The 50,791-nt window shown below is 32.2% G+C and overlaps 5 protein-coding genes across 6 annotated transcripts; 3 read left to right on the plus strand and 2 right to left on the minus strand.

The window, feature by feature from the left end:
* The first annotated feature begins 3,382 nt into the window (after window positions 1-3,382).
* Window positions 3,383-23,575, plus strand: LOC109807655 (protein transport protein SEC16B homolog). Its single transcript, XM_020370230.3, has 13 exons — window positions 3,383-5,224; window positions 5,314-5,634; window positions 6,369-6,497; window positions 6,579-6,701; window positions 6,818-6,985; window positions 19,345-19,470; window positions 19,539-19,673; window positions 20,011-20,138; window positions 20,211-20,319; window positions 20,397-20,714; window positions 20,799-20,930; window positions 21,019-21,314; window positions 22,779-23,575. Exons 1-13 carry the CDS (start codon window positions 3,701-3,703, stop codon window positions 23,248-23,250), a joined length of 3,981 nt encoding a protein of 1,326 aa, XP_020225819.1. The 5' UTR covers window positions 3,383-3,700; the 3' UTR covers window positions 23,251-23,575.
* A 1,329-nt stretch (window positions 23,576-24,904) lies between these two features.
* On the plus strand, window positions 24,905-25,651 carry LOC109809417 (small ribosomal subunit protein eS30z/eS30y/eS30x). The gene is made up of 3 exons (XM_020372726.3): window positions 24,905-25,035; window positions 25,127-25,264; window positions 25,474-25,651. Exons 1-3 carry the CDS (start codon window positions 25,032-25,034, stop codon window positions 25,518-25,520), a joined length of 189 nt encoding a protein of 62 aa, XP_020228315.1. The 5' UTR covers window positions 24,905-25,031; the 3' UTR covers window positions 25,521-25,651.
* A 1,905-nt stretch (window positions 25,652-27,556) lies between these two features.
* Window positions 27,557-34,944, minus strand: NS1 (Class II aminoacyl-tRNA and biotin synthetases superfamily protein). Its single transcript, XM_083075370.1, has 15 exons — window positions 34,543-34,944; window positions 34,385-34,453; window positions 34,198-34,308; window positions 33,306-33,410; window positions 32,465-32,602; window positions 31,509-31,589; window positions 31,321-31,398; window positions 31,135-31,203; window positions 30,901-30,975; window positions 30,695-30,778; window positions 30,493-30,579; window positions 29,943-30,038; window positions 29,522-29,596; window positions 28,473-28,599; window positions 27,557-27,864 (listed from the first exon to the last, which is right to left on the minus strand). Exons 1-15 carry the CDS (start codon window positions 34,852-34,854, stop codon window positions 27,749-27,751), a joined length of 1,623 nt encoding a protein of 540 aa, XP_082931496.1. The 5' UTR covers window positions 34,855-34,944; the 3' UTR covers window positions 27,557-27,748.
* Window positions 34,945-40,407: 5,463 nt separating this feature from the next.
* On the plus strand, window positions 40,408-44,022 carry LOC109807429 (peroxisome biogenesis protein 19-2). The gene is made up of 5 exons (XM_020369943.3): window positions 40,408-40,565; window positions 40,639-40,687; window positions 40,766-41,042; window positions 42,682-42,998; window positions 43,719-44,022. Exons 1-5 carry the CDS (start codon window positions 40,526-40,528, stop codon window positions 43,762-43,764), a joined length of 729 nt encoding a protein of 242 aa, XP_020225532.1. The 5' UTR covers window positions 40,408-40,525; the 3' UTR covers window positions 43,765-44,022.
* LOC109809659 (putative pectinesterase 68) lies at window positions 43,544-47,862 on the minus strand. 2 transcript variants are annotated; one of them, XM_083075371.1, is made up of 6 exons: window positions 47,648-47,862; window positions 47,341-47,496; window positions 47,020-47,209; window positions 46,378-46,584; window positions 44,948-45,186; window positions 43,544-44,766 (listed from the first exon to the last, which is right to left on the minus strand). In XM_083075371.1, the coding sequence occupies exons 1-6, from the start codon at window positions 47,695-47,697 to the stop codon at window positions 44,589-44,591; spliced, it is 1,020 nt and encodes a 339-aa protein (XP_082931497.1). In that variant the 5' UTR covers window positions 47,698-47,862; the 3' UTR covers window positions 43,544-44,588. The 2 variants fall into 2 exon arrangements, with proteins under 2 accessions (XP_082931497.1, XP_020228620.2); XM_020373031.3 differs by having other exon boundaries at window positions 47,341-47,857.
* Window positions 47,863-50,791: the final 2,929 nt, after the last annotated feature.

Raw genomic sequence — 50,791 nt, forward strand, 5'->3', positions numbered from 1 at the left:
TACGTGTAATCTTAATATGTTTATATTTGAAGAAACTTACGTATACCAAAATACGTGTATGTATGTAACAATGTATGTTTTATTAAGTGTTAATTTCATTAAAATTTATGTTGTGTTGTTGAGAAACTGTAAAATTGAATAATTCTTTAAGAGTTTTAATTTTTTAGGAGTATCTCTAAGTAGAGGTTAAATTTGACTTGAAGGGGAAAGGTATTAAGAAATAGATTTTATAAGTTCATTTTTTCAAAAAGTCTAGAGAGAAGTTAGAGGAAATAACTATAATTTCTAAACTTCTTTTTTCTTTTTCCAACCCTTTCGAGAGAGTGAGGATCCCTAGTTGAGAAGTAGAGAGGTGATTCAAAGTCCATAAGAGTTGAGAATTTGAATTATTGAGGTGTCAATGCAGAGTTGCTCAAAGTCCTCTTTCTACTTTTTCCTCTCACTCAAAGTGATTTTCGGAGGTATCGAAAACTAGAATTTGAATCTTTACATTTAAAATGTGGCTATGTTGATGATGATAGAATGATGGAATTTTATATGTTAAGGGGTCTTGCATGTTTGAATATGCTTGCAAACATATTGAAGTGAATGATGGTGAAATTCCCTGTTGCATGTTATAATCCATGTTGATGAATGATAGTGCGAATCTTTTGGAGCTACCCTTGTGCAGTCGGTGTAGTATGCTACTTGATTGGTGACTAAGATTTATTTTCTATATTGTAGCTAGGATTACTATCTATCTATCTATATGTTATTATTATTATTATTATTATTATTATTATTATATATATATATATATATATATATATATATATATAAACACTTGTTATGTGATTTAGTGTTGGACAAACTTTTATTGTGTATATATTATGATATGTATATTTAAGTTATGTAAGTATGTGAATCCTAGATAATTTAGTTTTGTTTTCTTTCCACTACTAATAATGATTTGTTAAGTGTAGTGACTTTGTTACATAATATTTTGAAGGCAGAAGTGTAAATAGTATTTTGATAATAAATATTTTAAAGGAAAGCTAATAGAATCTTTAACATAGAATTAAAAAATAGAGTGAAGTGTAATTTGTTAGGAAAGAAAAGTGTATATTTTAATATAAGATAATAGAACAAGATTATATCAAAATTTTTAAAAGTTGAGCGTAATTTATTCTAATAATAATTCAAATATTAAAAAATTATTTTTAAGAACCAGCTTTTTTTTTTTATATCATCTTTATATCTATTTTTGTATACGTATATCTTTATTAATATTATAACCAGCAACACAGTATCTATTGCTGCCATATCAAAATCTTAATTTGATTATACTATTAATTTAAGATTATAGTAATAAGTAAGAACATTATATACCAATAGAATTTTCTATTTGTATAAATACAAAAAAATTAAAAACACATATATATATATATATATGAAAAATTATTAAATGATAGCGGTATAATTTTTATAAATTCAATTGTTGAATTATAATTTCATATAATCATGTATGTTTATGTCAAATTTTATTAAATTAAACAATAATTTGAAGGTAGTCAAAGTGTTTATATTTTAATATATTTTAAAATGCATATATTATGTCAATTTTGATTTATATAAATAAGGTATCAAATCATCTCGGATTAATATAGAATTTTGTATATATGATATAAGAGTAAGGAACTTTTAATTTAACGATAATTTTTTTAAAAAAAATTCTTTAATTAAAAGATATTGAGTAGTGTAATAGTTGGTAAAAGTCACATTGAAGAGGGATCCATTTATTCCAGAAGTAAGTCTATGTAAATCAACAATCTAATCGTTGAATTTAAAATTTTTAATGCATAGATCAAGTTTGTAAAATTTTTAAAAATTTTGAAAATTATTTGATACTTTGTTTTATTAATTTAAATTGATGCATAAAATGCCATTATAATTATCCATTAACTTGAATTAATGAAACGAAGTATCAAATGGTCTTTAAATATAAAATTACTTTGTTCTATAGCTCATTTTTTATATGAAATTTTAACGATTCAATCATTGAATTTAAAATTCTTAATTTATAAATTAAGTCTAAATTTTTTTGAAAAATTTAAAAATTATTTGATATTTTATTTTATTAATTCAAATTAATGTATAAAATAATTTTATAATTATTCGATAATTTGAATTAATGAAACGAAATATTATATAATTTTAATTTTTTTTTAAAAATTTGTAAACTTAATTTATATATTAAAAAATTTTAATTTAATAATTAAATCATGATATATATATATATATATATATATATATATATATATATATATATATATATATATATATATATTTATTGGGCGACTACCCATTAGTTGTTCATTAAATACTTAACTTTCTAATGTCAACTTCTTTAATGATAAAGACCTCGAACTCGAATCTACCACCTAACTTTTACGAGGGTCGTTATCCTTGAATTCCTGGCTTTAGCCTAAATAGGTCCAATATATTTTATAACAGCTATAAAATAATCTTTTATAAGCCACTGTATGCGAAATGAATCAAACAAACACATCCCAATTTGCTGTCACATATAGGTGCATGTATTAGTTTAATAAGAAGTAGTTTCAATCTTTCAATGGTTGAACTGGCATCAATAAGTTAACATTGATGAAACTTGAACTATTTATTGCACTTCTTATTATTATAATTATTAAATTAAATTGAAAAGCATAGAATAAAAATTCTTCCAATTATATAATACTCAATTATCTTTCTAATTTTGTGTTGGGTCACTTTCTACAGGTAGTTAGGTGTTTGACCTTGACCTTGCCCAACGACACAAGCAACGTTGCAGCAAAAAACCGGAAATGAAGTTGCAATTGCATGCAAATACACGTATGACGTATCCATTTTTATTTTTCATTTTAACCCATAATAATAATAATAATAATATATTATTATTATTGCATTACATAATTTACATTATATATATTAACAAGAAAAATACATTTCGTGCTTGTATTATATTAAAAAAATTAAAAAAAATGAGAAATTATTCATAAAAAAGTAATTAATAAAAAATAAATAATAAATAAAATGATTCATGTAAAAATGAAAATAAAAAATATTTATTGTAAAAATAATTTATTAGTTTCAAATTTTTAAATTTAATTAAAAAAAATTTTCTAATTTTTAAAATAAAAGAGTATAATAGTTGAAATAAAGTAGAGATCAAGATAATTATAAAAAAAAAATATCTCTTTTATATATTAATATAGATTTGAGGCGGTAAAATGTAAATAACAAAATAAAAAACAAGTGTATTAGAGAAGAAAACAAGTAAAAGTAAAAGTAAAAAAGAAAATAGTAATCTAAAATTAAAAGAAGAAAACGCTATAGTAAGTGGGGTTGTGCGAAATTGAGGGCTTTCCTCTGTTTACTACACACTCTCTCTCTTGTCTTTTGTTTTCTCTCTGATTCTCTGAAATCTGCGTTTGCAAAGTTTCTGGGTAATGCTTTTTATTTATTTGTTTTTTAAAATTTGTGTGTGGTTCTAGGATTGTGTGCATTTCAGAATCTGCATATGTCTTGGTTGTCTGTGTCTTCAAATCGAGGTTGGGGTTCGAGGCTTTGGGGGATTTGGATCTGGACACAACAATTCTAATATTTTTCAACAATTAAATTGGTAACCGGTGCGGTTGAGAAGGGTTCAGGTTTTGCCGTGATGGCTTCGAATCCTCCATTTCACGTGGAGGATCAGACGGATGAGGATTTTTTTGATAAACTGGAGAAGGATGATGTTGAGCCTGTTAATTGTGGCCATGATGACGTGAAATCGATCGCAAATTCAGGTATCGGTGACGATGCTAGAGAAAGTGGGACTGAGCATAAACGGGAAGAAGAGGATGTGAAATTGGATGGTGGAAATGCACAAGAGGAAAGTTCATTGGGAGATGATAGTGCGATTGATCATGGTGATTATGGGATGGGATCGGAGAATGCGTCGACTTCGAGTTTGAGCAATAGCAATGGAATCTCCAATTCTGAGGTTAAGGAGGTGGGATGGAATTCTTTTTATGCTGATTCAAATGAAAATGTTGGGTTTGGATCATATTCTGACTTTTTCACTGAATTGGGAGATCAATCTGGCAAACCATGTCATCATTCTAATAATGAGGTGAAACCTGGGACTGAAATTTTAAACGATGGCTTAAATTCTTCAGCTAATTATGTGCAATATCAAGAGGGTCAAGGTTATGATGCAAATGGGCAAGATCTGAGTAGCACTCAATATTGGGAGAATCTTTATCCTGGATGGAAGTATGATCACAACACTGGGCAATGGTATCAAGTAGATGACCATAATGCTACTCGAGGAAGCAATGAAGCCAATACAATTGCGGATTGGACAACTACTTCTGATGCTAAAGCCAAGGTCTCTTATATGCAACAAACTATGCAATCTGTTGCTGGAACTAATTTAGCTGAAAGTTTATCAAGCTGGAATCAAGTTTCACAAGAGAATAATGGGTATCCGAAACATATGGTTTTTGACCCTCAGTATCCCGGTTGGTATTATGACATGATTGCCAAAGAATGGCTCTCGTTAGAAAATTACCATTCATTTATTCACTCTGCTTCTCATGGACATGAGAGTGGGCATGACTTTACTTCTACTGAAACTTATGGGTCATGGGGCGCTGGTAGTCAGGCTGTAGATGATAGATGGAGTGGTTCATATGGTATTAATCATCAACAAGGTTTGTACCCATATAAAACTGAGACTACTAGTAGAAGTGGGGATAATACAACTTCTAGTGGAAACCAACAACTTGACCATTCTTTTGGTTCTAGTATTTCTGTCAACAAAGATCAACAAAATAATTCTACATCCTTAACAGCAGTTCCATTGTACAATAAAGTGAACCATGATCATGATTTGGCTAATGAAACTCTTGAAATGCAAAGCTTTGCCCCTAGTGGGAATGTTGCTCAACATTTTAATTATTCAAATACACAGTTTGATGGACCAAATAATTTCTCAAATGAATATGCCAAAAGTCAGAAATCCTTCACTTATTCCCAGGCCCAGCAATCATTCCAGGGTGGGGATCAGTATTCTTATGCCCAGCATGCTGGAAGATCGTCAGCTGGACGTCCTCCTCATGCCTTAGTAACCTTTGGATTTGGTGGAAAACTCATTGTAATGAAAGATTCTAATTTTTCGAGCTCACCCTATGGAAGCCAGGTTAATTCTTGATTCGTGTTTTCAGTTTTGATCGATGCTTCATTTGGTTATTGCAATGATTAACATTGTGCATTCACATTTATCTGAAGACTACTGTCCAGAGCTCTGTTTCTGTGTTAAATTTGATGGAAGTTGTCGCCAGCAACATTGATTCTTCCAACATTGGAAATGGCACTGGTGATTATTTTCGTGCTCTCTGCCGACAATCTTTCCCGGGTCCATTGGTTGGTGGGAGTGTTGGAAGTAAAGAGTTGTACAAATGGATAGATGAGAGGATTGCACACTGTGGATCAACTGACACAGATTATAAGAAAGGTGAAAGGTTAAGACTCCTTCTCTACTTGCTTAGAATAGCCTGTCAACATTATGGAAAACTACGTTCACCTTTTGGTACGAACACCATACTAAGAGTAAGTTAAATTATTGTCCTTCAAATCCTTGTATATTTTCTTTGTCATTGTTCATTTAATTTTTATTACTTCCCAAGATTGATAAAATTTATGTGAAGAGTTGCACTGTACGTTAGATTAACTGCAACATTAAGTAACAATTTGTAATATTATTTTTCAAGTTTCATTAATGCATGTCTTGGATCTCCAGTGTTCTACCTTTTTTGTTTTTTTACCCTCCATAGTTTCTTTAATGTTGGTGTAGATAACATTTGCGCCTCTATTTCGCTGCATTTTTAATCATCTCCTTTTGGAGTAGTTTATAAGATATCTTTCCAAAATGGCTCTTGTGCCATGCATGTTCTCTTCCTTGGTTCATAAGGTCGTTCTTGTAAGCAGTTGGTTGAAGTTAAATTCTCGTTCATATCTCGTTTGGTTAACAAGAAAATAGATGTTAGTGAGGGTGGTATATTCTGTACCTTATTTAGCACAAGAAGGAAAACTTTATGGATTTAAAGGGTTCAAATAGGGTATTGGAAGTATTCAGATACACCGGAAATATTTAATAATGATTTGTGGCTGTTCTAACCTCGTGGAATTAATTATTTGGTTTGATTTGTAAAAAGATGTGACCTACCCAGTTTACTTATCATATCCCATTGGTAGTTTTAATTCAATTATATTGTTGCATTAATCCTTTTTCTGATGGGATCACCTTCAGAGTTGGTGACCTATTGGGTTTATATTTTATACAGGAAAATGATATTCCTGAGTTAGCAGTTGCAAAGCTTTTTGCATCTGCCAAGACGAGTAGCAGGGATTTCAATCAGTATGCTATGTTGAGCCACTGCCTGCAAAATTTGCCTTCTGAAGCTCAAATGCGGGTGTGTACTAGTTAACTCCCGACCAAACCCTCTTATCAGATTTTTAAAATGCACCTTTTACTGAATATTATTTTGATCTAGGCAACGGCTTCTGAGGTACAAAACCTTCTTGTCTCTGGCAAAAAGAGGGAGGCTTTGCGGTATGCACAAGAAGGTCAGTTGTGGGGACCTGCACTTGTTCTTGCTTCACAACTTGGTGATCAGGTTAGCTGTGAATACTGCATTGAACTACTGATCTTGAAATATGTGAACTAGATTGTCCCTTATGTGTCTTACAGTCCTTTGTTGTGGACTGAATTTGGTTCACTTTTGTCATGCAGTTCTATGCTGATACAGTGAAACAAATGGCACTTCGTCAGTTGGTTTCAGGATCACCTCTGCGCACGTTATGCCTTCTAATTGCTGGACAACCAGCTGAAGTTTTCTCTTGCGACAACTCAGTCAGAGGGGATCTTAGTGCCTTTAGTATGCCTCAGCAGCCTACACAGGTGATGATCTCACTAGGATAAACTAACTAGATTCGGTATCCGTCGAATACTAAATATATATATATATATATATATTACATAATATTTTTAATTAAGAAATATCTCCTTAATTCTTTAGTTTACATATTTTTTTAAGTCCCTACAAAATTATCGATTTTTGATTTTAGTCTCTATAAAAAAAAATATTTATTTTTTATCCCTACTATTATAAGATTCTTTTTAAATACTTATGTGTATAATAGAAAGTCAAGTAATTATCTTAGGTAGTACTCATAATTGTTTATGATATTATGTCAACATATAACATCTCTAAAAATTTTGTATAAATCTTTAAAACAATTGATATTTGTATAGCATAAAATGATCACTAGGAACCAAAATTAGTGAATTTAAATTTTAGAGAGATGAAAATCAGAACAAAATATTTTGTTGGAAATGAAACCAATTTTTGCTTATTTTATAGGGATCAAGTACAATGTTCACAAATTTTATAAAGATGAAAAATATGGAAAAAATTTCACAGGGTCCAAAAACATATCTAAATTTTTTTATTATAATTATAATTTATTTATATGATAATACTGATAAAATATAATTTATTTTTATGTTAATATTAACAACATTTAATATTGTAAAATTATTTATTTTTAGTTATAAATTAACCTTGTAATTAGTATTTGATTTTTAAATGTTTTTAATTGTTAAAAATATTATTTAAATTATTGTTAATAAATAATTATTGATTTCTCAAAATAAATTTTAAAATATAAGTAATTATTTGACAATTTGTTAATATTTTTAGTTATTATGCAAGGTCTATGTGTAAATTTCTTTATTATTTTTAGGGCGTTTTTTTAAAAAATGTAAATATTATTTTTATAATACAATTTATATTATTTTGAATTAAAGAAAAGACCTTGTTCTTAGAACAAGGGAAATTGTTTGAACAATTAAAAACATATAAAAAAATTCAAGTATTTCTATTTTTTATTTAAATACTCTTGTAAAACTAATAACTTTTTTTTAATTGAAATACTTGTATAAGAATTTGTAAAATACATTATATTGCGATTTTTTTTAAATATATGTATAATTTTATATTCTTTTTATAATTTATTTTTATGTTAATATTTATAATACATAGTATGAGTATGGTATGATTATCTTTTTATATAATAATTATCTTTATTATTATATTAACTTTATTACAATTATTTATTATATTTATTTTATAATAATAATATTTATGAACAGTGAGAATAAATATAATATATTTAAATTATTTTTACCATTGAGTTATATAGTCCCATAGTTATCGAATATGATAATAAAATCATGTTTATCATATTATTATTAAAAAAATTACACGTTAACATAAATTGTAGTATAATTACAATATTTCATTTCAATTTGTAATATGACACACGTTTATTATAAAATATTTTAAAATACTCACAGCTATCATATACTATAATATAATAAGTAGGATTAATATTTGTTTATATGTTTTATAATAAAAACAAATTAACCTTATACAAATATTTTATTAATATAAACAATCACATTTTATCATACTATTTTAGATTTTTTTTACTATAATATGATTTCGGTTGGAATATTTTTTATACTTTTCTTAATATTATAACATGAAGAAAATGCTATTATATTTATTATATCTAAAAATATATATCAAAATTCACACCAACAATGTATGTATCTCGCTATATTTTTAGTTATAAACATAGCGAAAATAAAAAAGAATTTTTTTTAACATAGTGACAAATAACCAAAAAAATATGATAATAGAGACTTTAATTTTTCAGTTGTTTGTTGGATTATTTTCATGTAATTCATCATGTTGATGACTCTTATTTTATTTTCAACAATAGTTGGTTTCAATAGTTTTCATGTATATAGGTGGATGTGAGATAAGTTTTATTCTTGAATTAATAAAAAAATCTAAATTATTTTAAAAATTTGAAAACAATAACTATTTTAAAATAACTAAATTGATTCAAACTTGAGAGATAATTAATTAAATAACCAAAATAAATTATTTAAAAGATAAGAACTAGAGATAAATGGCCAATTATATTTTTGGTCATCCTATAATATTAAATTTGTAATTTTGGTTTCTCTATTTTTAATTTCGCAACTTTTCTTTCAATATTTTAAAATTTGCAATTTTGATCTCTTCATTGAATATTCATCCATTGATCGACAAAATTACAATGTTAGTCATGATATAACATTAAGTAGATGATATAACAGTCAAAATTTAATAATATTCGTGCTAAATTTCACTTTTAATTCTCATTTTTATCTTGAGGGTCAACTGTGGAATATACAAAAGAAAAAAATTTAAATGCGGTGGTAGTATATATATATATATATATATATATATATATATATATATATATATATATATATATATATATATATATATATATATATATATATATATATATATATATATATATATATATAGACACACACACCCCACTCCAAGAGTAAGTCTTGAAAAACTTACTTCACTTAATAATTTATGTTTTATATTAAATTTTAAGGATTCAACCGTTAAATTAGAAATTTTTAATGTACAAATCAAGTTTACAATTTTTTGCAAAGTCTTAAAATTATATGACACTTCGTTATACAAATTCAAATTAATGTATAAAATATTTTTATGAATATACGTCAATTTGAATTAATATATTAAAGTATCAAATAGTTTTCAATTTTTTAAAAATTTGTAAACTTGATCTATGTATTAAGAACTTTTAATTTAAATGTTGGATTATTGAAATTCAATTTAAAATGTGAATTATTAAGTGGAGTAAGTCTACCATAAATTATTCTTAAATTAAGTTATCCCTCCCCTCATATATAATAGTTATAATAATATATACATAATATTTATAATCATTATTGATAGTATGAATAATATGCATTTTTAATTGTAGTTTGATGTAATCAATTGCTAATAGAGAAAAGTGTACCAGATTTAATATTAGTATAAATAATAATAATAATAATAATAATAATAAATATTAAATATTCTGATTATTTAATTGTATATACAGAAAAAGCTACAATGTGTCGGTAGTATGTCAATATAATATATATATATATATATATATATATATATATATATAATACTTATAATAATATTTATTATTTATAGTTGTTAATATTAATAATTAATAATAATATAAATAGTATATTGTTGTTTGATGTGATCAATTGCTATGGTACCAAATTTAATACTAGCATAGATAATAATTATTATTTTAGCATATTGTTAGATATTCTAATTGTTTAATTGTATATACATAAAGAGTTACAATGTGTTGGAAGCATTTTCCAATATATGTTGTATTTATATAATGATATATGATCTTTATAATTATTAATAATATTAATGGTGAAAGAGAAAATAACACAGAAAAGTGAAAAATTTTGCAAACTTTTGACAATCGACATATTATGCAAATAATAGTTTGCAACTCGTTTCACTCAGAACGTGAGGATGATATATGAGAACACGCTTTTATTTTTATGTTGTTCGCTCAGTTTGGACTACGTGTACAGATAACATGTGTAAGTTGAAGTTTAAGGTACATTTTATAGGAAGCCTCTTCAGACTTAACTTAAGATAGTAAGGTTGGTGTTTACAAGCTTAACTCTCATAGAGAAGATGAGAAAGTTGAAGGTTAAGGTATAATAACTTGTTAATGGAATGATAAATCTAGTAAGTTTATACACTATTTCTCTGGTGGACATAACTCAGAAAATAATAAGTATGAAGAGAGCTCAAAGTAGCAGAATTTTGGCACAGTTAAGTTTATAGATTCTCTTGTTCATTTCTTTATGGGGTTTTGTATTTATAGGCTCTTCAAGATATATCCGTCGTGAGAGAGAGGCTATCATGAGTCTGTTTTGACTTCATGTTTAATGCATGAGATATTCTTCACACATAAAATATGTACATTTTATGTCCTTACGAAATATACAACTTGGTCAGAGTGATCGAGACAAAATTGCTTTAAAAAAGGTTGGCCTTCTCTAAACCTTGTTCTTCCAATTTTGAACATCTTTTTTGTGTTTTTGCTTTATATTGTGAATTGTGGACAGCACGCTTTTTGATCAGTCACTATGCTTATACACAAAAGAGAAAATATCACAATAAATGATATATAATTAGTGAAGATTATCGTTCAACATTTATATTTCAAGTTTCGAATAAAAACTTAAGCTATTAAGAGCATGAAACTTGCTTTGGACTTGCTTGTGTTTTGACGCTTTGTTTAATTCCCAGCGCGTTGGAGGCTGGACAAATCTTTTATAGGAGCGTGTTCACTTAGTTTATTCTTTGGACGATCAAATATTTGTCTAGATACAAGCATATTTCTTATGTTTATTGCTTGTGTTTTGGACGATTGTCGAGATACAAGCATGTATCCAAGAGACATGGGCTTCTTGCTAGATGTTCTTTGGACACATTTCTTGCACATAACTCGAGGATCATTAGTACAACAAAATTCATATTATTTTTTTATCATTAAAACCAAAGAGCTGAACGTTACATAAATGTCTTTAGTTCAACAACTTCCCTTTTTTATGACAACAAACTCAAATTTTGATTAAGTATACGAATGAAACATACATCAACTATAGAGGATATGCAATATTAAGCATGCTTCTACTGCAAAACTTCTCCCAAGTTTAACACATAATTTATCAGAACAAACGAGCATGTACCAAAGCAATCATAACAAGCATGTATGTAGAAGCAAAGAAATATTCAAGCATATGTCAAAAAGTCAAAAAGTCAAAAACATTTACATTGTTCTCCCCCTTTTTGTCATCAACAAAAGTGAAGATGATATATGACATCATCATCTACGACGGTCATTTTTTGGTGAATTGTTGGAGCATGGAGAATAATTGGTCCTTCTTTTTCTTCTTATTAAAGGAGTGTTTTTTCTTTTTCTTTTCCTTCTCTAGCTCAGGACATTTAGATTTGAAGTGTCCTAGTTTCTTGCTTTTATAACATATAATATAACTATAATTTTTCCTTTGTCTGTCAAGAGTATTTTCTATTGAAGTTCCTCCAGCGTGGTCCTCCTTTCTTCTTCAACATGGAGTGTATCTTTCTTGAGATGAAAGATAATTCATCATCAAAATCTCCTTCATCTTCTTCACCTTACTCTTTATAGGATTCTTTAGCTTTCAAGGCTTTGAACAAGGATCCTCTTTTGGGCTTCTATTTCCATTTTTGCTCACTCAATCCTGCTGTAGCTCCAGCTCGTGAACCTTAAGCAAGCCCATGATCAGTTTTTCAAAGATAGTTTGTTTAAGCCATTGGATGCTCTTAAAGCTGTTACGAGTGGCCTTCATTGTCTAGTCAGGCTACACAAAAGCTTATCAATATGACCAAAGTTTTCGTAAGTTCTACCAAGAAAAGATAATTCATTAACTATGGTATGAAAACGTCCAAGTATCTTTTGAATGTTTTCATTTTCTTCCATGATAAAGAGTTTATACTTACGAGCAAGCAAACTTAGCTTATTATGTTTTATCTTAGTCGAGCCTTCATAAGGAAGAACTAGTGTCCCACATCATTTTTGCACTATTGAAATTGTGTACCTTATTGTATTTGTCTTCAGAAAGGACACGCATTATGGAGTTGCAAGCTTTAAAATTGAGAAGATATCTTTGTTTTTTTAGCATTTCATCTGGTTCGTGGTAGCTCTTGAATAGTTTTGTCCATGGGAATGAAATTTTCATTTTCGACTACATCCCACATATCTATGTAATAGACATTGAATAAAGCTTTCATTCTTTGCTTTGAGTAGTCATACTTGTCTCCCTTATAGAGAGGTGGTATGTTTATGGCTTGTCTTTGGTTTTCCATCCTTGAATGATTTTCTAATGTATAGTTAGAAACTCAACCTCAAGAATCCAAACTTTCATATACCAACTGAAAGAGAAAAAACACATAGGAGGAGAGTTGAATGTATGTGTGAAGATTTTCAAAAACTTTTCATAAAGTATGAATTAAGCAGATATTAGTTTGCAACTTTTTTTGTCTAGAAAATGTAAGGATGGAAATATGAGAACACACTTTGATTATTATACTAGTTTAGTCAACTAAGCTACACCACGTTACCTTCAAACTAGGAAAGGTTTCACTGACCACAAAAGTTGTAAAAAGAATTATACATGTCACTCCTAGCTTACATGGTGTTCTTTATGTCACTATTGACCAAAAATCATAAACAATTGTTTACACGTATTCTTTAATACAAGTCTCTTCAAGCTCAACCTAAGATAGTACGGTCAAAATTTACAACATTAATTTTCACATAAATGATATTTAAGTTAAAGCTTAAGGTATAGTAACTTGCTAAGACAAAGATAAATCAAACAATAATACAAGTATGAAGAGTGCTCAAATTAGCAGAGTTTTGGTGTAGTTAAGTTCATAGGATTCTCTTATTCATTTCCTCATGGTATCTTGTATTTATAGGCTCTTCAGGATATATTTGTTGTGTGAGAGAGATGGGTCTTTAAGAGTCTGTTCTAATTTCGTTTTTAATGCATAAGATATTCTTCACGTAAAACATGTATATCTCCTTGATCCTTCTGAAATATAAAGCTTGGTTAGAGTGAGAGACGAAACTGCTTTAAAAGAGATTGACATTCTCTTAACCTTGTTTTGCCAGATCTGAACATTCTTTTTGTGTGCTTTTTCTTTATATGGTGTGCTGGATAAATCGTGCCTTTGATCAGTCTATGTGCTTATACACAAAAGAGGAAATATCACAATAAATGTTATATAATCAGAGCAGGCTATCATTTGACGTTTATGTTTCAAGTTTCAAATGAAAATTTAAGTTATTAAGAGTGCGAAACTTGTTTTCACAAGATATGCAAACTTTGGAATTCCTCATATTTTGGATGCTTTGTTAAAGTCCTAGTGCGTTGGGCGTTGGACAAATATTCTATAAGAGCGTGTTCACTTAATTTATTCTTTGAACAATCGTATATTAGGATGGTCGTTTGTCTGGATACAAGCATGTATAAAAGAATGTACCAATTGTTGAACCAAAGACGTTTTTGTACCGTTCATCTCTCTGTGATTTGTATGATTACAAAAACAATATGAATTTTAGCCTTTTAAAATTCATATTGTTTTTGTAATCATACAAATCATAGAGATGAACGGTACAAAAACATCTTTGGTTCAACAATTGGTACATTCTTTTACTGTATTTGGATGTGTTAAATGAGATTTAATATTATTATAGACAAGCATACAAGGGTTATGCAATTCAATTTTCTTTTTCCAACATTCATTGTTCGCATATGTTAATGACATTGGTTTTTATTATCAGAAGTGGAAGAAATCATTCTTCTTATTATTCAAATGATTGGTCTAGTACATAAATAGGTAAAACGGGAAAATAAAAAAGGAAACAAATAATAGGCAATTCCTATAATTAAATAGTAATCCCTATAAATCAGTAACAACAATAAAGAATAAATCGTAGATCCTAATCCCTGAAATTCTGCAACATAATAATATCCCATAAATTTTGGGATTTCTATCCAACACTCCCCCTCAAGCTGGTGAATAGATGCTAGTCATTCCTAGCTTGCTAATATTAGACTCAAAATCTGACTTCAACAAAGCCTTTGTCAGCAGGTCTGCTTCTTGTAATTTGGTTGGAACATAATGTAGAGAAAATGTACCATTTTCCATTTCTGACTTGATGAAGTTTCTGTCAATTCTTACATGTTTCATCCTGTCATGTTGCACTGGGTTATGTACTATGTTTATGGCTGACTTGCTATCACTGTACAGTTTCACAGGCTCTTGAAGGGGAATAAATAAATCATGTAATAATCTTTTTATCCAAATCAGTTCACAAACTCCTTGAGCAATTGCTCTATATTTAGCCTCTGCACTGCTTCTTGCAACAACCGATTGTTTTTTACTTCTCCATGTCACTAGGTTTCCCCATACTTTTGTACAGTATCCTGTGGTAGATTTTGAATCTTCAATTGAACCTGCCCAATCATCATCTGCAAAACACTCTACACTTCTGTGTTCATTTTTTCTGAACAGTAATCCCTTTCCAGGAGTACTTTTGAGATAACGAAGAATCTGATTTACAGCATCCAAATGCCTCTTCCTAGGAGAATGCATAAATTGACTTACCACACTAACACTGTAGGCAATATCTGGTCTAGTGAGAGATAGGTAGATTAGTTTTCCTACAAGGCGTTGATATCTCTCCTTTTCAACTAGAGGATCATCTTCAATAATCTTGTGCTTCCAATTTCGATCTAGGGGAGTTGTTGCAGGTCTACACCCCAGTTTCCCTGTTTCTCGAAGCAAATCAAGAGTGTACTTCCTTTGTGAGATGAAAATACCTTTCTTGCTTCTAGCTATTTCCATCCCAAGAAAGTATTGAAGCTGCCCAAGATCTTTAACCTTGAATTCTGCTTGCAAACAACTTTTGAGATTGTCAATTTCTTGATTGTCATCACCTGTGATTACCATGTCATCTACATAGACAATAAGAATAGCCCTTCTTTCATCTTTGGATTTTTTTACAAAAAGGGTGTGGTCTGCTTGGCTTTGAACATAGCCAAGTTGTTTCATAGTAGTGCTGAATCTTGTGAACCAGGCCCTTGGGGACTGTTTCAGTCCATACAGGGACTTATTTAACCTGCACACAACATCATTATTTTCTCCTTCAAATCCAGGGGGCAATTTCATATAAACTTCCTCCTCCAACTTCCCATTCAAGAAAGCATTCTTCACATCTAATTGGTGTAGTTTCCAATCCAGATTTGCTGCAAGAGAAATGAGAATTCTAATAGAATTAAGTTTTGCAACTGGTGCAAATGTTTCTTCATAATCTATACCATGGGTTTGGGTATAGCCTTGGGCCACTAGCCTCGCCTTATACCTGTCTATCTTCCCATCTGCACCCATTTTTGTGGTAAATATCCATCTGCAGCCCACAAATTTCTTCTCCTTGGGCAGCTTGACAATATCTCAGGTCTTATTTTCTTCTAGTGCAGCCATTTCCTCTAGGACAACAGCTCTCCATTTTTCGTCTTTAAGAGCATCAAAGACAGTGTTTGGGATCTGAACTCTATCCAATTCTGTAACAAAAGCTCTATATCTCGGAGATAGGTTAGAATATGTGAGGAAATTTGATATAGAATGCTTTGTACAAGATCTAACTCCTTTTCGTAATGCAATAGGCAAGTCAAATTCATCCATAGTATCATTTTCAACATTAAGATTTTCAACTGCACAATTACCTTCAGTGTTACAGTCTATTGCTTCCACATGATTTGGCTCCAAGTTTGAAGATTGACCTTGCAAAGGAACATTATGTCTCCTAGTGTAGAATTTTGGAAAAAATTTGAACTCATTTTGAGTCCTCTTTTCTAATTCTCCCCCTTGACTGGTTATTGGTATAGATTCTGTTTCAGATTCTTTTTGTATAGGTTCAGGTAAAGGAAGAGAAATTGGAAGAGAGATGGAAGGATCCCAATGATGAGGTTCAATCATATTCTCCCCCTGAAACGAATCATTGTGAAAGAAAGGTTGATTTTCAAGAAAAGTGATATCACATGATATGTAGAACCTTTTGGATTTTGGGCAGTAACATTTGTACCCTTTTTGTGTGGGAGAATAGCCAAGGAATATACATTTATGAGATTTTGGATCCAGTTTTCCTCTTGTAGGACTTGAGTTATGAACAAAGACTGTACACCCGAATATTTTTTGTTGAATAGACTCCAACATTCTGACTAAAGGAAAAAAACTTTTTAGACAATTAAGAGGGGTTAAAAATTGGAGAGGTTTGGAGGGAAGACGATTGATAAGATAGGTAGCCGTTAACACAGCTTCTCCCCAAAAATGGTTGGGAACATTTGTGGTGAACATAAGAGAACGAGCAACCTCCAAAATGTGCCAATTTTTTCTTTCAGCAACCCGTTTTGTTGTGGGGTATGATTGCAAGAACTTTGATGGAATATGCCATGTTCCTGTAGGTAACCATTAAGATCATTAGAGAAGTATTCCCGCCCATTATCAGTACGAAGGATGTGAATTGAGGAGCCAAAAATATTGGTGACAAGTTTATGAAACTGTTTAAAGGTTGTGCTGGCTTCAGATTTTTCTTTCAAGAGGTACACCCAACACACACGAGTATGGTCATCTATAAAGGTGATAAACCATCTAGCTCCATTTATGTTAGGAATTCAAGAAGGACCCCATATGTCACTATGAATGAGGTGGAAGGGTTGTGATGGTTGATAGGGATGAGAGGGATAATTAGTTCGAGATTGTTTTACAAGAATGCAATGTTCACACCTAAAAGAAGAAATATTTTTATTGATGAATAAATCTGGATACAAGTGTTTCAAATAATTGAAATTAGGGTGACCAAGACGGTTGTGCCATAGAAAAACATTTGAATCTGACACGGTTGATAGGGAGATGGTTTGAGGAGAATCCGACTTTGATGGTGAATTAGATAAAGTACAAACCATTATGTTCCTTAGCACTGCCAATCATCATTCCCGAAGACAAATCCTGAAAAATACAGTGAGAAGGGTAAAAAATTATTGCACAATTTAGATCTTTAGTCAATTTACTGGCAGATTGAGACTGTATTTTAATTCAGGAACATAAATGACAGATTTTAGTTTTAGTCCTGACAGGTTTAAGTCACCAGTACCAACTACCATTGATGAATTACCCTCAGCTACTGTAATAGTAACACCTTTATCAGCTTTCTTGTATGACGTAAAGTCAGCCAATGACCCTGTCATATGGTCAGTAGCTCCGGAATCTAGGATCCATTCTCCTGTATTTTCCTGTCTAGACAAGAAAGAAAATTGACCATTACCTTTGTGAGCAATGTTTGCTGTAGAGTTTGCTGGTGCAGAAGCTTCAGGTTTGAGTTAAGAGAGTAGGTTCTTTAGCATATCCATTTGCTCATCAGAAAAAATAGCAAAACATTGCTTCTTTAAATCTGCAGAAGATTCAGCAACATTAACAGAGGCAGCAGCTTTGCGCTGACTTCTAGGTTTCCAATCTGCAGGTTTTCCATGAATGAGTCAGCATGTCTCCTTGGTGTGGTAAGGTTTTTGGCAATGATCACACCATGTCTTGGCCTCTTTAGGACGGATAGTCTTTAGATCATTTTTCCGAGACACAAAAGCTGAGTTTAGATGAGGATCCTCAATTGTAGGATTGTTTTGCAACATCACTTTCCTCCTACTTTCTTCTCTTCTAACCATGGCAAAGGCTTCCTTGAGAGTTGGTAGTGGTTTGAGGCCAAGGATCCGTCCCCTAACTTCATCTAATTCTTTTGTAAGTCCCTGAAGAAAATCAAATAACCTTTCTTTTTCCAGCATTTGGTCATACAACAATTTATCCTCAGAACATTTCCATGAAACAGTATAGAACAAGTCCATTTCTTGCCATAACTCTACAAACATATTAAAATACTCGGTTACAGATTTGTTACCTTGTTGAGTATTACGCAAAGCTGACCTTATTTCAAAGCATTGGGCTGAGTTTTGGAGGTCTGAGTACATCTCCTGAACAGTGGTCCATATTTCATGGGCAGTTTTGCAGAAAAGGTAAGTTCTGCCAATTTTAAGTTCCATTGAGTTTATCAACCAAGCCATGACAATGGAGTTCTCTGCATCCCAGTTACTGTAGGAAGGATCAGTCATTGGTGGAGTTGCAGAAGTCCCTGTAAGATAGCCCATTTTTCCTTTCCCTTTGATGACAAGAAGGACCGACTGGTACCATTCTCGGAAGTTTAACCCATTTAATTTGTGTTGGGTTATTTGAATTGAGGGGTTTAGGTCAATAGGTTGGAAGGATGAAGCCATATGGGCTGGGTTGTTTAGGTTTCTATTGGAAGGCGAAATATTTTCTGGTGTGGATGGTTGTGTGGGTGGCGCATCAACCATGAAACTTTATTGAATTTTCATCTACGATGAAGAAGAATTGGCTCTTGATACCATATTATCAGAAGTGGAAGAAATCATTCTTCTTCTTATTATTCAAATGATTGGTCTAGTACATAAATAGGTAAAACAGGGAAATAAAAAAGGAAACAAATAATAGGCAATTCCTATAATTAAATAGTAATCCCTATAAATCAGTAACAACAATAAAGAATAAATCGTAGATCCTAATCCCTGAAATTCTGCAACATAATAATATCCCATAAATTTTGGGATTTCTATCCAACAGTTTTTTATTCAACTTGGAAGCTCATAACCTTTTTGATGTTTCATAATTTCAGTTTGGATCTAATGCCATGCTTGACGACTGGGAGGAGAAATTAGCTGTAATAACTGCAAACAGAACCAAAGATGACGAACTTGTAATTATTCATCTTGGCGATTGCTTGTGGAAGGAGAGAAGTGAGGTATAATATTATATTTTTCGCTGGTTAATGATTTCTGTTTTGCTTTTGACTTGGGACTCATATTTTAGATCATTGCTGCACACATCTGCTATTTAGTTGCTGAAGCGAACTTTGAGTCATACTCAGATAGTTCAAGGCTCTGTCTAATTGGAGCAGATCATTTGAAATTTCCTCGAACTTACTCTAGTCCAGAGGCTATCCAGGTTCATTGAAATTTGTTTAACTCTTAGGTTTTTTCTTACACAAAATTTGCTTGTTCTATTGCATGTATATATGAACGTGTTTTGAGTTTATTTCTCGCAAACTATAATGTACACTAACCTTGAATGTAATTTTTCTCCCATCTTCAATCCTAGGTTTATCAACATAGGAATGTGACACTTTTAAAACCTTCTGTTCTATAAGGTTTTGAAATAACCTTGTGTGCCTTAACATTTATTTCTCTCTAAACAAAATATTATGTTCAATATGATAAAACTTTTTGTAAGATGTGTTACTATAAGAATCAAAACTTATCTAACCCGATCGTTATTTGAACAGAGGACTGAATTTTACGAATATTCAAAGGTGCTTGGAAACTCTCAGTTTATTTTGCTTCCATTTCAGCCATATAAGCTTATTTATGCATATATGCTAGCTGAAGTGGGAAAGGTTTCAGACTCGTTGAAGTAAGTTTGTAGAATATTATTTGTAATATCATGCTTTGTGTAATTTGCCTTATTGTTATTACATGACTTCAGGTACTGCCAAGCAGTACTGAAATCCCTAAAAACTGGTCGCGCACTAGAAGTAGAAACATGGAAACAATTGGTATTATCTCTTGAAGAGAGGATTAGAACCCACCAACAGGTAGTTCCTTGTCTTTGAGTAGTCTTCATTATTTTAATACTTTTGTTATTTATCCTCCTAATTAACAATGTTTTTAGGGTGGTTATGCTGCAAATTTGGCTCCTGCAAAATTAGTGGGAAAATTGCTCAACTTTTTTGATAGTACTGCACATCGAGTTGTTGGTGGTTTACCACCACCTGCTCCATCATCATCTCATGGAACTGTTCATGGAAACGGGCCACCTTACGAACCTATTGCTAACAGAGTATCTAACAGTCAATCAACAATGGCAATGTCATCCTTAGTTCCATCTGATTCGATGGAAGCTATTAGTGATTGGACAACTGACAATAATAGAACAACAAAGCCTAATAGAAGTGTTTCAGAGCCAGACTTTGGTAGAAGCCCCCGCCAGGTGTGTGATTTTTAAAATTTTCAGCTTCATGTGTTTGATTTTGTTTTGTTTAGTATAATATTGTATTTAATGAGGGCAACACAGGGAGCCTCACCTGACACGCAAGAAAAAACATTAGAACCAGGGGGTACATCTCGCTTTTCTCGTTTCGGTTTTGGTTCACAACTTCTACAAAAGACAATGGGACTAGTCTTGAGACCTCGCCCTGGCAAACAGGTATGTTAGTTGTTTTAGTTCCATGTTTTATTTTCTTTTTTATTTCAATTGTGCCAATTTGAATGGTTTTCTTTTTCTCTTTGCGAAGGCTAAATTGGGTGAAAAGAACAAGTTCTATTATGATGAAAAATTGAAAAGATGGGTAGAGGAAGGTGTTGAACCTGTATCTGAAGAAACTGCACTGCCACCCCCTCCTAAAACTGTTGCTTTTCAGAATGGTTCAACTGAATACAACTTGAAATCTGCACTGAAGAATGAAGGATCACCTTCTAACGAGGCACACGATTTAAAAACTTCAAGCCCTGAACATACACCAGGGATTCCACCAATACCACCTAGCACAAATCATTTCACTGCTCGTGGTCGCCATGGTGTTCGATCAAGGTAAGATACTTTTTTTGTTACGATCATCCTATTGTTGGACCTGAAAAGCAAACTTCAACTTATTTATAGTAGTAGTTGTCACTTGTCAATTTAGACTAAGACCCAAGCAATGAGTATAGGAAATTGATATTTTTATTGAATTTACGATTGAAAATTTCCTTTACTCGCATCGTTATTGGGTGACCAATGGAAGATGTAGATCAGAACAATGAATTGATAATAGAATTGAAAAGGGAAATAAAATACTATATAAGCAACACTTTGAGGGGCTATAACCTTCTTTCCAACTCAATTTATCTCCTCCCCTTTTCTTAGCCTTCACCTATATAACTCCTCAATGACAAACTCCTTCCTCTTCTCATTTTTATGTTAAAACAATAATCTTGAACCCTTCTCATTCTAACTTAAACATTGTGTTATAACAAGATAAGTATGATCCTATTTTATTCTTACTCGTCATTGTTCCCACTCTACCTCTCCTTACTCACATGATTCTTCTTCCTATTGTATACATGAGTAAATAGAGGTCTAACCATTTTTCAAGCATTGTAAAGTGGTTCAACTTTTTATTTCTCTATTAGGTTATAAAGTTTTAAATTGAAGATCTTCCAAAACTGTAAGAATAGAGACACTTTAAAAAGTTTATTTATCTAATACAATATAATTTTTTATATTATATTAGTCAAGTCTTCGAGTGTGTTTGATTTATTAAAAAATTATTGAACTAGACAAAATAAATATAATTATTTTACGTTTGATTTACAACATGACCATGAAACAAAATAAATATAGATGAAAAAGGAATGGACAAAAACTTATTGTTGTTGTTACTCAATAAATCATAGGATAACTTTTTTGTTTCATATACATAATACTGGACCATCATCACCATTGTTGCACCAGTCCCTACTATCATTGTCACTATTGCAATTATCATTATTACTAATGTTATCATCGACTTATCGTTATCATTATGACCTCTATCATTGTTATTATTATCAACATTATTATTATCATCATCATCATTAGTACTATCGTTGTCACCCTTAACAAAAAGTTATTAAGATAAATAACACTAAAAAGGGTATTGAAATAAATTTAATATTATTTTGTTTGTGGTGTTCATGATTCACCAAACAATGTACAATGCAAAAAGTTTTACAATAACTTTAGTGTTTGTCCTATGTTATTCTTCATGTATTTCACTTTAATGCATACAAATGCACCATCTAGGTATAATTTATCTTTATCAAGACTGACTAGAGTTATAAAATGGAGGATAGACTTGTTTCTGGGCCTAATTAATTTATATATATATATATACCAAAAATATATAATAATGAAAATAAATTAGGAAGAACATTTATCACATATGGGTGATAGATCTTCTAGAAACAAGTGTTAATTGATAATCTTTATCATCAACAACATTTGAAAATTGACAAAACTTTGTGGTGTATACAGGTATGTTGACACTTTCAACCAAGGTGGTGGAAGTTCTGCAAAACTGTTTGGGTCAACATCTGTGAAACCTGTCCATGCTGCCAATGCAAAGTTTTTTATTCCTACACCATCACCAAATGAGCAGACAGTGGAGGCTACAGTAGAAAGTAATAAAGAAGATAATCTAACTAATGAAAGTCCTTCAACATCTTCTAGAAATGATTCGTCGTACCAACCTCCACCACCATCGGCTAGGCAAAGGTTTCCAAGCATGGGTAATATCTCATTCCAAGAAGCAATGACGAATGGCAGTAACTCTCATTCGCCTCATTCACGCCGAACTGCTTCATGGAGTGGGACTCTTGGTGATTTATTTAGTCCCACAAAAATGGGTGACAATAATAATCCTTTTGGTGAAGCTTTGGAAATGCCACAACATATGAAAAGTGAGAGTGAGAAATTTGGAGAAGATCTTCACGAGGTTCAACTTTGAGCATATAATTAACTTGTAAATATCAAATTTTGTTTATGGAGTAGCTGGTTTGGAATTGTAGTACATATCAAGTGATTAAGTGAAGTTCATAAAAGACAAAAGACAAAATGTTATGGGACTTGACACATTTTACCTCGTACGTGAGTAGCACAACTCATTTGTTCATTTTGTTAAACAAGAAAACATAATATCCCTCGAGAAAGAGGCCTCAACAGACCAAGGACAAATGGGTGGTCTATGAAAGTGTGAAATATTTTGCCCTTTTGTAATTATTTCAGTTATCAGATGAAATATAATTTAAAATTGTAATGGTTTGTTAAGCCAATCTTGCTTGCATAAATTATATATAATTTAAAATATATCAAGGCTTGCATTTGCTTGACGGGAATTTTATTTTATTTGGCTGTTGGAAAGGATTATGTTATGATAGGAAAAAATTGAAGAGTATAATAGGAAAAATCAAAATTATTTTATGAGATTGAAAAGTTTATTACGTTCATTGGTTTGTGTATAATAATAACCTTAAACTATTATTAAAAAGGAACACCGAACATGGATAGTATTACAATTAAAATTTATAATAAATAAATAGTTTTGAAAATATAAATTATATATATACACATATATATATATATAGTTGAATATAGTATTTATATATATATAATTTATTATGAATTTTAGTATATATAATAAGCATTTAATATATAAAATACACAAATTAAAATACTAATTAAACACAAATCGTTGTTTATGTGAGGATGTTTTAAGAACTTCTTTTAATGGGAGAATTTGTAGAAATTATTATCTATTTAAAATTTACTTATCATAATTATTTATGAATCAAATATTAATATTTAAAAAAATTATCATTAAATAAAAATAATTTTATGTTATAATATAAATTATTTATTATAAATATAAAATATAATTATATGTTTAAAAATATTTATTTATACAAATTTTAAATATAATTTATATATTTAAGTATAGTATTTATTTATATATAATATTTATCATAATTTTAATTATATATAATAAATATGTATGTTGCACATGTTAAAATATTAGTTTATATATATAATAATTAAAAGATTATTTTCTTTTATCTTTTTAAGTTTATTTTTCATTATTTATATAATTAAAAATATCTCTCAACTATAACTAATAATAATATAATAAGATTCAATTTCAAACAAATAAAAGAATCAATAAATGTATTTATGCACTTAGCTCCGGGGATTTTGAGGATTTCTTAAAATTGTGGTAACAATGGATGGAAAATGTATTGCACAAAAAAGCTTAGACCTGTGTGGGTTTTCTTCGTCCCCAATCACATGTAGGCATGTCAGTTGATTCTCCATGCAAAACCCATTAAAATTTTAAAAATAATTTTTGGTCATCCAAATAAAATAAAATAATTCTTTTTTTCTTTTTACATCAAATGAAATAATTCTTTTAAAACAAACTCTAGGAATATCATCCCCAAATAAACATCATAAATCAGTTTTTTAAACATTAATTTATTTTAAAATAAATTCATTCAACCTCCAAAATACCAATTTCCCACAAAATATAAATTAGACAAGCCCTAATAAGAGAAGCAGGCACAGGCAACGCACGTGACCCATAAGAGAAGTGGGCTCAGCCCAAAGGCCCATTAAAGAGCCCACAACCTTCAACCCTACCTTTACAAATATAACATCTCTCTCTTGTTTGGGGTTTTCATTGGTAGCCGCTGCAGCTGAGAGAGAAAGAAGAGAGAGAAGCAGCAATTCATCAGAATGGGTGAGTTGCGTTCTAATTTGTTTTCAATGAGATTCGATGTTTTTTCTGCACATGAAAACGATGATGTCTTAATGTTTTGTTTGGGATGCAGGTAAGGTTCATGGATCTCTCGCACGTGCGGGGAAAGTGAGAGGACAAACCCCCAAAGTGGCGAAGCAAGACAAGAAGAAGAAGCCACGTGGACGCGCTCACAAGAGAATGCAATACAACCGCCGATTCGTCACCGCCGGTAACTTTATCATCCTTTACTTTTAAGATGTTTAAATGCATATGCCCACAATGTTCAACTTCCTTTATTTTTATCTTCTTTTCGTTTATTTACTGAAAAATGTGATTTTGTTGTGTTGGGAGTAGTAGGGTTTGGGAATTTGGGGCTTTCGTGATGTGGGTGTTGTTTATTTTATTTTGTTTTTAATTTTTGGCTTTGGTTGATTGTAGTGGTGGGATTCGGAAAGAAGCGTGGACCAAACTCGTCGGAGAAGTGAGGGAGACGTGTGGAAAATGGTTTTTCTTAGTTTGCAAAATGTATCACTTGTTTTTATTTGATTGATGAACTCAAACTTTGATAGTTATGATTGAGGTTCAATGAAGGAGTTTTTTGCTAGTTAATATCAAACTAATATGATTCTTCTTTATAGACAATTGTGCAAGAGTTTCTTCTACATGCTAGATTATGTTGTTTGCCTTAGAAATAAGGATGGTGCAAGCAGGGAATACCAAGCTTATCAATGAGTCTGTTTGGGTACTCTGAAAAACGCTTTTGAGAGCTTTTGCAGATGTTTTATGTTCTCCATTACTTGATTAATTGATATCACAAACCCTATAATTTGGAGACCTATTAGGGAGAACAGATCATTTTGGTCACCCTTTATAGGCTGCCCCCAACCTATGTTGTAAATAAGCTGTTTTTGTTTTTTCTTGCCAAGGTACCTTTGTCGTTTGCATTTCCGGTTTTTACTAAACTGCAAAATAAGATTGGAGAACATGAAATAAAGTGATGTTGCAATTATTAGTGCAATAGACATTGGAGAACATGCCATACTTTCGTAGTTTCATTCTAGGATCGTCTTAAGCCTGTTTTTAAGACTATGGGTGTTTCCATACTGCCATGTGACATTAATCCTTGCGTCTACATTCATGCAAGTATAATTTGGATGTTGGGGTCTGTCCACCCATGTATTTAGGGTTAATCTTTGTTTGACTCTGCCACAGCGCTTTTGTTGATGGGATTTTTTATTTCGGGTTTGGTAATTTAAATTGGCGTGTATTTTATAATAAATTTAAGTTTAAAATTATTATATAAATTAACCATGAAGTTATAATTATAGTTATGTTTTTGAACTCCTGAACTAGAGGCAATCGGTTAGCATGTTACGTCGAAGATGCTTCTTAAAGTGTGATATTTCATATATTGATATGGTCCAAGTACTTGAAACCTTTTAGAGTTTGTAAATGATTTTATTTTTATTTCAAGATTGTTGTTTCCAACTATTTTATAGATGGAGAGGCAGCAATTAAGGCTATTCTACTAGAAAGTATCCAAAATCAATAAAGGTGTTGTTTAAAAATATTGGTTTTATGGAATAATAGCATCTAAACAAATTGTTTTTTCCCTTTTATCGTGCCTCAGCCATAGAAAATGGTAGTGGACTTGGGTCATGGTAATGTACCTGTAAAAACAAATAAAGTTAGCAACCTTGAAAACTATATAGGCATTCGTGGTGTTCGTTACGCAGTTAAAATGTAATTGTTTATAAATTTCTGCCTGATTTTTCTATTCAAATTGTCTATATTTGACCTATGAAACATTACAAATGACGTTACGTTTAGAAAAAGTTATTTACTTTTAAAAACGTATTAATCATTATTTATGATTTAAATAGTAAAATAGTTTTGCATTGTAATATTAATAGCTTAAGAAAGTTATAAAAAAAATTAGTTAATACTTTTTTTAAACTCAAATTTTAGGCTATTTCATTAAAGTATATGAGAAAAGAATTAGGGCATCGCAGATATTACTAATTAGGAAGAACCAAATATAGACTACCGAAACATTTGGACAGGTCACGGAAGAGTTATTTTATCCATTTGTGTTGATTAAAAACGTTTATTAAATTAGTCAAGCATTAGTCAATATATAAAGTGATATAGAACATTTGCATTAGTTTTTAAGCAGAACATAAGCTAAAATATTTGATTATATTAGTCATTCTGGCTCATCACACTTCATGGCTGAATTTATTCAAAAAACGTGTATGTTTCACATGGATGTAAACTAATTATAAATCTATTAAAGCAAAAGTGGTAAAACTCTATTGCAAGGTTGTGTTATTCAATTAGTCACCAAAACGGAATTAAATAATTCTCCGGTGGGATACTTTGCTGTAATCCCCTCTTCCTGGGCTCCAATTTTGCATTTATTATTGTGATCTAGTGTCTTTTTTTGGTCTGTACAGCGCCGATAAATTTCATTTATAAGTTGTCTTTATATATCATGCGTATCCAATCCAATATGATAATGTATAAGTTCAATGTGGAAGACACTTAACATTGCCTCAAAATTGTGTTGTACTCAGTTCAGAATGTATAAATACTTCATTTAGACGCAAGCAGTTTATTTTTTAAAATAAAAATAAATTATGCAAGAGATTATTTCCTAAAATACAGAGTTTGAATGGTACAAATGAATGTGGGGTCCTTATATCTGCAAGATCTAAAACTCAGCCGAGCCAGGTGTTCGAGGAAAAGGAATCACGTCCCTTATATTGTCCATTCCTGTTGCAAATTGGACAAGTCTTTCAAAGCCCAAACCAAAGCCTGCATGAGGTACTGCACTCAAGAAGCCACTATCATGTCAATATCACGAGTTAAAAGGCACAACCCCGAAATTGATACAACAATAGTGTCACCACATTAGTCTTTTGAATATTTCTATCAACAAATTTATTCCTCAAAGAAAAATGTGTCTTTATGAAAGGCCCAACGTAGGAATTAATTTAGTAACTTTTTATATTCTAATTTGATAATAAATGTTTAGAGAACTAATATGGTGATATTGGAAGACCGATTTAAGAGTTTACTCAACAAAGAATGAGGCCAGACAATTGCAGAGCTTGCAATTCACCAGCTAATCCACGTGCATAAATTCCTTGGATAAAAAAAAAAAAAGGTTCTTCAATAAAGGCACTATGTCACATTTTCCTCAAGAGATCAGCCTGTGCATAGCTCCGCATATATGTGAAATTCATGTATCAAGTTCTGACATGACAACATTATAGAGGATTTGGGAAATGACATAATTTTACGCAAGGGCAGAACACCCAAAAGATGGAATGAGACCGTCCAAATAAAGGAAGGATAATCTATTATTTTGAAAATGTTGTCTTATAAAGCATGGAACAAATAGGAAAAGAGGCTCAAAGGGAAAGACATCTGACCTGAACCATATCGACGCAAATCAAGATACCACCAATATGCATCCTTATTTAGCTTTAAATCATCTAAACGAGCTTCTAGATACTCGAGCCTTTCTTCTCTTTGGCTTCCACCAATAAGTTCACCGATCTAACAAAGAGGCAACACATCGTAAGGACATGTACATAAGTTTGCATTGTGCATAAATAAGAACATTATACTAGTGTGTACTGACAAGGCTTGAACCAACCTCATATCAAAAAGCTGTGTACAGAAGAACTCCCTTACTATCCCAACATCCCCAACCCGAGCTTAATAACATTAGCAAAATGCTAGTAACATACATTCTCTATTATTAGGAATCACAAAATTGTGTGGATCTAAGTACTGGCATAATTAACTCTACTCGTGATTTTGTATTTTTCAATGTATATTGACCAATAGAAGAGTGTGTTTGTTAAGACTTTGGGAAAGGGAAGTTAGTTAATGGAAGAACATCACCACAAAAGCAAGCTATTTGTAGTTAGAGAATCCAAAGCCTTATAAACCCATACTAGAATCCAATACTTCCAATGTGGAACTCAAGTCTCATATCTTGCAATTGGATCATAACCCACCATGTTTCACAGTCCTAGCACCCGCATGGGTTGGATGTGTACTAGACCCTTTAACTAGTCTCAGGCAAACATTGCAATGTCAGCATCACCACCCACATCACTTGTTTGCAGCTGGGAAACATGGTAGAAGGCTCTATCTATTGCCAAATGATAAGAACATTGGAAAAACCACACCACAAAAGCTAGTTATTGTAGTTGCAAAGCTAAAGGCCCGTTAAATCCCACACTAGAATCCCATACTTCCAATGACTCAAGTCCCATACCTAGTAATAGGATCCTAACGGTGCAAGAGAGTGTTGCTAGCACTCCTTATAACATTATTCTGGCACAAATAAGGTTATATTTTTTTATGTACCATCAAACCTAAACCACCACGCTTTTGAATAGTACTGAATTTGCTATTCACAAAGGCTAATCGATGGCAATAATAAAGAAAGAGATATCTTATAAATTACCCCTGGAACCAACATATCCATGGCTGCAACTGTCCTTCCATCATCATTTTGTCGCATATAGAATGCTTTAATATCCTGAAAAATTAAATTCAACAAATTCAGTACATTTGGTTCATCTCTCTATATATACATACACATATCATACTTTATTAAGAGGGGTGTCAATAAATCTTGATCATTGATTCATTTCTTGTGACTTAAGTGGTGATCTCAAGTGAAAAAGATGACAAAGCAGAAGGTAAAATTGTGCATTTTTCCCCCTTGTAGTTTTTGTGTGGGGGAGGGGTGTAAGTTGAGCAGAAGAATTTTTTTTTTGGAACAATGTTACTTCTACTCTATTTTCTCAACCACTTCTTTCAGATTTTGTGGATTTTGTCTTCCATATGTCATGTCCAGAAAGATAGGGGTAAAAGTAGCATGCCTTTGGATAATCTCTAATTATCACAGGGCTTCCACTAAATGCCTCTTCAGTTATATAACGCTCATGTTCACTCTGCAGATCACAACCCCATTTCACCTATGAATGCAAGTAGAAAAATGTCAAATACAAACATATTGGAAGCACTTTATGAATCAAGTCATTTCACCTTAGAAAAATAAAGCTTATACAGCAATCACAATCAAATCTTGAGTCATTAGTCAGGGCAAGCTACAAGGATCAACAAACAACATTAGGATTAATAATTTTAGCAGATGACAGATGTGAATGGAATGCAGGCTAGAATTGGACACGGAATGTCCAATGGGTGGGGGAGCAAACAAAAGAGAAGTTACAAGATATTCTCTAACTCTTGGTGTGTTTTATTTGCTAAACAATAAACACCATACAGCATAAAAATACTTATTTAAAAAAAGGTCATGGGATAGAATAAAACAAGATGAAGCAATGGACAAAAGCAACTGCACATTCAACAGGATTAACGGAAAAAGAAAAATGTGTGTATACACACACATATATACTAGTGAGTTACCGGGAATTCAAATTTCTTATTTGCTCCTGACAGCAGATCTATCGCTTCAGTGTAGGTTATTTGCACAACATCTTTATCTGCTACATCCTTTTTATAATGACACCAAAATAATATAGAGATCAAACTGGCGATTACAATTAATACATCCAGGTATAAATCAGATAAAGGACAGCAATATGATGGTTACACTGAGAACTCATACACTCAAGCGATCAATGATTCCTTTATTAATCCATGTATTGAAAAACTCCATGTCTTCCTTGCAGTTATCGAGAACATATCTTATCTTCAAGAAACAAATACAAGGAGCACATAAGCTTAAATATGAAGAAATAATATAAAATTAATCTTTGCCAAAGTAATCTAAAGACAATGACAACTTTGTAGTATTTGCAGAATGTAACATACTACAAACTGGAGATAAGCAGTTGCACAAGCCATGTCATCATTCAGATCAGCAAATGCAAGCTCTGGTTCAATCATCTGAACAAACAATATGATACATGTCCATTAATTATTGTTCCATTACGCATGCATAACAACTAATAAGAACAACTCAGCGGCTTAGAAACAAAAAGGGAAGCATACACTAGCTTCCTGCTTATTCAAATTGAACACGAAAGAAAAAAAGGAATCACTGACCCAAAATTCAGCCAAGTGCCTAGACGTGTTAGAATTTTCTGCCCGAAATGTGGGACCAAATGTATACACCTACATACATACAAGATTCAAAGTTTATTTCAATTATCATCAAATCTAAAATACTAGATTTTAAAGATGGAAAAAATACTAAAAATGAGAGGGAGAGAAAGAAGGTGATGTATGTACATCAGACAGAGCAGTAGCATAAGTTTCAGCATTGAGTTGACCTGAAACAGTCAAGAATGCTGGTTTTCCAAAGAAATCCTGATGCACAGAATGCTTCAGATTAGTACATAATATACAATAACCACCTCACACACTTATTGAATGTTGACAACTTATATCAAAAGGGTAGGGACATGAATCTGACTCACTTGTGACCAATCAATTAATCTGTCATTCATTTTTGGAATAGCATCAATAGGAGAATCAGTAGTATCGTGAGAACTTGGTATCTGTAAATTGAAGAGAGAGAAATCTAAAATTAAATGCATAATAAGACATGAAATCAGTGCTTGTGACAGACTTATAAGTTATAACACAGTCCTTGCACCATTTTTTTATTATGGGAAAGAACTTCCTTTGTTGAGGGGGGGAAATCGAAGGGCTGCTTTAAGTAGTGAGTAAACAAAGTAATAAACTCTGCATGTCCTGTGTAGAGTTTAAAGATAAAGTTCAAGAATTATATATAATAAAGAGTTCAAATAAATTCTGACAGCACAAGTTTTGCTGATTTTGAATTCTTTCGAAGAAATAATATTTTCCAGACATGAGTGACCACATCAAAGAACTAAAAAGGCTTTGCTTCAAATAGTTTTACTAAAAAAATTGTTTTTGATAGATTGCAATGATGTTGATTGACCCATGTAGCTGATTGCAATAAGGAGATTTGGTTGTTGTTTCCAAATTAATATTAACTGGTGTTTCTCAATAAGCCAAAGAGCAGCATCCCCAGAGGTTCCCTACTGCTCCAGAATCTAAGCTAAAACCAAACCTTCTTCAGCTCACAGCCTAAAATAAAAGAAGTAAAGGATAATGTAACATCCTCTTTTAAAGATTTTAACATGTTCTACTGTGAATTGTATGAGTTATTTTCTTGTCTGTTTCAAAGTAATTTGGAATGCAGGATTTCTTCCCCCACAACCATGGTTTTGTAACAAATTTCCTACTAATGAGATTTTTTGGTGGGGCAGGGTAGAGGAGTGGAGAATTGAGATGAGTATTCAAAGAGCATCAATAACGTAAAATATGATTAAAAATATTCATGTAAAGAGGAAGTAGTTCATGGAATTGCAAATACCAAGGTAGTACTGCATCAAAAAAAAAATACCAAGGTAGTAACACAGAACTGTTCTCCCGCTCCCTCACAGTCTGAAGCTGTGATGATAGGACTTGAGACCCATACAAACCCATTTTCTTGGAAGAACTTATGTGTAGCATAGGCCAATGCATTCCTAACCCTTGCAACCTGAATTTATTTTGCATCACAAAAAGAAAATGATAATAGTAAAAAATAAATAAAGTTATTTCCTAAGAGAAAATAGTAACAGAACTTACATGAGTTAATATTCTAGTCAGAATTTTATACATAAAGTACATCAAAAATAAAAATAAAAATTATATATAATAAAAAAAACATGGGGATGGAAATTAACAACCAGCACCTAAAACTCATTGTCACTACAAATTTTCTGCATAAACCCATGAAGATGGTATAAACTGATTGAGTACCTTCCTGGCAGATAAATTGCAAAAGCTAGAAAGTAGCTGCAATGGATTTAATTGATAATGTGGCAATTAAAAGTTACTGATGGTTAGTTTAAAGTATATAAATTATTGCTTAGAACTCCTACTAATGAGAAAATAAAATTAGTTAGGTCAGATGATTTTTAGCACTCCACATGAAGCATGACCAACGCCAATGACATCCCAGCAATAATACAAATATAGAATGCATCAAATTTTGGAGATGCCTACTCCCGCCCCTAAACAATTTTTGCTCTTAAAGAAATTCTTCATGATGAATAACAGGAAAGCAGCCACATATTTAATCATCTAGAAATTGGCATCACACAATAGGATAGATGAAAAACTAGAACATTTGAATTTGCATTATGAAGTAAAGGCATAAGCAGGCAAGGTATAAAGATGCACCAAAAAGGAAAACATACTGCACCAAAAGTATTTGTCCTTGCACGAAGATGTGCTTTTGTTCTTAGAAATTCTCTGCTGACTCTTTTCTTTTGGATGGGAAAGGAAGGATCACTCTTTCCAATCTGAAATTATAAGACCAAAGCCTTGTGTAAGCCAGCTTGTAGTTGAACATTTAAATGAACCAAGTGGAAACATATAATGAAAAGGATGACAGAACCATAAAAGGAGAAAAATAAAATCAAGTATATTATAATCATTGGTAATTTCAGTCACAAGATTGTTGCCACAGAAAATAGTCATCTTTGCCATTACCATTTACATTAATGCGAACAAAAACCGTGTAAAAAAACAATATAATGAAAAAGGAAGTTACAGGTCCAACCATTCAAATCATGTTATAGACTTAGGAAATCAGATTAAATGATAAGTTAAAAATGATTGGATTAATAGAGCTTAAATAAAATATTTTTCACAGCAGTTCCAATAGAAAAGAGCAAAAACTCTTTCTTATATATGCAGCCAAGTGAGACTATCTGCACTGGTACAGACAAACATGCACGCAAATGCGTTTAAAATGTGGTAAAACAAATAGCAGTTATAATTCCAATATATGTAGGGGACAAGTCTGTACAACATTATGTTGGAATATATAGGCAATTAAAAACAGAGGAAAAAGGCTTAACTCTTGAAGAAATTAACGAAGAAAGCATTGATGATATGTTAAAATAGTTTAAATCACTATCCAACCAATCATAAATCATGTCATGTATGACTCTTAAGATAATTATTATATAAATCGACAAAATTATCATACATAGCAATTTTTGACAGCGTAAAAAGTGCATTTACTCCTTACTCTGATAAAAGAGAACAAAAACAGTGTTTTGTTAAGAACGAAGAAGAACTAACCAGTACAATTTTGTTGACCTTCAATTCCACTTTCTGCTTGGATCCTTGACTCTTCACCACAACTCCTTGCACCCACACGGAGGCACCAGTGGTAACCAATCCAGATTCTACCTAATAAGAACATCCACAACTTCAACAGAGAGAGCAACAAAAGCCACAAACAACACATTACAAAAAGCAAGCATACCTGGTCGTAACCTTCAGCCTCGGAGTTCAACACGCATTGCATGTTGGAAAGGCAAGAACCGTCGTTAATCTACACACAATCAACAAAGCACTTAATAACAATGCAAGTAGAAATCCATAAGGATGCTATTGGCAAGGGAAATAAGAGTAAAGCATTGCCTCGATGAAGGTGACGCTGCTCTGAAGGCGAAGCGTGCGAACCCAGCCCTGCACGACGAGGTCGCGGCCGAGCATGTCGGTGCCACCGCCTTCTTTGATTTGGGAAACCCTAAGCTTCTTGCGGAAGTGTTGGACTGTGTTGTGGGAGGTGCGGAGAGTGGCGGCGCAGAAGGAGCGGCGCGAGGGGGAGGGAGGAGGGCGCAGAGAGAGAGGTTTGTGGAGAGAGAGAAAAGCAAGTGCTGTTGCTGCGTAGGGTTTTGCGCGGAGGTGCCTCGCTGCTATTGCTATTGATATTGCTTTTGCGGTGGCCATTTGCTTGTTCGTGCCTCGCCGACCACACCTCGCTCACTCTCCGACAACTCTTATCTCCCTTCAGTTCTTTTCACTATCTAAAACTTTTTTTTTTCTTTCTTTTTAACGAAAACATTCCTCCATTGTCGTTTGTTGATTTCAATAAAAATTGATCAAACTTTACATTAATTAATCAATAATATTGATTATTTGTGTAAGAATTTAATTATAATTAGTATTTTTATTCTTAAATTATACAGAAAAAATGATTTTTTTTACATATTTAAGATTTATAATGAATAAATAGTAATTAGTATATTAATTGTAGGGCCCGCTAGTCCACCCGTTCCTCCACCATAGTATGATATTGTCCGCTTTGGGCCCAAGCCCGCACGGTTTTGTTTTTGGGCTCCTTCCCAAAAGGTCTCATACTATGTGGAATGGTGGACACTTATAAACTAGCCAATGTTCCTTCATTTTACCGATGTGGGACTTGGGATGAATCCCAACAAACCTCCCCTCAGACCAAGGACCACATGTCTCGTGATCTCCTCCCCTCAAGCGATAATCCGTTACCGCCGTTAACTCTACGGGACACGCCGCCTGAACACCACAATATCAGGAAGACTTTCGACACAAGGCACCAAGTTCGAATCTCCATCGCGAGGCACAACACTGAGGGTCTTCCCGCATCAAACCCAGACGAACCGTTGGCTCTGATACCACTTGTAGGGCCCGCTAGTCCACCCGTTCCTCCACCATAGTATGATATTGTCCGCTTTGGGCCCAAGCCCGCACGGTTTTGTTTTTGGGCTCCTTCCCAAAAGGCCTCATACTATGTGGAATGGTGGACACTTATAAACTAGCCAATGTTCCTTCATTTTACCGATGTGGGACTTGGGATGAATCCCAACATTAATAAATAAATTTTTTAATATATATGAAGCTTATTTTAGTTTCATTGTATATAATTTGAATAAAGAGAATGTGATAAGAAAATGAGATTGAAAAGGTCAAAAACTTTTACATGTTGAAAAATGTGGAGAGTGAGAATTATTGTTTGCTTGATTAATTTCTCCATGGTTATTGTTAGGTGAAATAATGTTCTTAAATTTAAGGGTGGTAATGAATAGTTCGAATACATATTTTATTGTCTCTATTTCTATTTTTAAATGTATTCTCGTTCTCATACCTAATGTGTATGAGACTTATGTCTTATCTTCATTTGTGTTGAGTAATGAGTGTAATTATATTTGTTTCGTACTGATGTGATTCCTCTTGGAAGCACATGAACTCTTCAAGCCTTCACGGAATTCCTTGGATAAGCTTCAAGGAATGGAGACTCCACAAGGCTCAAGGTGACCTAAGCTAGCGTGTAGCCAAGTCCAAAGAAGAATAGGATTCTAACTCTACAAGGAGAAACACTCAAGGAGGGTAGAGTAAGAATCAAGATGACTTCGGAGGAGATGAAATTCAAAGAAGAATATCTCATCAATATATGATCCAAAGTGCCACAAACTCTCGGCCAAAAGTAATATATAGGGAAAAATTAGGTTAAAGTGTTCCTTGGGTTAGCCTAAGGTTAAGTGAAACCATGGTATGGTTACTTAACCTTAGGCGCCCAAAATTTGAATTCAAAATTCAAATTTTGGGAGCCAAACCCGGAACCTCCCATGTGCTCATCATTTGGCATGTGATTAGCTTCTCATTTGAATTGCATTTAGATCACACCATGTGCATGTGTGCACATGGCCGAAATGCATATCAAATGCAAGGCTAATTACATGCTAATGAAAATACACATGCAACCTTAATTAACCCTAAATTTCAAATGACCTCTAAATGTAAATCCTACACTACAAGGCCGGAAATACAAGGCCAAAAGAAAATACAAGGCACTAAGGCCCTCACCTACACTATCCCTAATCTAATGGGCTTGAGACAAAGCCCAACAAAACAAAGTGGCGGGCCTTCCTTGGGCTTGGGCCCACTCTTCATGCATCATCCTTGCCATAGCCCTAGTAGTTGAGCCCTTAGCCCATGGGTCTCCTCCATCACGTACCTATTTAAAAATTAATTAAATATTTTTTATAAAAAAATATTTTAAAAAAACAAGAATTTCATTACAGAGTAATAATTATAAAATTACATTAATTAAATTTTATTTGACATAAATTTAAAATAGAGTCTGAATTATATAAATGTCAAGAAAATTTTAAAAATTAATTAAATTTTTTTTAAATTAAAGCTGGTATGGTATGAGTACAAGTTCAAGTATGGGCTATACAAGTGTATATTCATCCTCATCCCCATACCTAATTCAATAATTTGAGTATTATCTATACTTGTACATGTACCCGATCAAATTGAGTATTCTTCATCAAAGTCAAGGCTAGTCCAGGTATTACCACAAATACGAATTTACTAGTCATCCCTAATTGTCTTCAATAGATGATACTTATAATTTTTTATGAATAAAATGATAAATAATAGATGACAACACCATGATTATTGGACAAGGAGTCAATAATATTTTGAAAATCTTTAAACCAAGCATGTCTGTCCACTTTTTTTTTATGGGTAATCAAAGTCATATAAAGTGATCGACTTGATCAAAGACTTTACTTGTCAAATTAAGGGTTAGTAAAGGCCTACTATAGAAATTAATTTTTGTCTCTAACACTGGTTGATGATGTATGCTCTCACCAAGTAAGGTTTTAATGGTTTCAATGTGTTGAACCCATGTAATGGGCATGATACTTATAGTTTAAGTAAACATAATATTGACTAGTTTGAATAACGTTTACTTTAACTAACATCATTATATCACACAATTTAATTTTTTTATGATTAACTTACACATTGTTTCATAATCTTACAGTTATTTCTTTGTCATGGACCTCATGGTAGACATATCCTTGAAAAGAATCTCCAATTTAAACTCTTCCTCCTTTATCTTCAACATTTTCTCCATCAACTTGTTTTGTTCATCCTTGCATGTGTCAATTGTGCCTTGTCTCCATTGAACAAACCATGGTAGATAAAATTAAATTATAAATATTTATGGTCATTATTTGTGCAATCTTTAAAAGTTCTCAATATTTCTTCAAAATTTGAAGGTTAGTTTAAGAGTTAAAGTATTGAGAGAACTTGACAAGAGAATGAAACAAAATTAGAAAATTGAAACATGTGAAAATATGCTTAGATGCTAAGAGTATAGTGAATGACCATATAAAAAATATTTAAACAATGACTAATTTAAACAATGGTTAGTTTTGACAAAATTATCACATTACATGATTTCATATTTTTTCTCCAATTAAGTTATAGAACATTTCATGATTGCTTAGTTGTTTCTTTACCATTGCAACTATATATTTGAAAATAGGTTTGTCTGTATTTTAGATTGATTAGGATTAGACCCAAAATGAACCCATTCAACCAAAGCTTCACTTGCGTTGACATTAAAAAGTTGCATGTTAAGTGATTTGTCTCCAACATAATAAAACTTCCACAAGTTAAATTAACCATTCATATGTGGAAGACATAGTGACAATCAGAGGCAACAAGGGTAAACAAAAAGAAAAGTCGTGTATGTAGAATATTTGAGAATTTATATTTTTTTTAATTTGGTTGCTACACTACAAAGTGATAGAAAGATGGGAGCATGTAATGATTTTAATTAACCTTTTAATTTCATCTATTTATTTTAATTTTATTGTTGAAATGTATTTCTCTTATTCTCGCATAAGAAACTCTCATATGGGGTGATATAGGGAATATATCCAATGAGCATGTGTTTTAATACGAGAGATACAATAAATAAATCATAATCTTTAAATTAAAGATAAAATAATCAATGATTAAGATTAAAATTCAATTATAGTTATTTTTTAAAATAAATATTACTATTATATCTTCTTCAACTACAACACTTCCATTACAATCACATCGTTATTGTCACTACCATCGTTGTCTCATGTGACAATGACAATAGTGGTGAAAGCTAGATGGTACAACATTAATGATATTGTTAGCAATATTACCATCGTCACTATTATATTTATTATTGTCACAATTATCAATGTTAACATTGTCACATTGTTACTATGACTAAAATAGTATCATTAGAAAATGAAATAAAAAATTGGCAAAACATCTAATTTGCTCCCTTATAATAATTAATAGTTTCAATTTCGTCCGTCAATAATTTTTTGTTCCAATTTAGTCTCTAATAATTTTAAAAAATGTTAATGTGGGACTTTCTGTCCAAATTCCACAAACGACGTTAAAGGTGATGACGTGGATGCCATGTAGATGCATAAGTGGCATGCCTCCTCTCCCCCTTCTTTAATGATCTGGAACGGCCCGTTTTGAAACCAAGACGACCCATTCTGAAACTAGAACGGCCCGTTCCGCTTGTATTCCTTGTGTGTTAATTTTGCATCTGGAACGGGCCGTTCTAGATTAAAAAAAACACACAAAGAATGCAAGCGGAACGGGCCGTTCTGGTTTCAGAACGGGCCGTTCCAGATCCAAGGAATGTTCTTGAATATCTTAATTCTCTCCATATTGAAATTTTAACCGGGGCAAATTGTGAACCAGGATTGATTTTCTTTAAACTTTTTAATATAGAGTATCGTCTCAATTTGGAGAAATTTAATGGTATCTTTAGATTTCAAACCATAAGGGAAAAAATATGAGATCATTTAATTCATACATGTTTTGGGGGGTTGTAACAGGTCATACACAATGGGAAGCTGGTTAATGCAATTCATCTACATTCGTTATGCTGCCATTAAAATTATGCATAAGTTTATTGCATCTACTATTCTAGATCGTGGCGACTTAGACGGTAAAGTACGCCTAATTGATTTATTATTTATATGGGTAATGATGAAAAATAAGGATGAAAAAATCAACTCTGGTGCATATTTTAATATTTGAATTTATGTTATGCTATGAATTTTTATTTTCAATCTTTGAACCACATTGCTACATTCTGTTGAAATGTAACACTTAAATTTAAACATCAATCCTAGTTGACGTTCCAGAACGGCCCGTTCTGAATCCAAAACAGGTCGTTCTGATTCACTCGTTGTGTGTTACATTTGCATCTGGAATGGGTCGTTTCAGTTACAAAATTAACACACAACGAGTGGGATCAGAACGACCTGTTCTGGTTTCAAAACGGACCGTTCCAGGTTCATTAAAGAAAGACTATGGAAACTTGCTACGTATGTATCTACGTGACATCCACATCATCTACATTTGACACCATTTGTAAAATTTGGACGGAAAGTCTCACATTGACATTTTTTAAATTATTGGGGACCAAATTAAAACAAAAAATTATAGAATGACGAAATTAAAACTATTAATTATTATAAGGGACCAAATTGAGTGTTTTACCTAAAAAATTTATAATATTTAAAGTGGACATATGTGAAAAGTAATAAAAAAGTAAAAATCTAAAGAAACTAAATAAAAAATAAATAAAAGTTAAATAAGTTGATATAACGAAAATTGAAAAAATGGATAAGAAATAAAATAAAAAATGTTGATAAGGTAAACGAGAAGAGCATAAGCGGAAACATATATAATTGGAATAGGATGAGGAGAGGCGTTGGCACAGGGAGAAGTTCTCCGAGTGATTCCATTGGCCCTTCTGCGGCGGCGACAACTGACAACCATGGCCGACTCCTCTCAAGACCTCGACCAACTCCTCGACAGTACGCTCTCTTTCTCTCTCTCTTTCTCTCTCTCTCTGTTTCTCTCAGAAACTGCTTCATTCGATAATTTCAGGTGCTTTGGATGATTTCCAAACCTTCAACCTCAATCCTTCTCTGCCAAGGTTTCTCTCTTCTCCTTTTCCCCTTTTTATTGTCTCTTTTGTTTCTGCAATTAAATTAGTTTGATTGTGTGTTGGAAGTGGGGAAGCGACGGAGAAGAAGAAGGAGCGTCCTTCGTTGCCGTTGGGGGTTCAGGGATTGGGCATGGGGTTACCTGATTTGGGAACGAAGAAGAAGGGGAAGCAGAAGGCTTCCAAAGATAGCCACGTGTCGGAGGCGCTGAACAAGCTGAGGGAGCAGACCAGAGAGGCTGTCAAGGGACTCGAGTCCATGGCCCCACCCTCTGTCGATGATTTGGGCAAGGATGCTCTCATGGAGGATTGGGTCAAACAGTTTGAGCAGCTTGCTGGCTCTCAGGTTTTCTTTTTTATTTTTCAAATCAATTACTTTTTAATTATCCTATCCAACTGCTTTAACTTTGTTATATTATCAAGTTCAAAGTCAGCCAGTTTTTGTATTTTAGCATTTTCTCATCGAGTCTTACAGTTTCGAGATGTGCAGAGTGGGGGGGATTGGCATATAAGGTTAAAAACCATGCAATCTACTATTCACTAGTGCCTTTGGTAGCCTTTTTTTTTAACATTTTTAAACCACCTTAGTCAATTTTATATTATTTTCTGATTTTCTCGATTGGTGCCACACCAATATCTCCTCATATAAACTCAATTTCTTGTCCTTTCTTGTGTGAATTTGGTCTCATAGTATTACAATAAAATTTTCCTTTGCGCTTGGTTGGTATTTTACAGTCACAAATAACTCTTGTATACTATTTGTAAGTGGGATGTCTTCATTAATTTCGGCATCATTTTGTAATATTGGTCCTAGGAGAAACACTAGGAACGCACTCTCTCTAATTAGTTGAAATTTATCGTAAAACATGAAAGCTGGTGGATCTCAAACCCTATTTAATTATTCTGTTTCCTGATTTTGTGATTTTCAATAAATTATAATCAATAAAAGTGAGTGTATTAAGAGAAGTGTGTTTTTAACACTCCTCTTGATCCTAGATACTTAAACTTGCATGTGGTATAACATCTTCGATTTCTTCAATTGATTACTTAGACTTTTATTAAAGATGTCCAAAATTATATGAAGAGTTCAAGTTGGAATCTATAAATTAGGAGAATCAAAATTAAGAGGATTTTGAACTGTAGGAAATTTGGTGTGTCCCTTTGCTGAGATCTGCTTGGAGAAGTGACTAGTGACAGACGATTGCTGAGCAAAGCAACCATTGATCTGTGCAAATACTGCTTTTCTTTTTTTAAAACTTGAGTTAACTAGAAGACTCTTACGACTTTACAATTCTGGATATAGAAAACGAGTTAACTCGTTGTGAAATGCTTTTTCGGTTATACTTAGATGAACTTGTCATACTTGTGTAAACTTGCATAAACTCTTGTCAAGAAATGAGTCAACAAGTTTGAAATCAAATGCAAGCTTGCATTACTGAAATGTTTTCACTTTAGGAACTTGTGTTTTTATGAATTTATGTAAGATGTGGTCATTTATATAGTTTGATCTTATGTATTACCAATGTACTATCACGCCTTACTGTTATTGGGGTTTGCTACTTTACTTTTTTATGGACTTGAAACTCTGAATTATTGTGTTAAGACTATTATATTATGCACTTATGTCATTAATAGTTTTTTTAGTATTATTTTTTGTATTAGGTAAACTCTTACCAGTTTTCAAGTTGAGTTTATGGAAGTTCTATGAGATTACATAGACTTACGTTTTTGACAGCTTTGTTGCTTTCATTTATAACTTGGCCTTTATTATATCTTCTTTTAAACATGAAACGAGGAGCAAGTGAAACAAACTAAACAAAATAATTTGCCAAGTTTGTTTATAAATTTTGACTGCGAGGAAGCAAGTGATTAAGGTCATCAAAGATATTGTAACTACTTTGCTATTTTGTAATTCTTCATTATGAGGATACTGGATTGACTTTCTTTGTTGGATTTAATGCTAATAATGTTATTAATTTATTTAGGACATGGAATCTATTGTGGAGACCATGATGCAGCAACTTCTGTCCAAGGAAATTCTTCATGAACCAATGAAGGAAATAGCTGAAAAATATCCCAAGTGGTTGGAAGAGCACAAAACCAGCTTAAGCAAAGAAGAATATGAACGCTATTCACACCAATATGAACTGATACGAAATCTTAATGAAGTTTACGAAAATGATTCCGGAAACTTCACCAAGATTGTTGAGCTCATGCAGAAAATGCAAGAATGTGGACAACCACCAAATGATATTGTCAAGGAGCTTGCTCCTGATTTCGATCTAGCCAGTCTTGGCCAGTTGTAAGTTTCCTTGGAATCATAAAAATGCAAGCTTGGGGCATGTTTTGCTGTTTATCACACTATGTACATTAATCTTTATTTACTTATTTTGAAATCCTAATACGTGATTATGCATTGCTTTATTTTTAGCTCCCTAAGTAAATACCAAATAAATGGATGATTTGTCTTACAAATTTAAGTTTTAACTACTAGTACTAGGTGTAAGTTGATTGTTGAGCTGCTGTTTGTAGGGCGATGCTCTACATATCATTCATGCTTATGGTTGATACTCGGTATTTAAATAAATTGGCAACTTAAAAGCTATAAAATTGTCTTTTTATTTTGGTTTGTTATGGGGGTGGGTTAGTAGCATTACATGTCACATTAAATGTAGTAGGAATTCAGCAATCTAACTTGCAAGGAGTTACTACTGCTGAATAGGTATTAAATCATCATATAAAAGCTATAGTTTTGCGTAGATTTGAGTAGACCCTATTTGAGGAATGAACCGCCAACATCAAAGTTTTGATGGTCCAATAGGCTATCTATTCCCTTTCCCATGAGGATACTTTACTATATATTACTTTAGAGAAAGAAAGCGGGTTACGTGGCAGCATACGTTGTCAATCTATTCTTTTAGCTTTACTTGGAAACTTGGGCACTACATTTTTTTTATATCTTGTAGTTTGCAAATTACATTCTTGTATGTGCATCAACTGATTTGAACATTTTTTGCTGCAGATCTCCAGAGATGTTTGATTCTCAGCCAAATTGTTGTATAATGTGAAGCTATTTCTTCCCTTTTACTGTGGCAGCTGCTGGTTTACAGGATCTTAGGAACATTAATTTTCAATTGTCAGAATAAAATAGTTTTATGTGCTACAATGTTTTTCCTTACTACAAGTTTATAAGTTTACAAGGAACCCACACTTGATGCCTCTGTCTAAGGTTGTATATGACGAGGGCTTGTCTATTAAATTGTATCACGAGTTGCTAGTTGCAAACAGAATTTGCTTTCTGATATTTTGAGAATCATTTCCGACCATTCTCGAGATCCATGAATATGATGTCTATAATGAGTAAATGATAAGCCATTTGCAAAACTGAAAAGCACCAATTGATGATCATAAGGAGGCGTAAGCATTGTTAGTGGGACCAACTGCTAGACTGCCTTTGATAAGGGTTAAATCGTAGAAGTATTTTTTTGGGTAAGATACCAGTATTTATCTTGTCTGGAAAGGACTTGGCCAGTAAATGATGCCATAATTAGCCATTTTGTCCTTTATATTATATATATTCGTCATCACTTTCATGCAAAGAAGTACTATGTGAAGGTATCCTTTTTCCCACCCTTGAAGATTGCATTAAATCTAGCTCCAAGGCACGATAAAAAAAATTTCATTCATAATAAAAGAAATAAGAATTTTATTATATTTGAAAGTGACAAGAATAATCAATATACAAACCAGGCCTTGGAGCACATGAGTTAGCTATGAAACAGGCCTCTATCAAAGATTGAATGAATTAATTTTCCTGTGGTTAACAAGGCAGAAAAGGAGATAATGACAAATAATATTGAATTGATTGTAGCTATGCAATTTCTGCTTTGTGTTACTGTGGAGTAGCATTTAGCGAAGCATCAGCGGGTGCAATCCAATGCCTCCCATTGACAAAACTCTTTGCCAGGAATTGATGGGCCGATTCGAAATCTAGCTCTTGGGCCAAAGAGCCCCTACGTATAGCCGCTGCTCCTGGTCCCCAGCATTTGTACACTCCAAAGAACACAGTCCTGTGGTAGAGGAATTCAATATTAATAGATTATAGATTATAGATTAGTAACATTCTCCAACTCTTATTATTTGTGTACATGGTGCTCTGGTGCCAAGAGCACCCAAGAAATTAATGTATGACAGTATGAGATAAAGGTTAGGTGTAGATTAAAAGAATTGATAAAAGTTAGGTCTTAGTACTTGTTACTGTTGTTGGCAGTGTTCCAATCATCCCAACCACCATGTGCAACTATGTCGTCGAAATAGGTGTAGGCATAGACAATCCTAGAGTACTGGCCCATTGCACGGCCTACGTAAACTGGGCCTGTTCCTGTCACTTTGCACCGTACAAATGCGAAGCCCGTCTTCTCGTATGGGGAATTCCTAGCTTGGGCTGCTATTGACCCGAACCTCGTTGCAATTGAGTGTAGCTCGCAATCCTGAACCAATCAATGCTCTCAGTCAGCCCAATAACTAAACAAGAGCCAGGTTGAAATAATTATCTTGTATATAATTTTTCACTATTAAAGAAGGGTTCAAGAAAAAAGAATTATCGAAATAAGAAAAACCATAGAAAAATAAAGAAAGAAAGTAGTATTTAAATATAAAAGAGCTTTGAGAATTGAGCATAATGAAAGTCACGTGTGTGAGTAGGTACAAAAATTCAAAAAGAGCTTTCAATCCAATTTTCAAGCCAGCAAAGCATTATTATGAAACAAAAAGCCAAACACAGTAATAAAGCTGTAAAAGTTAAGTTAGAAACCTGCACTAGTCAAGAAGGCTTGTTTACACCTATAAATATATTTTTAATTTAAAGAGTATTTTTGTTACACGCAAAAATTAAAAATATAAAAAAAGTGAAGAAAAATAATTAATGATGTACAATATCATGAATTTTTTGACGTGAGTTTGTAAGGCGCAAGAAATCCTTTCTTAGCAAACTGAAGAATTGTAATATACTGATAATGTTTAAAAAGAATGACAAAAGAATCTAAAGTGGTACATGACATGCTTTTGATGAGTGACGAGTCTGGTGAAACAAAGGTAAAAGGTGCATTAATTTATGGCAAGTGGCAAAAAGCTCATACCCTTTTTCATGCAACCATGTCGTGTTCCACAAACTCTATACCCATTTAAAACTGCTACACTACTGAGTACTGATCTTACTCAAAGTGGATCAATCAGATGCAGAAATAATTTATTGAAATGTATTTCCATAAAAATTATATAAGAACAACGTGACGATGAATATATAATTTTCTCCCTTAGAAAAAATTAAAGAAGGGTGGTATGGTAGTAATATATATATATATATATATATATATATATATTACAGTATCTATATAAATTTGATGAATTTTGAAACTGTTAATTTTTAAATTAATATTTATTTATTTATTATGTTATAATTTTGTATTTGGATCAAGTAATTGATTAACTTTTTATTAGATCAAACTAATATTATAAACTTTTTTTTCTTCTAATTTCATAAGTCTTAAAATTGTATTTTTATATTTTTATTGGATAATTAATATAGTATAAGGAAGTGGTTGAAATGTGAAGAGAAAGATAATGTGAATTTGAATCAATAAATAATAGAGAAATATGAGTAAAATTGATGGAAGAATTACCTTGTACATGGACCTGCCATTCCCGAAAATGAAATCAATGGAGCCCTCGATGTAGCATTCTTTGAAATAATGTCGGCCAGCGTCGTCGCAAAGAGTGTCTTGTGCGCCGTAGAACCCGCAGCCGGAGAAATATGCTTTGTCCCCGGAAATGCGAAACGCCGCCGCTTGCCACCCCTCCATTCCCGGCATCGGCGCCGGCGCTGTGTTCTGCACCATTCCCCATTAATTATTAATCCAAACTTTTCGCACATGCTTAATGCTTTTCTCTTCCGTCATTTGCAAATACAAAAACGGCTTTTAATTTCTACAATTATTCCCGTGATTTTTGTGAAATATTTTTTATACACACATTTACGTGAGAAATAAAAATAAATACACATCATATGAGATACTACTAGCTAGTAGAATGCTTGTACATATACGTAAAAAGAATCTTTACACATGCAAGAGAATTAAAGTGGTGTGACTGCTAATAAATATATATATTGATAGTGACAAATGAGAATACATAAATAGAATGCCGGGGTTATAGGGTTACCACTTAACATTTAATTGCTTGGTAACTAGAAAAAGGAAAACCTAATCCTATTAAGAAATTGTTAATTTATAAAAGTGATTTGAAAAAGACATGCATGTTTTTACCTTGAAGCTGATATTTGTGGCAGAGAAGTAGTTGGCAAAAACAGTGACAGATGCTGTTCTATAAGTACGAAGTTGTTGGCCGTTGGGGCCAGGGTCACTGGCTCGATCATGCCATTCTATCACCGTCACATCTCTTCCCGCGCCTTCAAATCTAATGTACGGCTTCGTCACGGGCACCACCACCTTCTCTCTGCACCCAACAATTACCATTATATATGATTTCAACCAGTTGCACTCCACTCATTTATATCTTCACCTTTAAGTCCAATTCAAGAATAAAGCAAACAAAAAAAAACAAGTTAAATTGAAGAACCATGATACATGTAATAGCCGGCGTTGATTTGAATAAGGACATTCATTCTGTTGTTCTCCGGGACAGCATTGACGGCGGCTTGGACCGACCGGAAATGGGCACCGCCGTTAATGTCAACGGTGATTAAACGGTGCCCTATGGGTCCGACCCACTTGGAGGAGTTTCTGCATGTGACGGTTGTTACATGCAATAGCAATATGAAAGTGGAAACCAAAAGCATTTGCATTTGCAGCGAGACAAAGAGAGGAGCCATGAGATAAGATAACACTAGTCACTAGGTAGAATGGAAATGGTTAGGTGTAGCAGAAGAAAAACCTGCAGGTGGAAGTACAGAAACAGATCAACTGGGGAGGGGATTTGTACATTTATAGCCTCGGCCTATGGCTCATTAGTATTACGATCACTGTAGTGTACTCTTACTTTTTATATTTATAATGTTCTATTTTATCAACTTAGGACAACATATATCCTCGTCTAACGGTCACTTTTTCTTGGGTCTAATTAGTTTCGCAATATATTCTTTTACACATTTTCCTGTTTAGAATAATAAACAAGGACAAATTATATTTTAGAATCTGTGTCTTTATTTTATGGATAATTATTAATGTCTACTCCAAGTTATGGTGGATTTGACTAAAAAGAAGGAAAAAAAATGACAGATACGTGATGAAGAGAAATTATAATATTCTAAAAAGAATTTAAAGGGTGTTAATACTGTTATTTCGAAATTCTTTCTCTCACTTTTTTTTGGTGCGCTCAAACTCATATATAGTATTGGCAAAAATAAAGTATCAGAAACGTTTATAAGTATATATATACACTTTTCTAAAGAACAACAAATTAATACATATACAATGTTCTTGAGGAATTTATGCAAGGTTTCGTTCTTAATTAGAAAAAAAAAAACATAAATATAAATTAAGGTTAAATTTGGTCTGGTGGAGTGAAGTTTAGAGTTTCTCGATCAGCTCATATACATACATTTGTTGTTCTTATTGTTAACATTAAATTGCAAATTAAGTTTATGAGGTTCTCAGCTCATATAGTATAATGACTGCTTTTAATTAAAAGCAAATTTTAACATATTAATGGTGGGTTTTGGTCATTGATTCTCTCAAAAACTTGAGCACACAACGCAAGATTACAGTATTCAAGAACGATGATTGGGTGGCATGCACGTACTGCGCTCAAACTAAAGACATGTGGGTCATATTGTTTTGGGCGAGAGAGATACTCAGGTACTGTGTCATGTCCTTAAAGTCCAACTATCAACCCGTGACTTTCATAAATATAGTGTCCCATTTCGCTTTCCATTCTTGGGATTAATACTCGACGTAAAGGAGGTTCAAGTCTTAAAGATTCATTCATCACCGTTGCGATTTTCTTAATTTGTCCACGTCGAATGATGTTGGCAATTGCAATTGTCGTAAAGCATGTGTGTTTTTGTGCCTCAAACGGTCATTTGGAGTGGTGTGTGCATGACACATGAACATGAACATGAACTTGAACATGATGGTCCCGGCATGATGAATAGTATTACTATAAAACCTAGCTAAAGAAAGTGATGAACAAACCTTTTTATGGGCCCGACAACGTGGCCCCCACCTTACAATTTTTTCGAACGTTGGAAGTTGGAAAACGAACCACCGTCTAGTGTATAAGTAGTGTGTTGCCAAATGGATCGATGCCCATCGTGTTGTGTGGTAATTAATATACAATATTCTTAATTTAAAAGTGAAATGGGGACAGCACAAGTCAATGACATTCCACAATAATCATGTTAATAATGGCAAAATACATAGTTAAATGATTGCAGTTTCATCATTTCATATGGCAAACAGTCCCGAATATAGTAGTGGCTTTTGGCTGTTAACAACAACCAATGTTCTTAAACTATAACCAAGACTTTTGGTAGTAACATTCTAAAAAGAAATATTGACAGCTTTGGAATTTACAACATGCATTCTAGATTATCGAGATTTTATATGGATTTAGATAAATATATGCATTTAATCTAATTAATCGTAAACTGTATATCGTAAAATCACTACAACAATATTCAAACATATACGATTATGTGATTTTTTATTCTCTTCAACCAAGTGACTTTAATTAGTTTCTTAATAATATGAGTAATATTTCTCTTCCTAATGAGAAGAGGAAAAAATATTTGTAATATTTGAAATGTGTATTAAGAACTATAATCAATTAGTTTTCTATATTCTTATTACCTAGCTAACAATCTTATAATATCTCTTGATGAGCTATTATATGATATTTACTCGTTAAACCACATTTCAATTTTTAAACTTTATTAGCTAACCAAATTAAATAACTTAAAATTATGCACATTAAATTAAATAATAAATGGTTAATATTATTATATTCAATATATGATATGGTAAGAATAAGAAACGCGGGTTTCCATATTTTCGAAAATTGTTTTCCTTTGCAACTGTGTTTCAGTCTTACTGCTTTTGTAGGATTATGTGAGCCTAAAATTAAGATGGTGAAATGGAGTTTATTAAGTTCAGACCATATACAATAACAGTACCACAAGACCATTTTACGACTATCTACACCGGAGGGACTTGATTAAAAGGTAAGGTATAGAATTTCTTGATTTACACCAAGAATCAAATCAACTTATTACGAATATAAATACTTTATTATAAGTATGATTATTGATGAGCCTATCATATAAATGTAGATCCAATTATATTAGTATAAATAGAATGTATAAGAGAGAGAGAAGGGATTTTTTTCTCACATTTTTATAACATTAATTATGTTAACTTGTATAAAATTGATGAGTGATTTGAATGTTGAAATGTCTTTTATAAATGTTATTCTTTTTTCTTCTTAGACAAATATGATCGAAGATTATTTCATTTATTATCAAAGGTGAATATATTATATATGTTGAATCCTTTGGATAAGTACAACCAAAGATCAAGAAAATGCCAAAAAAAAAATGACAACTATTAAGATGAGGACTTATAAGATGATTAAAGTGATGAAATTATCCATATGATCTCATGTAGGTACAATCTGAAAATATTTTGAAGAAGATTAATAATACAATTAAATATATTAATTTGATGAGAATTATTTGAACTGTGATGAATAATGACAAGTCCAAGAAAAATGTTATTAGTTTAAAATGCTTGTGAATTTACATCCAATTTATTGTAATCCAATTTATTGTAGTAGAGATAGAATTAATTAACATTTCTCAAAGTGACAACAAGTATATTTAATTTTAAGAATGTTGTAACAATTACAAATAAAATATTTATGAGTCAATAATGTGCACTCACAACGTAATTTTTTTTAACAATCATTTAGTCACAATTCACATGTACGGTAAAATATTGAATTTTATAATAATAATTATGTTAAAATCTATATGAATATTGATTTTCAATTGGTTGGTATAAATTATTTTACATTGACAAT

Source organism: Cajanus cajan, chromosome 5, assembly GCF_000230855.2.
Source record: "Cajanus cajan strain Asha chromosome 5, NIPB_CcT2T_4, whole genome shotgun sequence".
Lineage (NCBI taxonomy): Eukaryota > Viridiplantae > Streptophyta > Magnoliopsida > Fabales > Fabaceae > Cajanus > Cajanus cajan.

Bases quoted from the DNA above. Each gene is read 5' to 3' on its own strand.
- LOC109807655 (XM_020370230.3), top strand. From the start codon at position 3,701: ATGGCTTCGAATCCTCCATTTCACGTGGAGGATCAGACGGATGAGGAT. The intron at 5,635-6,368 runs GTAAGTTAAATT...TATTTTATACAG, and splicing joins GTACGAACACCATACTAAGA to GAAAATGATATTCCTGAGTT. The intron at 19,674-20,010 runs GTTCATTGAAAT...TTATTTGAACAG, and splicing joins CTAGTCCAGAGGCTATCCAG to AGGACTGAATTTTACGAATA.
- LOC109809417 (XM_020372726.3), top strand. The intron at 25,265-25,473 runs GTAACTTTATCA...GGTTGATTGTAG, and splicing joins CCGCCGATTCGTCACCGCCG to TGGTGGGATTCGGAAAGAAG.
- NS1 (XM_083075370.1), bottom strand. From the start codon at position 34,854: ATGGCCACCGCAAAAGCAATATCAATAGCAATAGCAGCGAGGCACCTC. The intron at 32,603-33,305 runs GTATGTTTTCCT...AAATAAATTCAG, and splicing joins GGACAAATACTTTTGGTGCA to GTTGCAAGGGTTAGGAATGC. The intron at 28,600-29,521 runs GTAATTTATAAG...CCTCTTTGTTAG, and splicing joins TGGATATGTTGGTTCCAGGG to ATCGGTGAACTTATTGGTGG.
- LOC109807429 (XM_020369943.3), top strand. From the start codon at position 40,526: ATGGCCGACTCCTCTCAAGACCTCGACCAACTCCTCGACA. The intron at 40,566-40,638 runs GTACGCTCTCTT...CGATAATTTCAG, and splicing joins CCTCGACCAACTCCTCGACA to GTGCTTTGGATGATTTCCAA. The intron at 40,688-40,765 runs GTTTCTCTCTTC...GTGTGTTGGAAG, and splicing joins CTCAATCCTTCTCTGCCAAG to TGGGGAAGCGACGGAGAAGA.
- LOC109809659 (XM_020373031.3), bottom strand. From the start codon at position 47,585: ATGGCTCCTCTCTTTGTCTCGCTGCAAATGCAAATGCTTTTGGTTTCC. The intron at 47,210-47,340 runs GTATCATGGTTC...TGTTGGGTGCAG, and splicing joins ATCAACGCCGGCTATTACAT to AGAGAAGGTGGTGGTGCCCG. The intron at 45,187-46,377 runs GTAATTCTTCCA...TGATTGGTTCAG, and splicing joins ATGGCAGGTCCATGTACAAG to GATTGCGAGCTACACTCAAT.